At 47.9% G+C, this 71,261-nt stretch overlaps 4 protein-coding genes, 1 long non-coding RNA gene and 1 pseudogene across 5 annotated transcripts in view; 5 read left to right on the top strand and 1 right to left on the bottom strand.

Annotated features, from left to right (window-relative positions):
• The first annotated feature begins 2,351 nt into the window (after positions 1-2,351).
• On the top strand, positions 2,352-2,490 carry LOC119359925 (annotated as a pseudogene).
• A 16,345-nt stretch (positions 2,491-18,835) lies between these two features.
• LOC119358844 lies at positions 18,836-19,754 on the top strand. The gene is made up of 3 exons (XR_005172311.1): positions 18,836-19,026; positions 19,126-19,172; positions 19,281-19,754. It is a non-coding gene; the product is annotated as an uncharacterized LOC119358844 (long non-coding RNA).
• Positions 19,755-30,356: 10,602 nt separating this feature from the next.
• LOC119358845 (protein trichome birefringence-like 28) lies at positions 30,357-32,520 on the top strand. Its single transcript, XM_037625249.1, has 4 exons — positions 30,357-31,389; positions 31,550-31,731; positions 31,808-31,963; positions 32,071-32,520. Exons 1-4 carry the CDS (start codon positions 30,553-30,555, stop codon positions 32,411-32,413), a joined length of 1,518 nt encoding a protein of 505 aa, XP_037481146.1. The 5' UTR covers positions 30,357-30,552; the 3' UTR covers positions 32,414-32,520.
• Positions 32,521-49,312: 16,792 nt separating this feature from the next.
• LOC119358846 (early nodulin-75-like) lies at positions 49,313-51,459 on the bottom strand. The gene is made up of 2 exons (XM_037625250.1): positions 51,311-51,459; positions 49,313-51,229 (listed from the first exon to the last, which is right to left on the bottom strand). The coding sequence occupies exons 1-2, from the start codon at positions 51,420-51,422 to the stop codon at positions 49,455-49,457; spliced, it is 1,887 nt and encodes a 628-aa protein (XP_037481147.1). The 5' UTR covers positions 51,423-51,459; the 3' UTR covers positions 49,313-49,454.
• Positions 51,460-61,112: 9,653 nt separating this feature from the next.
• On the top strand, positions 61,113-62,568 carry LOC119358847. The gene is made up of 2 exons (XM_037625251.1): positions 61,113-61,381; positions 62,155-62,568. Exons 1-2 carry the CDS (start codon positions 61,190-61,192, stop codon positions 62,452-62,454), a joined length of 492 nt encoding a protein of 163 aa, XP_037481148.1. The 5' UTR covers positions 61,113-61,189; the 3' UTR covers positions 62,455-62,568.
• Positions 62,569-70,108: 7,540 nt separating this feature from the next.
• The window catches only part of LOC119358848 (dof zinc finger protein DOF5.7-like), a 1,261-nt gene continuing 108 nt past the window's right edge, over positions 70,109-71,261 (top strand). The window contains exon 1 of the mRNA XM_037625252.1: positions 70,109-71,261. This exon is cut by the window's right edge and continues 108 nt beyond it. Coding sequence (XP_037481149.1) covers positions 70,221-71,201 — 981 coding nt within the window. The 5' untranslated portion in view covers positions 70,109-70,220 and the 3' untranslated portion in view covers positions 71,202-71,261.

Below are 71,261 nucleotides of genomic sequence, written 5' to 3' on the forward strand. Positions count from 1 at the left end.
TTTCCTCAACAAACAAACTCATGGATAGCTTGTCCAAGTGCTCTTTGCTCTCATCCCATCACCATAATCCTTCGGAAACTTTATTTTCGTCCTCTCCCACAAACTGTAGTTTAGTATTGCATATTTGAACACTCTCTTGCCAAACTCACTTGGGTGGGTGGTAGCAAAGACGGTCGCTAGGGAGAGGAGGGACATGGTTCGGGGGATGTGCGCATGCGTGTGCGAGAGAGAGAGAGAGAGAGAGAGAGAGAGAGGGAGAGAGAGAGAGAGAGAGAGAGAGAGAGAGAGAAGGGCAGCCCATGTTGACTCCTCGAGTCAATGAGCTCATTGGATCAATTGACTAGGCAATCAACCGAGCCCCTGGTTGTGTAATTAATGGTGTGGCAGGTTGGAGGGTGAGCAGTAACATGTTTTGGAGTTGATGGTTGAATCGTGAATAAAGCGGTAAGTCGTGGGTTCAAAGTTTGCCTTCTCTCTTTGAATAACTTTGCTCCACTACTACAAAAGATGGGTGATTCAAATATTTGCGAAAACAAAAGTGTAAGATAACCAGTGGGACAAAGAGATTGTGCCATGGTCCCGACCATTGCCCTGTTTAAAAAATGACATACTTCCTCTGTGTCTTAAGTCAAACATCAGTTTGATTATATCTATAAAAAACAGTTTTTCTAAAGCACATCTAGATGTGTCATAAGTAATACACATTTAAATCTTATATCATTGATCTTACACGGAGATTCGTGTGGGTGTGTTCTTTTTTTTTCTTATGCTTGTTTGGGTCAGTTAGATTTATTGTAGAAAATAATTCCATATTATATATGTTTGAGGTTGTAGACATTTTCTTTATAATCTTGGTCAATTTAAAAACAGCTTGACCGATCAATATATAGTAGACAAAGCTAGATCTTCAAGTATAATTTAGGGTGAGAGATTATTATTTTTTGAAAGAAAAGGCAGAGCAATTTATGCCTTATGCATTTCAAAACAGGTACTCCCTCCGTCACGGTTTAGAAGGCATAGTTAAATTTGCGTGCGTTTTCACAATAGACAAGGTTTAGGGCGCATTGCATTTATTTCTAGTAGCTAATTAGTACTCCGTATACTATTTCTATATGCATGCGTAGTATGAATGCTATTTTTAAACCCATCTCACAACCAATAGATAATCACCTAGGCCCTAGAGAATTTCCAAGCGTGCCTTCTAAACCGTGACGGAGGAAGTATGAAACCTGGGTGACCGAGATCAATTACATAAAGGCAATGTTAGCGCTGCACGGAAAATGCAGCTGGCCATTGCCAAGCCATGTTGAACTAGGAACAGAAGAAAAGGAGTGAGAACAAAGATACAAAAGGAGCTACAGGATGGGGAATACGAGAGCGTATCTAAAAATCTCCCTCCACCGAAGCATGATCTGCTGGTCTGCAGAGTTCTTCGCCCGATGTTAGCGCCTGGAGAGAGGTTATGACCATCGCTATATCTTGATGCTTCTTGACACTCGCGATGCGAAATTATGTCCGTCGCTCACCTCAATTAATTACTCTTCTGCAATCATGGATCTCAAGATGAGCACACGCCCATTCAATTTCTCCCATTTCTTTCTTCGTCGTCAATAAAGTTCTGTTAAGATATCTTAGAATCTTCTAGATGGTTTGTACGGTTGGTAGAGATAGGATGAATACCGTATCTGCTGAGATTGTTTCGTACATTTCAAGTATGTAACGATCCTTTCTTGTACGCCACGGATGGGGCTTTTCCATCCCTATATTAACACGTAACCGCGGCCTGCTACGGCAGGTAGAAACGCTTCCCAATTTACATGGTAATCAGAGCCAATCTTCCTTACCACATCTAGCTTTCCAATCTACCATCAATGGCGTCTTCATCCTCTGCGGCGCCTTCCCTCTTTTCCAACCAAGTTTCCGAAAAACTCACCAGAGAGAACTTCCTCCTATGGAAGGCCCAAGTCCTTCCTCAAATTCGTGGCCCTGGCCTTTATGGCTACCTTGATGGCAGCAAGCCTGCTCCCGAGCCTACCATCTCCTCCACCGACAAAGATGGAAAAATGGTGACTGTGCCGAATCCTCTCCACACCGCATGGGTAGGGATCGATCAGCAGATCCTTTCCTATCTTCTCAATTCCCTCTCAAAGGAGGTTCTCATCCATGTCCTTCATCTCGAGACCTCTGAAGCCGTGTGGAGCGCCCTTACCACCATGTTCGCATCACACTCCCGATCTCGCATCAACAACCTCCGCATATCCCTCTCCAACGCCCAGAAGGGCAATCAATCTGTCCCGGCGTATTTCTCTCGCATGAAGGGCCTGGCTGATGAACTTGCAGCCGCCGGGAAACCCATCGGCGAGGATGAGCTCGTCTCCTTTATCCTAGCCGGTCTTGACATGGAGTACAACCCTCTTGTTTCTGCTCTAGATGCCCGTACTGAACCAGTTTCTCTTGATGCACTCTATGTTCAAATGGCCAATTTCGATCAGCGGGTTGAGCTCCTACAGAACGCCGGTGGTGGCTTCAAATCCTCGGCCAATTCTGCATCTCGTGGACGCGGTGGCTATCGCGGGCGGGGTGCTCCTCGTGGTCGCGACGGAGGGCGAGGCGGCAACAGCCGCGGTGGTGGTAACAGCGGCGGCAATGGTGGTGGTGCTCATCCCTCCTACAACAACAATAGGGGTGGGCGTGGTGGCAACAATAGTGCCTCCCGTGCTCCCGTGTGCCAGATCTGTGGCAAACCGGGGCACATCGCCATAAACTGTTGGTATCGCTACACCGACGACTACCCTCCGGAAGAGAAAACAGCTGGCTCCATCAACACCTCCAGCTACGGCATAGATACCAATTGGTATGCCGATAGTGGTGCTACTGACCACATCACCGGCGAACTCCAGAAGCTTACGGTTCGTGACAACTACCGCGGTGGTGATCAAGTCTACACCGCAGATGGGTCAGGTATGCACATCAGCCACATTGGGCATTCGGTTATTAAAACCCCTTATGATAAAATTCATCTACGAAATATATTGCATGTCCCATCTGCCTCTAAAAATCTCCTTTCAGTTCATCGAATTGCTATTGATAACAATGCTTATCTTGAATTTTGGCCTACTTTCTTTTTCATAAAGGACCAAGCAACGGGGAGAATTCTTCATCGAGGCAGGTGTAGAGGCGGTCTTTACCCTTTGATTCCGCATAGGACATCCAATAAACAAGCCTTCGGTGCCATCAAGCTATCACCTTCACGGTGGCACGATCGACTTGGGCATCCATCTTTTTCTACCGTTCAACGTGTGCTTAGGAATAATAAGTTGCCGTGTCATGGCAAGCTAGACATTGAGTCTGTTTGTGATTCTTGCCAAAGAGCAAAGAGTCATCAATTACCTTATCCAGTTTCGAATAGTGTGTCTACTGTTCCTCTTGAGTTAATCTTTTCTGATGTATGGGGAGATGCTCCTCTTTCTGTTGGTAGATACAAATATTACGTCAGTTTCATCGATGATTATAGTAAATTTTCTTGGATCTACCTTATCAAAAAGAAATCTGATGTATTCGAAGTATTCAAAAATTTCCAAGCACATGTTGAACGTCAATTTGGTAGAAAAATTCTCGCCGTCCAATCTGATTGGGGAGGCGAATACCAAAAATTAAATTCGTTCTTTCAACAACTAGGCATATCGCATCATGTCTCCTGCCCGCACGCCCATCAACAGAATGGGTCAGCAGAACGAAAACACCGTCATATTGTTGAAGTTGGTCTTGCTCTCCTTGCCAACGCATCCATGCCGTTAAAGTTCTGGGATGAAGCTTTCCTAGCAGTCACCTATCTCATCAACACTCTTCCCAGTAGCGTCATCAATTTCGACACTCCCTTTGAGCGCCTCTTTCATACTAAGCCTAACTATGCATCCCTTCGGGTGTTTGGGTGTGCTTGTTGGCCAAACCTCCGCCCATACAACACTCAAAAACTATCTTTCCGATCCAAAAAGTGTGTTTTCATAGGCTATAGTCCTCGGCACAAAGGGGTTAAGTGTCTTGACGTGTCCACTGGCCGTGTTTATATTTCTCGAGATGTTGTCTTCTATGAGACTCTTTTTCCCTTTGCATCACTCCATCCAAATGCAGGAGCTCTCCTTCGAAAAGAAATTTTGCTTCTTCCCGATTTTCTCAAAAATCCATCTTTTGATCATGGGGGCGATAATAATTGTGATGCTCAAAATATGGCATGTGCTACTGACCAAACTTCTTCAAAGGATGGTGTGCAGGATACAGGAGATGTACAAAAACAATTGAGTGAAAATCTCGCCCAAAACAGATTAAATTTGGAGGCAAGTGATCCCTTATTTTATGCTGTACAAGATGACAGAAGCACGGGACACGGAGCAGATTCTGGCGCCCGATCCGAGGCTGATCCGGCTGCAGCGGAAACTTCCAGCGCGCCAGGTTCGCCCGCCTCCCGCATGCAGCCGCGGGCAAATCGTTCTCCTGCATGCAGTCCGGGCCCCGCTGACTCCTCGCCACGCGCGCCCTCACCTGGTGGGAATCGCTCGCCCACGCTCAACGGATCAGGAGTATCTGACGGGCCGGCCTCGCCCGCTGAGCCCGCGGGATCTTCTGCGGCAAGTGGGCAATCAACCAACGGTGCTGCAGCGCCCGGATCTTCTGCAGCTGGACCGGCTGAAGCAGCGCCCCAATCTTCTGCGGCTGAACCTCCTGTGCATGGTCGTACATGATCCCAATCTGGGATACACAAGCCTCTACAACCAAAAGATGGTACAGTATTGTATGAAAAAAATTTCAGAGTTAAATATGGATCTTTTTGTTCCACATGTGAGCCGCAAAGTGTACAAGAAGCGTTGGAGAGTATGAACTGGAAAAAGGCAATGGACACCGAATACTCGGCATTAATGAACAACGAAACATGGCATCTAGTTCCAGCTAGTCATGGTAAAAATGTAATTGATTGTAAATGGGTGTATCGAATTAAAAAGAAAGCAGATGGTAGCATAGATAGATACAATGCTAGATTAGTTGCAAAAGGCTTTAAACAAAGGTACGGGTTAGATTATGAGGACACTTTTAGTCCAGTCGTTAAAGCAGCTACTATCAGACTCGTTTTGTCTATTGTTGTGTCCAGGAGATGGAGCCTAAGACAGCTAGATGTGCAGAACGCGTTCCTTCATGGTGTTCTGGAAGAAGAGGTCTACATGAGGCAACCACCTGGCTATGAAGACAAAAATTCACCCTTTCATGTGTGCAAGCTGGACAAGGCCTTGTATGGACTCAAGCAAGCACCAAGAGCATGGTACTCTAGGTTAAGCTCAAGATTACAAGAATTGGGTTTTACCCCTTCAAAGGCTGACACCTCATTATTTATTTTTAATAAATCCGGAGTAACAATATTTTTGCTCATATATGTTGATGACATTATTGTTACTAGCTCCTCTCAGGAAGCAGTGTCAGCACTACTACATGATTTGGGTTCCAGCTTTGCACTCAAAGACTTGGGAGATTTACACTTCTTCCTTGGGATAGAGGTCAAGAAAACTGGAGACGGCATCGTGTTAACACAGGAGAAGTATGCCTCAGAAATCTTGACCAGAGTTGGCATGAAAGACTGTAAGCCTGCACCCACACCTCTGTCAAGCACTAAGAAACTTTCAGCTTTTGATGGTGAGCTTCTAGAACCGGAGGATAGTACAAGGTATAGAAGTGTTGTTGGGGCACTACAATATTTGACTCTCACAAGACCAGATATTTCTTTCTCAGTCAATAAAGTATGTCAATATTTACATGCTCCAACTACAGTTCATTGGTCAGCAGTAAAAAGAATTCTTAGATATGTCAAAAACACCATCAACACAGGACTTGCATTTAGTAAGTCTTCATCTACTCTGTTAAGTGCTTTCTCAGACGCAGACTGGGCAGGATGTATTGATGATAGAAGATCAACTGGTGGCTTTGCAGTATTTTATGGTGCAAGTCTAATTTCCTGGAGTTCAAGGAAACAAGCTACAGTGTCTCGCTCAAGCACTGAGGCTGAGTATAAATCGCTGGCGAATGCAACGGCTGAAGTCATTTGGGTGCAGTCACTATTGAGAGAATTGGGTATACCCACGAGACATACTCCATGTCTATGGTGTGATAATCTTGGGGCAACTTATTTGTCAGCTAATCCTATCTTTCATGCACGTACCAAGCACATTGAAATTGACTATCATTTTGTCAGAGAAAGGGTGGCAAGAAAACTACTTGATGTTCGTTTTGTGTCTTCAAAGGACCAGGTGGCGGATGGGTTCACTAAGGCTCTACCAGTTCGAAATCTAGAAGACTTCAGACGCAATCTCACCTTAACCAAGGTGTGATTGAGGTGGGCTGTTAAGATATCTTAGAATCTTCTAGATGGTTTGTACGGTTGGTAGAGATAGGATGAATACCGTATCTGTTGAGATTGTTTCGTACGTTTCAAGTATGTAACATCCTTTCTTGTACGCCACGGATGGGGCTTTTCCATCCCTATATTAACACGTAACCGCGGCCTGCTACGGCAGGTAGAAACGCTTCCCAATTTACATGTTCGTCATGTTGTCATCACCGAAGTACCAGCACGCACGGCTTGGAGGTCCCGGTGGCTATATCACACACCATGGGAACGCCCTTCGAGTCGATCCAGTACACAGAGTCTGCTCTCACCCCCGGGATGGTGCCGGCTCACACCACGGCGGGGCTGCTCTTGTTGCCGACGGACACGGAACAGCCTCCAAGATCCCTCACGGCGTCCCAGCACGGGATGCGCCCAAGGTCGTACCTCAGGACGAAGATCTCGTCCGCAGACATTCTGAAGTACCCGGTCCCCGAGGTGATGTTGCAGCTGTTATTCTGCCACACCTGGTACAGGCTGCCATGGCAGAAGAAGATGTGCTTGGTGGATGTGAGTTTATAGAAGGTGGTCGGGTCAAAGTCGCACCTCCACACGAGTGTCAGCTGGTCGTCTTGATAGCCGCGGGGGCTGCGGAGCGCGTGCACGCCCCCGCGTGAGTCGAGGCAGTAGCAGTACAGCTCATGGCCGGCGTCGTAGAAGGCTAGGTCGACAAGGTAGCGGTCGATGATGTCGGTGGTCGTCCACTTCCTGTCCACCTTACCGTCGATGTAGGCCAGCTCGTCCCTGTTGCACAGGGCCACGACGGTCCAGTCGTAGTTCGGGTTCGGCGCGAACACGATCTTGCGTACGCACTCGTCCTCGTGAGCCCTGGGCGGAGAGACGAGCTCAACCTCCTTGCCAGTGCGGGGTTCGACGAGGAAGATCCTCCTCCAGCTGCTGGTGCCCATGTCGTTCCAGTGTTCCTGGTCGACGGCGAGTGCGAAGCGTCCGTTGCCCGAGCCAACGACACGGGCGCGGGGCCGTTGGGCGTGGTGGTCGAGCGCGGAGAGCATCGGGTGAGGCTGGAACGAGGGCCGCCGCATCGGGAGTAAGAAGTCGAAAACACCGAGAAGGCGGGCGGGGTCGTGGAGATCGGTGGACACCGTGTGGAGGTGGAACCAGCGCCGCATCGAAAGGGAGAAGACGGAGGCGCTGTAGTTGTCGTGGTCGTTGCCGAGGGAGAGGAGGCCCGCGTAGGACGGCGGCAAGAGGGAGGAGTGCCACGCGTTGCAGACGCCGCGGATGGACGTGTAGTCTCGTAGAGACAGGCCGTCGGCGGCGGCGATGGACACACGAGGAGCTCGGCAGGCAGGTGAGCCCAGGGCACGGCCGGCGCGGCGCCGGCGTCCCGTACTCCCGTCTCCCTGCACCTGGCCTGGATGAATCGCCAAAGGAACATCTTATTGGATCGGGGAATAATTTGGCCTATTGCTTGTGCATATGTACTCAGCCCCGCAGGGTGTCTGGTCGTGACGGCCACCATCCAATCAGAGATTGCCACGTCATCCATCGCATCAGGTCTCGCTAACGCGAGCACCGAGTCGGACAATGAAGCTTCATGTAATCCGAACCAGGTAGTATTTATCAAAAAAATAATATTGTAATCCTAACCAGGCAATGAAGCTTCAGAGTCCAAACGTTATTATTTTCTTATTACGAGATTCCGGACGTTTCTGTATGGAACTTCAACAAGGATTCATTCACCACGCATGCAACTTAATAATCGCAATCCTGCAACAGGAAGAAGAGTGATTTTTCTGTAATGCATAGAATATATTGAGCCTGCATCCACCGTATCTGTCACTTGTTTGAGATTTGTGCCACGCTTTTAGATTTTGACAAAAAAAATCTTGTTCCAAACTATTGTGTGATTTTTAGTCTTCTTTTTCATGTTTCAAAAAGGGCGTCATATGTGGTGAAACCATCCGTCTCCATGTATCCTGACGTCCGTCACCTCTGGTTGTCCGATCGAAATCCTTTGCATCGTGTGTGTTATTGTGTATGCCCTTATTTTGCAGAAACAGACCATCTCCGACCCATGTTAGGCCTGTGATTCTTTTCTCAGTAAAGAAAAAAAAATAGCCTCAGCCAGCTCTCCCAGTTCCCTACTTTCAATCGTTTGTGTACCGGTCCTCATTCACAGCCCTGAATGCATCCCAACTACAACAACAATCGTGATGGCATGCATCACGGAAAATCACCATGACGAAATTCATCTGCCAAGATAATAACCAAAGCTTTTCACGGCATGCATGTGCAGCTACAGATTGAGGTAAAAGCTTGCAAACTCTAATGAATGAGGAAGAATTTGCTACGCCAAACAAGAAAGCCAGCATTCCTCTATTAGTGAGTTTATTAATGAACATACTTGGACCATGTCGCTTTTAGTTTAGAGTTATGCATAATGATGCTGTTTATGTTTCAGTGCACATCTTTTGCTTTGAGATGTGATGAGAAACTGAAGCCTGATGTAGGGATGATGTGTGAAGGGCTAGAGGTTGTCAAGGAACTCTCAGGGGCCGGTCCTGATATTTCGGAGGCCTGGGGCGAAATTACAAACTGGGGCCCCTACTATAAAGATCAAAATAATAATCTCATTTCTTTTTAAATTCATTCCTTTACCTAACTTATTATTGTCTATTGTTCCAAAATAAAATGAAAATTGTAAATAATGTATTTCTTTACTTAATTAGACAAATCGAATACCTGATAGACGGCAAACATCAAGACGGAAGGTTTAAAGTTTAAAAGCTTCATTTTCAACAATAAAAAATCATTTACCTACCCGACGGTTACGGGAGTCTGAGTGGCTTTATTATATAACCATGTTTGGATTGAAGTTTTGTGTGTATAGCTGAAACCTTCTTCCAATTTTTAAGTTAAATTTGCAGTCATGATGATTTGGAGAGAGAATGCAAAGAACAACAATCGAACACATAGCAGGCAACTTTTTCAATAGATAAGGCGATTGGTGTTGTGTCGACAAAGTCTAGATTGAAATAAGAAATAGAGCAACGGGCACACGAAATTAAAAAATTGTACTGCATCATATGCGAGACTTTCTAAGATTTGACTGCTGCTGCACTATATGAACGTGACCAAATAGAAAGAGGAGGTTAGGGATGACCTTATAAGTGGGGTGGCTTCGTCTTGCACATGAGAGGCATCTCACGAGCGTGGGTCGGCATTGAGCACGAGGGTGGCCAGGCGCTCGACCACGGCCCGCTCCAGACTGTTATGGCCGCCGCAGGGCACGCGGAGCACCTGCATGGCCCCACGTGTGTCGAGCAAGTACACCTTGTCGCCTCCGGCAGGGTCGTAGGCCATGTCGAGGAGGCAGTTCGTGTGGGTGATGACATCGACGGTCGTCCACTTGTTGTCCACTTTTCCGTGCATGTAGACTACCTGGTGGTTGTTGTACAGGGCCACGACGGTCCAGTCGTCGTTCGGTTTCGGCGCGAACACGACCTTTCGTACGCGCTCCTCGTTGTAGTTCCTGGTGGGGGAGACGAGCACGACCTCCTCGCCTGAACGGGGGTCGACGAGGAAGATCATCCTCCTCGTCGAGACGTCGCGTAAAACCCTGCCCGGCCCCTGGGGCCGGTGCCTCTGGTCGACGGCGAGGGCGAAGCGGCCGTTGCCTGAGCCGACAACGCGGACGCTGCAGTGAACTAGAGGCCGATCGCCGCCATTGGTGTCATCGTCGAGCACGGGGTAGACGGTGTGCATGTGGAGCGGGCGCCGCATCGGGACGCAAACGAGTGAGGCGATGTGCCGGCCATGGTCGTCGGCGAGGGAAAGGAGGCGGGGTACGTCGCGAGAGCGAGGGCGGAGTGCCACGCGGTGCAGACGCGGCCGAGGCAGGCGTAGTCCGTTACAGACACACGGGTGGCGATGGACACGAGGAGCTCGGTGTGGATGTCGGACCAAGGGGAGCGTCCGGCCGGCGCCATGGCGTGCCGTTCGCTCGCACTTGGTGTGGAGGAATCGAGCATTGTGCTACAGATACGTGTGGAGGAATCGCCATGGCTCGCTCGATCGATCTGCCGTTTGCCTGCACTAGTACGCACTACGCTTTATATAGGGCCCGTGGGATATTTGTCAGTCCGAATCCTAGACGAACTTTGGGGCGTTGAATTTACTACTTACTAGCTCAAGCAAGGCTGCAATCCGACCGAACCTCGCCTCGGACGTTTTTGTTGGAGACGTGTTTCTCGCGCTCTCTCTCTCCTTTCGTTTGCACGGCTGGCACTCGTAGAGTACAATCCACGTGCGCGCGTGCGTGCAAAACAGCAATACATACACGGACGGTGCCCGTCGCATGCCTAAACCGATATGGGTTCCCATTGTCGTAAATGCCGTATCAGAGTCGGAATCGGGCAAACTCCGGCAGGCTCCCGATCCCCGATCGATTTCTTTTCTTTCATAAAATCTACATATACGTAAGCAGCAGCTGCATGCCCACGTGAGCGATTTAGCCGACCAACGAGACCCTCGGGATAGCCGACGGGAGAGCAACCATCGAGAGCCGGCGCCGCGATCTCGCTCGATCTCGATCGGGATGGAGGAGGTGTCAGCGCCGATCTCGGCGGACGACCAGCGCCTGCTGCTGCAGCATGCGTCGCCGCTGGCGCAGGAGGACTATGGAGCCTTGGAGTGGTTGACGCGGGAGCCGGTGTGGTCGTCGGGCGTCCCCGAGGAACTCTGGGGACTGCGCTTCTTGGCCCCGCTCGACGGCGATCAGCTGATGACGCAGGATGGCGGCGAGGGCACCACGTCGTCGGAGGTCCCCGAGGAGTTCCGATGGCTGTTCTTGGCCCCGCCCAACGACGGCGCCGCTGTCGCTCCTCCGCCGCCGTCGCCCTCGGCGGATGCCCAACTCCTGCCGGAGGAGGGAGATTATGATGCCTTGGAGTTGGACCAGTGGATGCACGAGAGTAGCGAGCCGGAGCCGTGGACACCGGAGGAGGAGGATTACGATGCGTTGGACGACGACTAGGTCCAGTAGTCAGTCCAGTATTCGTATATGTGATGCTTTGATCTTATTTTGGTTTAAGATCTGCGATGTATGAAACCGATACTTTACTTACTTGCTTTGATCTTGTTTTTAGGGAAAAAGAAAACCTTCCTTGATCTTATTATAGTTGATTAAAAAGATTTTATTCGTACAAATAGGGAAATTGTGGCTTTTGCATAAGGACAAACAACCGGTTGATTCTGTTCGACTCACCACAAATTCTTATACTTATTACTTTGTTGACTACCCCCTCCGTCCACGAATAAATGAACATCTATCTTTTGTCCTAAGTCAAAATTTTAAAACTTTGACCAACTTTCTAGGGATAAATAGCAGCATTTATGACACTAAATTAGTATCAGTAGATCCATTTTAAAATGTACTTTCATAATATATTAATCCGATGTCATATATGTTACTACTCTTTTCCATATAATTAGTCAAAAATTTAAAACTTTAACTTGAAATCAAAGGTAGATGTACACTTATTCATGGACAGAGGAAGTAGACCAGAAAAGTACATATTGCAGCCGGTTTGAAAGAATGGATTCTATGTGATAAGAGCTATTCCAGTCACCCTTTTTACTAAATGATGTGCAAAGCTCAAAGCTCTAAGAGCATCTCTAACAGCGCGGCGCGTTAAAAAAGCTTTTGCAGCTTGTTGTTTGTGAGTTTTTGTGCGGCACGGTGTGCTCGCTCCAGCGGCCATTGCAAATTATAGCACACGCGAGCCGCTTCAGCAGACGCTGTAAAAAATACTACGCTATGCACACAAAGCAAATAGACATAGATAAAAAAAATGATACATAGATATAAAAAAAGTGATACAGAGAAAAAGCGATACATAGACTAAGAAAACGATACATAGATAGTTCATGTAGCATAGATAAATAGTCCGAGGTAAAAACTACGGTGCAACTAGAAACTACTCCGAGTCGTTGTCCTCCTCCTCGCTTGTCGTCTGATGTATCAAGCCACACGTCTTTCCACCGTTCATCGTTGCTAGAGAAGAATGATGCCGCTCTCAGATCGCAGTGCGATATCGCCAGTGCCTTCCGACGACGCCTGTCCGCCCATTCCGCGCGCCACCTTGCCCTCCTCTTCGCCCAGAAGGCATTCTCGTTGGCGACGTCCTCTGGGTGGCGCTGGTGCCGCTCCGCCATGGCTCGCTCGTCCGCCTCGGTGATGAGGAGTCGGCGCTGCCGCCGACGGTGTTTCTGACGGTCGGCGTCAGTTATTAGCCGCGGCGGAGGGGCGACGGCCTGCGCCTGCTCGCATGTCTAGACGTCCTGGAAGTTCATCAGTTGGCGAGGTCTCTGGAGGCACCACGCCTTCACGTCGTACATGTGGCGGCCTCGTGCGCTGTTTCGAATGTGCCGACGCCGAGGTGGACGTCGCCGGACCGAAATCCCGGCGTAGAAGGCGGCGGAGGGGCGCTTGCGGACGTCGCGGTAGCCCGAAGATCCCAGACAGCGCGGCGTCGGCATGGTGGCGCAGTGGTGGCGCGTCGGTGGCGGGGCGAGGAAGCGGGGAGAGAGCACGTGGCAATGTGTCGCACTGCGATATCGCCAGTGCCTTCCGACGACGCCTGTCCGCCCGTTCCACGCGCCACCTTGCCCCCTCTTCGCCCAAAAGGCATTCTCGTTGGCGACATCCTCTGGGTGGCGCTGGTGCCGCTCGGCCATGGCTCGCTCGTCCGCCTCAGTGATAAGGAGCCGGCGCTGCCGCCGATGGTGTTTCTGACGGTCGGCGTTAGTTATTAGCCGCGGCGGAGGGGCGACGGCCTGCGCCTGCTCGCATGTCTAGACATCCTGGAAGTTCATCAGTTGGCGAGGCCTCTGGAGGCTCCACGCCTTCACGTCGTACATGCGGGCGGCCTCGTGCGCGGTTTCGAATGTGCCGAGGCCGAGATGGACGTCGCCGGACCGAAATCCCGGCGTAGAAGGCGGCGGAGGGGCGCTTGCGGATGCCGCGGTAGCACGAAGATCCCCGACAGCGCGGCGGCATGGTGGCGCGGTGGTGGCGGGGCGAGGAAGCGGGGAGAGAGCACGTGGCAATGTGGATAGCGATGGAAGGCCGCGTGGCAGGCGCCGCAACTTATAGATGCGCCAAATCTAGCGCGCGAGCTCCCGCTTTTTCCCGGGCGCACGAGTTTTCCGCCTTCACTGGAGTGCGCGAAAGCGTCCCGCGCGTGATTTTTGCCGCCGCCATTGGAGATGCTCTAAGGAGAGTTAACATGCCACCTGACTACAAAGTCCTCCAGATCACATACTCCCTAACAAACAACAAAAATACTAGTCTAAACTGTGGTTTCGGAGCAATCCATGGCTAGGGTTTCTATAGACTCCTCCGGACGGTTTACAACTACCGCTGGTATTGTGAGCATAACTTTGACCGGTAATTTAAATTTGAGTATACCATTGGAATTATAAACTGCTTGGAATTATCTAGCGTAGTAGTTTCTTGTATTCACCAATAGAGTTTTAATCTGTGGAAATAAGAGGAATCGTATTTAAGGCTGATGGTAGTGGAGAGTACCATAAACTAGTATCTGCATAGGATACTAGTGTGTGATACTACTTCCGTAATGCATAGTATTATAAATTAGTATCTTAGGTTACCTTATTAATTGCTATACATGACACACAGTAGTACAACGTTTAATATAATACGGTATCATGATATGATATCACAACCTCTCTTTCTTTATTTAATTGTATGCCACATCATTTAAAAAGTCTAGTTGGTATGCATGATACCATTTATGATACTCCCGTTACGACCAGCCTAATATTATCTTTGTCGTAACTACATACCATCTTTTAATTGGTGCACGCAAATTTCACCAACTCTGACTTAAAAATTAATACATAAAAAACATTAAGATGGAACACATTAAAACAATATCATTAGATTAGAAGAAGTATGCCTCTAATATGATGATTTAATAGTATATATTTCACCAAAAATCTCGTGAAAACAGTAGGAACGTCTAGTTTTGAATAGTTGGAAATCAGGGGATATTTCTGCTCTCTTTTACCCACGGAAAAGTTACATGTTAATATGTTATGCACATCGGTATTTCTCCAATCTTGCACAACCTCTCCACATACATAGGATGTTAACTAAAAAAAGATACATACGGTGTTACCCGCAAAGAGAGATACATATGATGTTAACTTTATTTTTTGACTTGAAATAGCATGCATTTAAATTAACTAGTTGGCGCAGTTAAATCACCGGCCACGGCACTAACTACATCAAGAGGTAAATCATTGAGCCAAACACGCTCGCTACCCCTCACCATCCTAGAACCAAAACTAATACTCCTCTATCTTAGGTTATGCACCGTGACCAAGGTGAAGAGAAAACGAGAAAACTTAATGTTTATTTACAAATTAATAACATTGTATGTAACAAGCTGACCACTGCATGTCATATTTGGTAGTCTCAAGTTATTAAAAGCATATACACCTCACATCTCTTATTGTTTGATTTCTTTATTTATGTCAAAAAAACAAGAAATAACGTGAAAGTTAATGCACCGCATCTATGTGTTTTGTAATTATTTGGTTTTCGTAAGATGACTTAGGCTGATCGTAACGGAAAGTATCATATACTAGTATCATGCATATGATACTATTCTATGATACTACTTCCGTAATGCTTAGTATCATAAGTTAGTATCTTATAGGTTGTCTTATTAATTGTCATGCATGACACAAAGTAGTACTATATTTAATATGATACGGTATCATAATATGATACCACACCTTCTCCTTCTTCATTTAATTGTGTGCCAGATCATCTAAAAAATTTAGTTGGCATGCATGATACCGCTTATGATACTCCCATTACGACTAGCCTTATACATCGACACCGTCTTCAATTCCAGCCCTTCGCTATTGAAGTACCAGCAATCATCTTTGCATGGGCCATAAGGGAGGACACAAGGCTCAGAGATCCCCGTGGCTATATCACACACCATGGGAACACCCATCCCGTCCATCCAGTACACGCTATTTGCTCTAACCCCTGGGAGAGCGGTGGCCCGCACCATCCTCGGGCTGCTGATCTTGCCAACAAACACGGAGTAGCCTCCGAGATCCATCACAGCGGCCCAGCATGGCCAGCGCCCAGGATCGTACCTGAGGACGAAGATCTCGCCCGCGGACATTGTGAAGTGGATCCGGTTTGCCTGCTTCCTTCTGTGCTTCTATCCGTGCTCCCACTTCATCTTACAGCTGTCTTTTTCCTTTCTTTTTTCTAATTTAATCATCTTCCCCCTTGATTTTAAAGAGGTGGGACCGGGTCTTATTTTGTTTTAATCAAATCAAGCCATGTATGCAGGAGCACGGATGGGCATACACGCGAGGAGCAGGCAAGTCTCGTCCTTGTGAAGTTCCGGCTTCATGAGATAAAATTGGCATTTGTGTTCCTCCACACCTGGTACAAGCTGCCATGGCAGAAGAAGATGTACTTGGTGACCATCAGCGGGGACGCGGCGTCGTAGGGCGGGGTGTAGGCGGCCGTCGGGTTGGGGTTGAGCACGAGGGCTGCCAATGGCTCGACTACGGCCCGCTCCAGGCTGTTGTGGCCGCCGCGGGGCACGCGGAGCACGTGCAGGCCAGCACGTGAGTCGAGCAAGTACACCTTGTCGGCAGCGGCAGGATCAAAGGCCATGTCGACGAGGCACGCCATGTTGCCGGTGAGGACGCCGACGGTCGTCCAGTTCTTGTCCACTTTGCCGTCGATGTAGGCCACCTTCTCGCGGTTGTACAGGGCCACGACCGCCCAGACGGCATTCGGTTTCGGCGCGAACACGACCTTGCGTACCGACATCTCGTTGTAGTCCTCGGTCGGAGTCGGGGAGACGAGCACGACCTCCTCGCCGGCGCGGGGGGTCGACGAGGAAGGCCCTCCTCTTCCAGCCGCTAGGAAAGACGCTGCCCTGGGGCCGGGGGTCCTTGTGCTTCTGGTCGACGGCGAGGGCAAAGCGGCCGTTGCCTGAGCCGACGACGCGCACGCTGCGGTTGATTACGGGCCCATCGCGGTCGTCGTCGCCGTCGTCGAGCGTGGGGTAGACCGTGTGGAGGTGGAACCGGCGTCGCATCGGGAGGCAGACAAGGGAGGCGGTGCGCCGGCCGTGGTCGTCCGCGGGGGAGAGGGAGAGAAGGCGAGGGTACGTCGGCGGAGTGAGGGCGGAGCGCCACGCGGCGCAGACGCTGTGGAGGCAGGCGTAGTCCCTTAGAGACATGCGCGCGGCGATGGACGCGAGGAGCTCGCTGTCGAGGTCGGACCAAAGGTAGCGTCCCACCGGCGCCATGACGTGCCGTTCGGTTGCACTTGGTGTGTGGAGGAATCGAGCATTGTACTACAGATACGTTTGGACCCGGTCGCCGCAATCGCCATGACTCGCTCGATCTGCCATTTGCAGTACGTTTTATACTCAACGTTTTAAATAGCGAGCTATGACATTTAGCGACGATCCTTAAAAACAGCTATAACTCGGCAAATCGTACATGAAATCATTTAGCGTCAACATCCTCAAACAGCTATAGCAAAGCTATAGCGAAGCTATCGCCGGCTATTTAAAACTATGTTTATACTACTCGGGTTCGAATCCTAGGCGAACTATGGGGCGTTGAATTTACAACTAGCTCAAGCAAGGCTGCAATCCGATCGAACCTCGGACGTTTTGTCGACACCAGTACGGAATTTCAGATTTTTGTTTCCGCTGAATTCTGGACGCATATGAGCTTTCTGATCAGATATTTGAAGAGTTGATAAATCAATAGCCCGTATCAGAGTTGGAATCGGACAGACTCCGGCAGACTCCCCGATCGATTTTCTTCTCTTTCATCTACTATCTACTACCACTATAAAAGAAAAAAAGGACGGAGAACCAGATCATCCTATCCATCGAAACCTGCAATCTGATGGTCTACATCCCTCCAGCATACTAAACGCGTTTTACGCTTTAATTACCCAACATGCCATCTACTACCACTATAAAAGAAAGAGAGGGACAGATTCAAATGATCACAACCATCCATCATCAACATCTAATGGTCCATAGTCTTTCTATGTTTAACACTAGCAAGCCACTGATCACACAGTAAGCAAAAGGACCCGCACAAACGCAAAACGACTCGCACCACTAATCCTCCCCATTCCTTCATCCTGAACAAAACTGCCCGCACGAACCCACGACCTTCGTTGGTCCTCCTCTGCTACCCACGCCTCCCGCAGATCCTCCGCTCGGCCGCTCCCCGTAGATCCTCTGCTGCCCCACGGACGCGACCGCGGACTGCCGCCGCCGATGATCCCATCTGATGGCGGCGCCGACCCATCCCTGGCGCTGGATGCGGCGACCTCCGGTAGAGGCGCGCCCAGCCGCGCCTTCCCCAGCACAGTCTCGCCGGGATGCCTCCGCTCCTCCGGCAGCGCCGCGCCCGTCCGCCGCAGCCCGCCGGCGAGGGCACAATCGGTGCCGACCTGCACGCGCAAGGGGAGGCGGCAGGAGCAGTCGTGCAAGGGCAGGACCAGCCGTGCGGTCAATCGAGCGATCCTTTTTCATCTTGGCCGCCATGTCCCCCGCCGTGGACGACGCCCGCTGTGGCGATCTCCACCCTGGCGACCAGCTCTGCCTCGCCCGCCAAATCAAATCTACGAACTAAGGTTGATTTCTATGACTTCAGTTCGCTGGTGGTACTGGCATAACGCTTATGTTGCAGGCTTCTCCAGAATGATTCCTCACAAGAGATATCTCAACCAGTCATAAGTTAGCCTGAAGACATATGGTGCAGATATTCTTCCTTGGTATAAGAGATACTTTCGAGTTTCGACTAAGCACACGCGCAATGTTACATTTGAGTAAGGGATTACCATGTTCTCTGAATTTTCTACCCGACAGATATGTTCAACTATAGTTAGAGTATTCCGACAAAGGGTTTACCCCCGCTTTATATTATAAAGCATCCGGATATTTAGAGTATTATACATCTCTAATCTGCATATTTGAAACCAACATGATAATGTTCCATACTTCTTAAGCCATTTTGGTGCCACCTATTGTACCATCATTTTTTGCTTCAGGTATTGTCCTTATTTCCAAACAATTCCTTTGTCTTCGCTTTCTCTACTCACATGTGTTTTTTAGTCTTCCTCTCACTCTTTTGAGCTTCTACAGAACTGATGTCTAACTGCTATGTTTACCCTTCTGAATAATACCCTTATCAAGTTTTCAGCTTTTAATGTAAAACCGTAACCAATTACCGAAATTTTGGAGTTCTTTTTCACCTTTTCGTGTCCGGTTGTGGATAAAAAACTTATGCTGAATCATTACGTCTCCAGACGAGCAGTGCAGATTTGAGAGTTGGGTTATTTGTCAAAAGTTTTCCGTTTTATCCATACAATAGAAAAATTAGTTTTACATAATTTGAATGTGTGCTCACATGAGCTTGTAAACTTCTCTCATGTGTCCACACAAGGGCGGAGGGAAGATTCTTTCTGTGAAGAAACCTATTTTGTATGAAGTTGTAGTTGATTTTATCGGACTGGGAAGTGATGGATGCACCAAGTAGGTGGTCTTTATTTCTGGGATTAGAATTTCCAAAAGGACTGTTTCTTCTCACCTTGATCTTGTGATCTAATGAAACTTATTCCTGATTTTGATCAGGGACACAACAGTGAAGATGTTTTTGAATTTCGTGCTGTAGCTAAATGGTGAAGTTTTCATGAATTCATGTTATGAATTGGTTCTCACTTTTTTTATCATAACCTTTTATTATCTCATGATTTATTGATTTTTTTTGTTGATATTTCTGTTTGCAGAACGATTATTAGATATTGGAGTTGAGTCAAAGCACGGTTTTGAACGATTATCAGTGATTGTCCTAGATCAATGGGTGATTTATGTGCAAATGCTACAGTCGAAGACATGCAGTTGCTTGCCGTCGATGAAGCGACATCAACATGGGTAGCTGATCCAGTCATCTGTTAGTCTGTTCGTCTTTCTTCCTTGCACTTTGTTCTTCAGTCATGTGTTGGGCATCCTTCCCCATGCTACTGACTCTATGGTGTCGCTGGCCCATGCTTCTGACTCTCCAGACATATACTCACTTCTTAGAAATCCCATGGCAATTGCTTTCATGTGAATTTTGGTTAGTACTCCGTATTTATGATGCTGCTGGCCTCATTGCTCTGAATATACTACCACACTGCATGATAAAATCAACAATGACTTTTCTTAATGCATGTAAATTATCGCTTCTCTGTAATGTTTGATGTCAATTTATTCCATGACAATGGTGCGAACTAGGATCTGACCGGACAAGACAGTCACGCTGTCAGCCCAGTCTACCACGTCCTTGCTCGCGTCAGCACACCCATTGCAAGCCTATTGATGGTGCAGTTGCTGAGCGGGGAGGTGAAATCCCTGAGCTAGGCAACAATATGGATGACTTGGATTGATAAAAAATTTCATTAGCATTTATCTCCTTAATGAGAGAACTTTTGAGAATTTTGATAACTTTGAAAGATGTTTATATTGGCAACAACAGTTGTAACGAATATTATGTGCTTTAAGAATATGGTTTTTGGTGCTAACAGTTGCAGGATTAGATCACCATTCGAACATGATTTGAGGATAATGCAAAGCGGCTTTCAATCGGAACTAGATTTAATCTTCTTTTCCAACCTATCAGTAGTTCAGTACACAGACCGAATGAAACATCATTTATCTCTATGCAGCTATATTATCACAATGGTGAGTGGCATAGCTAGCTCGGTGAGTCGGGGTGGTACAACAATGAATTTTTTAATGTAAATCTATGTATTTGGAAGAATTTTTTTTCTAGCCTAAATATAGGCTATGGACCACCCTGTCCACCCCCTAGCTAAGGCATGGCTGTCACTTCTAAGAGCAAGTATAATACTACGAGGTAAAAGCACGACAGACCCAGGAACTTGTCCGGCCCGTGATGTTTCAGCCCACAAACTTGCAAAACTCCACTCCGCCACCCACAAACTTGCAGCCCATGTGCAAAAACACCCAAAGCCAATCCCATTGCGACATCTGGCTGAGGCGGAGCCGAGGCGTTCGTCGCTCCCTTTTGTAGAAACCCCCCTGACATTTACCAGTACTGAACCCGCACTCCACATCTATGGCGACAGTTGATTCAGTATAGAAAGAAGACTGGCTGTACTAACACAAAACGCTACTCAGTTCAGAAAAGATTCAGACAGAAACATAGAAATCAGTTCAGAATTTGCTGTACATATGTGTCATGACTGAAAAAATTCAGAATTTGCTGTACATATGTGTCATGACTGAAAAAATTCAGAATTTGTTGTACATATGTACCATGACAGTAAAAATTCAGAATTTGATGTACATATGTACAATGACTAAAAAATGCAGAAATTGAGCACATATTTTAAGCAGCAGAGATTAGTTCAAACATCATTTAAACAAGTACAGCATAAAAGAGTTTGCTGTCACATAATACACTTAAGTTTAGTAGCAGCATCATGGAGTTTGCTGCCACAAAATACATCACTAAAGAAAGTTCATCCATGAACTCTTACATTTGGTGAGACAAAATGAAGTTCATTCATGAACTTGTAGGTGTACTAATGGAATGGCCTACAAGTTGAGATCTGGAATTTCTATAGCCCTGTCATCTCCAAACAACCAGTAATATGCACCTCTTCCAGTACCAAATCCAAGTCCTAAAGATGTGTCAACACCTGAAGATATTCCAGCACCTCTTCCAGTACTAGCTGCTGCAGTGTTCCTTCCCCTTCCAGCTCCTCTTCCAGCTCTACCTCCTGCAGTTTTTCCAGAGATCCTTCCCCTTCCAGCTCCTCTTCCCCTAGCAGCAGCTACAGATGTGCCTGCAATATCAGCAGCTCCTCTTCCAGCTCCCTTCTGTCTTTTATTACCTCTTGCAACATGTTGTGATCCTTCCCCTATTTCAGCTCTTCGGGTTGCTCTTGTACTCCTGCCTATGTTCATTTCGGTTGTAATAACTCTAGGTTGTGGAATGGAATCACCTGCAGCTGCAACAAAAGAGGATTGCTGAGGCAATGGTCCATGCTCTCTATGAGGAGCTCTGAATGATCTCTCTCTTCGTGCCATGTTGAAGACCATTGATTGTGGCTGCCGTGAGGGATCTAGTGTAGGATTTGCCAGCCCAGGGAAAATGTTCTGCACATAGCATACAATCATCATCAGAAGGAGCTCTAACATTTTAACAACAAAGTGAGAAAAAATGTCATATTTGTAGAAGTTACCTGAAGAAAAGAAGGGTCATCATAATTTTCATCTATTTCATATCCTCCTCCAAGTAGGGCCTCCTGGTACTTGTAGTGGCCCTTCCTGTTGTGGTCAGGCTTGCCACAAATAGAACAATGCATAGTTACTCCTTTTTTGTTCAAATACCTCACACCACCTTTGATTTTCTCCTCTGGAGCTTTCTTCCTATTTTTCTTTGGCCTTCCCACCTGCTTTGTGAACACTGGAGGATAGATTTTGTCAGCTTCAATCTTCTCCCAGTCTTTTGGATCTCTTAAAGGAACCAGGGTATAACCATATGCTTTCAGGTAGGTCTGCACTGTGTAGCAATCATGCACCATGTCCTCAGGGTTAATTCTCTCTTCCCTCATGCAAGCAATGCTATGCCCACAAGGAACACCAGACAGTTGCCACCTTCTACACTCACATTTGTGCAAGCACAGATCCACTAAGTAGCTGGAGTTGCCTGATTGCACTCTAAACAGTTCTTGACCAGCTGGAGAAACATGGCAATTAGCAGCATAAGCTGTGTTTTTCTCAAGTTTTTTCAAAATCTTAGGACAAACTCTGTTTCCTGTCCACTTTTCCACTGCCTCTCTCTGCTTAATCATCATCCTGTGCATTATCTTATAAAAGATATTTTCTAGCATAGATAGAACTGCCATCTCTCTGGCATCCAGAATATAGCTGCACATGGAAATGATAAGCCGTTCAGAACATATGTATGATAAGCACAATAGGCTATGGATGATAAGCACAATAGGCTATATATGATAAGCACAATAAACATGATAATATGCAAGTGTGTTTATATGATAAGCAGAACAACATTTTGTGACAAATTACCTGTTAAAAACCTCTGAATTGTTGTTTAGCAGAATGTCACACTTGCTGAAATCACTAAAATAAGCTTTAACCCATGTATTCACATCCAATCTTTCAGTCCAGTGAAATGCAGCAGAGCAGTGCCCATCCATCCTTTGGCAGTTCTCTCTCCATTTAACTTTGTTTGGAGATCTTGCTATGGCCCATAGATCCTGCTTCAGCACTTCCCCTTTGTGTTTTTCAAGGAAATTCTGGTATATATGTCTCACACAGAATCTATGCTCTGAATCTGGCCAAACCTTCTTAACTGCATTTATTAAGCCCTTTTGCTTGTCACTCATTATTGTAAATGGAGCAGTGTTTCTCACATTAAGATCATCTCTTACTGTGGTTAAGAACCACTCCCACGAACTAGTGCATTCCACTTCTACCCAGCCCATGGCAATAGGGAATATACAATCATTTGGGTCAATGCCAACAGCACTCAGCAAAATTCCCTTAAACCTGGTCTTCATATGACATCCATCAATAAAAATAATTGGTCTACAGCCCTTGAGCCAGCCTCTTTTACATGCATCATAAGACCAGTAAAGGGTTTTCAAGCATTTCCTCCCTAATGGAAAATTTGTGTCCTTCACAAAAGCAGTGGATAGGAGAAATGTGGAACCTGGGTTAGATCTTCTCAGTTCACTTCCATAGTCCCATAATTTGTTGAATTGCTCCTCCTCATCTCCATGTATCTCCTTGAGAGCTTGTTTCCTTGCTCTAGCTAACTTCCATCTGTTTGGTGTCACATTGAACTCCTTTGTAACCTTCCTTGAGAAAGTTCCAAGTGACATCTTCTGATCATCCCTAAATTCATCTATGAAGTATGCTGTTAGAAATTTTGAAGTGAGGGACCTCAACTTCCATTTTTTTGGACATATGTGCTCAGCTGCATATGCCTTGATGACAAAACCCCCTGTTCAGTTGTCTTTACCAGCCTTCAACATCCAGGGGCAACCTTTCTGACATACTGCATCCAGCCTAGATGGCTCATTTTTTACCTTCCTGATCTTAACTCTTTGCCTAATAGAGTATGCTGTTAAAGCATTTCTGAGCTCCTTCACATCAGCAAAAACCATGCCAACTTTAAAAATAGGTGATCTCATGTCAACTTTTGCATTGAAAGCCCTGAATTTGTAATTCAAGTACTCTTCTTCTTCTTTTGTCAGGTGCAAATCTTCATCATCAAGAACATACTCAGGTTCCACATCTGGCTCCTCCACCTCCTCTTCTTCATGCACATCAAAATCAATGTTGTCATCAAACAAATCATCATCTCCCTCATCAATCTCATAATCACTATCACTGAAGTCAGTATCTGTGTCTGCTAGCTCTGCTTCCTCATTACCATCTTCATTGGCATTATTTTCTTTTGGTGCCATCTCAGATATGGGATCTTCATTCAAAACTTGAGCTTCACAAACAGCCCTACTTGGCATTTTTGTAGGACTGCTAATAACTGCCAATGTTGGGCTTCATTTATATATCACATCATCCCTGCAGATTTGTATGAAGTTTGAATGATCAACCAACATGTGAAGTACCTTGTGATCTGCACCTACTTTGATCATATCTTGGACATCTACATCTCCCCTAATATGCACCAATCCATCTGATAACTCATGCCCAGGTCTGCACCAGTACATGTTCTGCTCATCAACACCATAGCCTAGCCACTTCAGATGCTCTTGGAGGACAGAATAGCTCAAATTAGCTGCACTGCAATAATCCAATATCTCTAGAGTAGCCCCATAATATTCCAGATTATTGCTTGGCCCACAAAACAGACCACTGTGCTCAATTTCCAGAGTAAAGAAGATGCTCTCAACTGCTACTCCCATTGCAGAATCACAAACTGCAAAACAGCAAACACAAGTTGTGTTTATTAGCTACAAATTAAACATACAGCCTAATAATGATGCTGCAATCAAAATCCCTCTTTACATATAAATCTTGTTGAAATGCTCAAATCAAAAACCATCTTCAGCAGCAGCAATGCATGTGCACATACAATCCAATAAAAAGTAACAATTTTTGACATGTAATACAACATCCAACCAAATTTCAAACTACAGACACCGAAACAAGCAAACCCTAGCACAAATCCATCGGCTAACCAAGAAGATCCATCCATCCTAATTACTTCACCTGCAAACAGCCGTTCGAATCATCTATATATCCGTCTGAATCCAACCGGTCGTCCTAGTTCAAGAACCCTACCAAACCCCCACCCCCACAAAAGACGCAACAAGACTGGCGCAGAACAGAGCATAACAGGGCATACCATAGTCGGGGGGGATAGCTCCAGGTTCACGGATGAAACCGATGGATTCCGGCGGCTCCATGCCTGCGCCGGTCGCCGGCGATGCCGCCGAGACGGATGACGTCATCTTGGAGCGGAACCGTCGCCACAGCGCGCGAGTTCTGTGGAGAGATGAAACGACAGGGCAAAACAGAGTTTGCCAAACCACATATGTACAGCAAATTCTGAACTGATTTCTATGTTTCAGTCTGAATCTTTTCTATGTTAAAAATGGCAGAAAAAGGGTTTGGCCCGGGTTTCGAACCCAGGATCTGCCGTTGTGCTCTATTGTCCTTTGCCAACTGAATACGAGTAGCGTTTTGTATTAGTACAGCCAGTCTTCTTTCTATACTGAATCAACTGTCGCCATAGATGTGGAGTGCGGGTTCAGTACTGGTAAATGTCAGGGGGGTTTCTGCAAAGGGGAGCGACGAACGCCTCGGCTCCGCCTCGGCCAGATGTCGCAACGGGATTGGCTTTGGGTGTTTTTGCACATGGGCTGCAAGTTTGTGGGTGGCGGAGTGGAGTTTTGCAAGTTTGTGGGCTGAAACATCACGGGCCGGACAAGTTCCTGGGTCTGCCGTGCTTTTACCTCTAATACTACCTCCGTTTCAGTTTACAAGTCCTACGCGTATACCTAGGTTACCAATTTTATCATCTTAATATAAACTATATAACACAAAAATTATACGGTTTGAAAATAGAACATCTAAAGTTTATATTGATATATTTTTTGTAATATATGACTTGTATTAGGTTGGTCGAATTGACAACCTAGGGGCACGCGCACGCCTTGTAAACTAAGAGAGAGGTAGTAAGGTCCAGTTAGCAAGCTATAAAGATTAAACAATTATATTTATACTGAGTTGGATGAGAGAGAAAAGGAGAGAAAAGGAAAGCGGGTTGTAGATTAATAGCTAGCTGCAACACGGATTCCAAGAAATATTGTGAGAGTGTATGATGGGCCATACATTAATAAAGTCGTACTACTTAGCAACTTACCACTATACATGTTGACTATAATATTGGCTATATGTGGCACAGTGACCCATATAGCCGGTTGTTGGCTATACTATTAACAATGCTGTAAGAACACACGACTTGAGCGACATCACAACACCGCTCATCCATTAAAATTCTATTACTCATATTGTTGGACATTTTCATGACTTTTTATTTGCGTGACTTTCGATCAATATTGACTAACTATTTCTTTTATCAGACAATATTGACTAACTGTGCTGGACATTTTCTACCATTCATATTGTTTAGACTAACACTTATGTTTAATGAAACATTTTGTATTTCCTTCTACACCAAATATCTTGGACTTCGACAACTTTACACTTTGCAAATTCACTGATAATTTCTCGCTTTCACCACTTGTAAAATGGTACATACATTGCAGAGTGACAGCCAAAATTTGCTTGCTTTATTGAGAAAATATGAGCATCTTTAGGACCAAATTTTAGCATTTTGAATCAGAAGAAGGATAGTGATGAACAAAAGCTATACAAATATAACTCAATAAAAATGTCCTCCCTCTGTCCAGAAATACTTGTCAAAGTAATGGATCTATCTATACACATTTTAGTTCTAAATATATCTATTTTTATGCATTTTCCTGACATATACTGTGATTTGTGAAGACGTGCAACGCGCGTGCACGCTAACTAGTAGTAAAAAACTACGGAAGCAGCAGCTGCATGCCCACGCGGCCACGCGAGCGAATTAGCCAACCAACGAAACATCAAATTTGCCGGCGGGAGAGCAACCATCCAACTCCAGCGAGTGCCGGCGCCGCGATCTCGCGATGGAGGAGGTGCCGTTCTCGGCGGACGACCAGCATCCGTCGCCGCTGGCGCAGGAGGACTACGACGCCATGGAGTGGTGGACGCGGGAGCCGGTGTGGTCGCCGGGCGTCCCCGAGGAACTCTGGGGACTGCGCTTCTTGGCCCCGCTCGACGACGATCAGCTGATGACGCAGGAGGGCCGCAAGGGCAAGCCGTCGTCGGAGGTCCCCGAGGAGTTGCGGTGGCTGTTCTTGACCCCGCCCAACGACGGCGCAGCTGTCGCTCCTCCGCCGCCGTCGCCCTCGGCGGATGCCCAGCTCCTGCCGGAGGAGGGAGATTATGATGCCTTGGAGCTGGACCAGTGGATGCACGAGAGCAGCGAGCCGGAGCCGTGGTCGCCGGAGGAGGAGGATTACGACGCGTTGGAGGACGACTAGGTCCGGTAGTCAGTCTATTCGTATGTGCTGATCGATCTTATCCAGTAGCAGCAGTGATTGGTCGATCGATGCTTTGATCTTATTTTGGTTTAAGGTCTGTGATGTATAAAACCGATACTATACTTACTAGCTTTGATTTTTTTAGGGATTAGGGAAAAGAAGACCTTCCTTATCTTATTTTAGTTATTAATTATAAAGATTTTATTTTTATCAAAAAAATATATAAAGATTTTATTCGTACATAGCATGAGAACAAGCAGACCCGTTGATTCTGCGTGACTCGCCCCAAGTTCTTATAATTATCTTGATGAGCCTAGGTTACAAAGCGTGCACAACACACACGTACGTGGTTCTGGCATCGATCGTCTTGATGAGCACATTGTTCCATCTTATCTTATGATGAATACTAGCGAACCTTTCATGATGTCACCAGGAGAACACGACGCAAAACTTCATAAATCATCGACACGACATATCTAAGCATAAACATACTCCCTCCGTCTCATAATACAAGAGCGTTTTTAACACTAGATGGGACAGAGGGAGTAGTACTTAAGAAAGTCGGCTGTTGTAGCTATCGTCGGAGTGGTTGCACTGGGGAGCACCAGCGCCACCGCCCGCCATGTCGCCCTGTGCCTCCTCGCCGCCGAAGGCCGCTCCCACTCCAGCGGCCGCTTCACCACGTGTGGGAAGCAGGGGCTGGAGGCGCGGGACCGGGGACTGGCGGCGAGCGTTGTGTCGCCCTGGCCCTCTGCATCGCTGAAGGGCGATCCGGCAGCAGAGGTCATCGCCGCGTACTTGAAGCAGGGCAGGAGGCACAGGATCGGTGTCCAGCAGCGGTGCGAGGAGAGGGAAAGGAGACACGGGGTAGTGAAGAACGAGAACCATGGGAGGAGGCAACCGCCGTCGTCGTGGAATACAGGCGGTCGGCTAGGCGGTGGCGCGAGGGGAGCCAAGTAAGAGAGCGGGCTAGGAGTCGACGACGAGAGGAGGAGGGGTCCAGAGAGAAGGGGGCGAATGGGAGCACGAAGAGGCAAGCCAACGCCCTCCCTCACCTCTTTGACGCACGGACCAACCAGCGGCCACCACACACAAGGCCACGACATGAAAAGAGGAAAATGCTATCGGCGGGGCACGGTAATTATCGGCGGTGGCACAAGATATTTGACCGCTGGAGGGCACCGACGGGCTGCACAAGCCACGCTCCCAGACACAGCAACTGACTGACGCGGCCCACCCACGAGGGACCCCACGCGCCAGCGAAACAAATGCCGTAATCCCATAGTAAGAAAAAACCGAAAGAAAAAAGGCATTATTCAGCTCAGCTCCTCCCATCGCAATATCCAACGGCCGAAAACGCATCAAGCAAGTCAACCGGACGGCCGAGAGTCGTTAAACTCACTCTGAGAGAGCCCGGGTTCTCGGGCGATTCTTGTTTTTGGATGCGTGCATGATGATTCCGTCATGGGTCGGGTCGCGAGGCCGGGATGATGGATGTTTCATCGTCCTCATTATCAATCCACAGCATGCACCCCAAAAGCGGCGGCATGATTCCGCTTTCGCATGCACTGCCCCGATCGAGATCTCTACCGTGGTGATCAAACCCACGAGGTTACCCAAGCTTTAAGCGATGGGCACACTCATTCCCCTGTCCTGACCATCCAGAATCACTCGCCGGTTACTGGTGAGTACTACTTTCTCCCGTAGGACATGGATCGACTCCCACACAACATGCGTGCATGATCGTGCGCATGCATCCATGGGCCGTGCTAATTGTTTCTCCACCATACTTGACCTGTACCAGAATCGCCGCTAGCTCGGCAAATTAAAGGCATGGCATGTGCTACACTGCACGTGGTGAAACAGATAGTTGAGCCGACTGACAGTACATATGATGCTGCCCGGACGAGCTGTTTTAACATGCTCCTTCTTACCTCAGGGGGACGTAAGAGGGGGAGCTGATTGACAGTATGACACTATTTACATCTGAATTTGTCTTTTTTTCTACTTGTGTATTTCAGATTTCGATCTGAATTTTGTTAGGCATTGTCGACATATGTGTTGTGAATATTCATGATTTTTGAAATATTTTTTAACATGTTTTAATTAGAATTTCGTAAGTTGGTATCATCGTAGCATGTAAGAACTGATATCACCTGATACTTTCCCCAAATTTCTCATCGTATCAACAAAATTGCCTCTGTTTGCTTCAGCCGGTCACCTCTCACCATGACAGATAATGAACCGCCACTAAATCTCTAGTTGTATTAACAGGAGAGAAAATCACGGAGGAAAAGAATCGGTTCTACTAAATCTTTCATCCCGAAAAATCCTCCCGTGAATCCCCACCCATCCGGATCCTTTCACCGGATTTCCTTCTTCGTGTCTCGAGCTTCAAAACACCGATTTTATGCCCGTCGTTCTTATTCGTACCGGCGTCGCCCATGCTTGTCTAGTGTTGTTGGCGTATTTTGCCTCCGACTGGCGACCGACCACTTCCCTGCCGCAGCATGAAGATTGTTTACCATGCTCCTATGATGTTCCCGCAAAAAAAAGAAAACAATCTAAGTTGAAAATTAGAATCAATGTTAGTATTTCAAAAAGTCATCTTCTTTTTAAATATTTGTAAAATAACACATTGCTGAATTTTATGCAGACTCAAAATAGATGAAATACCATCCCTAGCCCATCCCAAATTAGTTTGACCAGTGTCGCGCATGTTACCTCCACACGTTTCGAAAAGAGAGATTAATCTTGAATGAAATTTAAATTTCAAAATAAATTAGATGAGATAAGAAAATTGACAAATAACCCCCTTGCATCTTCTCACGACTGCGAGACGATTAGTATTTCTCCACCTGCCCTTGTTATTCAGGAATAGCATTGATCATGTTATTCAGGAATGCAATTGTTTCCTTTTACTCGAGCGCCCTTTACACGCAAGTACTCCCTCTGTTTCGAATTACTTGTCACAAGTATAGATGTATCTAGATGTATTTTATTTTTAGATACATCCTTTCTGCGACGACTAATTTGGAACAGAGGGAGTAATAGATTATCAATGCGTGCTTTCCATTCCGGTGCTTCCTATTTTTCTACTAAAACTTACCAAATATGAGCGCTGGAGACCTATTAGTAGTACTACCTCTCACCAGATCAGAAATTATCAATACTTGGGATCATCTGAAATTTTGCCCGGACAGAAACGGCAGCACACCAAAACCCCAACCCCTCCTCACCAAGACGCAACCAACCAAAACCACTCTACCTCAGCTCCACGCATCCCACGCCCGGTCCATGGCTCTGACCAGCGGCGACGGGGTCGGTTGACTTTCCTTCCTATAGACTTCCGCCATTGCCAGCTCCATCGAGCTCGTGAACGCGCCCCCTCCCTCCACTGAGAGTAATGGATTCCCTCGCGACGTCCACGGCCCGGAGATGGGCGCTCTGCTCCCTCCTCTGCCTCTGCCTCTTCTCCGCCGGCCTCCTCCTCGGCTCCCGCCCCTTCTTCTTCCCCGCGCTGCTGCCGCCGCCGTGGGAGCACTTCTCCAGGCTGCAGCAGCAGCCCGCTCCACGTCCTCATCTTCCTCCTCCTCATCATCATCATGCTGCTGCCTACCATGACCACGACGACTCCACGGCACCAGCGCCGGACGCCGGCCCCGGAGATCTTGGCAGCGAGGAGGAGAAGCGAGACGAGGAGCCGGCAGCGTCAGCGCCCTCTCCCCTTCGTGCTGCTGCTGCTTACCATGACCCCGACGACTCAACGGCGCCAGCGCCGGACGCCGGCTCGGGAGATGTGGGCAGCGAGGAGGAGGAGCAAGACGAGGAGCTGGCAGCGTCGGCGCCGGCGCCCGCTCCGGCATCGGACGGCGACGGAGAGGGAAGGGAGTGCGACCTGTTCGACGGGAGCTGGGTGCGCGACCCGGCGAGGTACCCGCTGTACGAGGCGGCGGAGTGCCCGTTCCTCAGCGACCAGGTCACCTGCCGGAGGAACGGCCGCCCGGACTCCGGCTACGAGCAGTGGCGGTGGCAGCCGAGGGGGTGCGGCGGCGCCGTCGGGAGGCTCGACGGCCACGGGGCGCTGGAGCAGTGCCGGAACAGGCGGCTCGTGTTCGTGGGCGACTCGCTCAACAGGAACATGTGGGAGTCGCTGGCCTGCATCCTCTACACGGCGCTGCCCGACCGCTCGCGGGCGCGCGTCCACCACGCCAGCTCCGAGCACAAGATCTTCCGCGCCATGGTACTCACGCCTTTTCTTGAGAAATACTACTCCTACTTCAGAAACAGAGTGCCCCCAGATGCATGCTCCGTTTCCAAATTATTTGTTTGAAATTCATGTTGCCACAATACAGCTTACACAAAATTATTTGAAATAAAAATAGGGAAAATACACGTTGCAGGATTACAATTGCTCGGTGGAGTTCTTCTGGAGCCCGTTCCTGGTGCAGCTTGAGACCAAGCCGGACCGGACCAAGGTGCTCAAGCTAGACCAGCTCCCAGCCATGCTTCAGCAGGTGATCGGGGCAGACGTCCTCGTCTTCAACACCGGCCACTGGTGGACACACACCGGCAAGCTCAGGGCGTAAGTCCATCTCCGCTCGTATATATTTCATCCCCTTTTCCAGCGGCCGGCGAGCTGATTATTTCACTGACTGCAGCTGGGATCACCTGGAGAGAAACGGGATGCTGGTCAAGATGGAAGGAGAGGAGGCATTCAGCAGAGCGCTGAGGACATGGGCGAGATGGGTGGATCACAACGTGGAGCAGACCAGAACCAGAGTCTTCTTCCGAAGCGTCTCGCCTGAACACAAGGGGTACGCACATTTCTTTCTGCCAAACTATAGCATAACAAAAATTCAGGCATTACCGACTGACTGAACCTCCTAACATACATACAACGCTGGTACTACAATGTATGCAGCGCGAACTGGTGCTACAATCAGACGTCTCCCATCGCCGCGGACGAAGCAATCGTTCCATGGTTCCCCAAGAGCATGGTGTCCATCGTCGAGGGGAGCATACGGAGCATGAGGACGCCCGCCGCATATCTCAACATCACGCGCCTTTCCGAGCTCAGGATCGACGCCCATCCTTCGGTGTACTCGATCAACCGGGATGGGAAGCCTCTGACGTTGGAGCAACGAAAGCAGCCGGTCGCGTATGCTGACTGCAGCCACTGGTGCCTGCCGGGGTTGCCTGACACATGGAATGTGCTTTTGCTTGCTTCCTTGACGAGATATCCCTCATCTAATGTACAGTTGTAGGTAGCCTTGTAGGAATACTGTACTTCTAAGACACAATCTAGCTAGGCTGATATAGTCTGTCTGGTTCCGGTTGACTAACGCATGGTGGGCAAATGTGGTTGAAATCAGTTGACAGATCAATGAATCGCATACTTGAAACAGGCTTTCGTCCCGCTTTATAAATAAAACAAACACCGAACAGACTACATGGCAGAACGATACAAAGTAATGTGATAGCACTCAAACGATCCTAGACTACCTGCATCACGCAGGACACACGACTAGGCTACTGTAAGAGAGCATAGAAGGATCTGAGTACAACGCCACACAACGCCCTAAAAGACCTAAGTTCCATAATAACAGCGCTAAACGTCGCCATTCAGAGTGGACACGGTCCAGGCCGGTCCGGTCCTAGTCCGAGCCGACGTTTGGACCGAACTGATTTCAGATTTCAGGGACCAGACCGGCGACGATGAAGCCCGGGCCAGATCAAGCAGACCGACCAATGACCACCGGCGGCGACTTGCAAAAGGCAGACAAGACTCTTGAACTCATGGAAAAGGATTAGGGGGTACATGTGGCGTTCGTTTATTCGCTGGAGACTAATTAGGTAGTTGCCGCACGACAATGCATCAATGAATGGGGAAATGAGGCTGAAATCAGTTGGCAAATCAATGAATCGCATACTCGAAACAGGCTTTCGACCCCTTTATAAATAAAACAAACACCGAACAGATTACATGGCAGAACGATACAAAGTGATAGGGTAGCTCTCAAACAATGCCGATCCTAGACTACTTTATCACAGTTCACAGGACACGAATAGGTTACTGTAAGAGAGCATAGAAGGATCTGCTAACAACACCACACAACGCCCTAAAACACCTAAGCTCCACGATCGACAACGCCAGGATAACGGCGCTAAGCGTCGCCACTGCCGAGTCTAGACGGACAAGGGTTTTCACCTGGAACCTTAACACGGAGAAGACAATGCCAAAGCTATTCCACATGTCATTTAAAAGATGCCCGTGGATGGACCGAATCCCCAAGGGATTGTTGCACCTTCCATCCCTCAGGTGTGCAACACTCCGTGATATGAGCAGATACTGTTTGAATGACAACACACTAGGCTGGAGTAGAAAGGAATTGAGGTAACACTGCCTCCTCCCATTATTTCTCTTTGATTCAACTTTACTAGCAGGGATGATAACACACTGCTTTTTACAGGTCATAGGAAGTCGTACTTGGACAAACGAGCAGCAAAGGGCAACACTGGTTAAGCTCGACAGGGTCCTGTTCAACGATCTCTGGCACGACCTATTTCCCTCCTGCTTGCTACCGGGGTGACAAGAGGTTGAAGAGGAAGATGCCTTCAGATCTGATGCGGGTGTCCCGAATCCACCGCGCACCACAGCCATCGCCCGCCGTCACCGCGCCGCCCGCACGGCACTACTAGGAAAATGCTTATAGATAGAAGTTTACCAGTAGCGCCTGTTTATGACCCTACGCTACTAGTATTTAGCAGTAGCGCTGGGCAGGAAACACGCTATTACTAATATATAACAGCATCGTTTGTTTGCTTGGGCCGCGCTACTGTTAGATGGGCCGCAGGGCAAAAGCAGTAGCCCACTTAGCTGTAGCGTTTGTTTTGAACGGGCGCTACAGCTGGTGGGCTTAGCAGTAGCACCAGCCTCTAAACAGCGCTACTACTAGAGCAAAAGAAAACGGCCCGAGCGCCCCCGCACCCCCTCACACTCTCAGAATCGATCCCCTCCGCCCGACGACGCCGCTGCGGTTAGGGTTCGTCCCCGGCCGCCTCACCCCCGTCGACGGTGTCGTGCGCCACCACCACACGAGGTCGCCTCTCGCCTACTCCGACGCTCCAGCCCCGTAAGTCCCCCTCGATCTCCTCCTCCCTGCACGCGCCACACTAGCTAGGCTCCAATCGATTTGCCGCGGCGGCTCGCCATGTTTTGGGATTTAGGGATTGCACGGTGGCTCCGCGCTTCGATGCGACATGCTCCTCGCGTGATTGGGGAGAGAGTAGAGAGAGGGGTTAGGTGAGAGAAGTATAGGCTTTTTGTTGCTCACCGAAACTTAGGAGAGAGTAGAGAGAAGTAGCTAGAGAAGTAGAGGCTTTTAGCACATATAATTGAAACTTGGGTTTCAATTCTTGGCTGCTGCCCCTGGCGGAGTGGTGGCGGCGGCGGTGCCTAGTGTTCTATGGTTTAGAGAGGGGGCGTCCATGTCATAACTATTGTTTCCGACATTTAGGATCATTGATGTAGTACTTGTAACTACTTATCATTCCTTCGCTGGAACAACCATAGTGCTCAACCGTAGAATCGTGAGCATTTTTTTAGCTCTGATATGACAGCAACGGTTGAGAGTTTCAATTCTTGGCTACTGCCACTAGCTTCTTTGTTGATGCACATAAAGATATGACCAAGAAGCCCTCACTATTATGTGGTTTCATGGAAAAATCAATGCTTGATTCGATACTCTCTTTTAGGTTGAAGAGAGTATCTGTATGTGGTGATGCTCAAATTGCTAAGTTCTTATGATGCTGTTAGTGAGCCCATTTTTGGTAAATTTCAGAAAAAGAAAACACAAATAGACAGAGAGTTGTATCTGATCGAAAAGGGGTGCGTTTGCCTTTTATAGTTTTAATTATTGTGCATCTGATGCCAAAGGTGGAATGGATGTTTACTTATTGTGTTCTGGAAGATTCTAAGCTGGTTCAACTTTTGGATGTGGGAATAGATAAAGTGTTCCCCTGGACTGAACTTTATGTTTACTTTTTAGTTGTTATTTTGCTTGCCATGTGAACTCTAGCTATGAAAACTTTATGTTTACTTTTTGGATCGTTAATCCTTTAATCATATTGCTTTAGGGAAATGGCGCCACCACCACCACCATGTCGATGGTGCAAGTCAAGGTGCGCCCAGCAGCCTTGCAACTGGCACGCTGTTTGGCATCTACTTCGAGTCTAGTTTTCTTCATGCGGCGGTAATAAATTATATGAAACTAGTAACTACTATTTTGTTTTTAGTGTTATTGGCATTAATGCATCGTGTATATATCATTTTGCTTTTTGTACACAGATCATCCCATGCAATGTGAGGTCAGAATTCAACAATCTGACTGGAGACTCTGTGACCTTTGAGGCTCCTGGGGACCCCTACACTATGGAGATCGAGAAAGGACGAAAGATGACGCGGGTGGGAGGAGATGGATGGGTCCGTTTCATCGACCACATGCGTATCACTGGTGGTGAGTTGATCAGCTTCTCCTTCAGAGCTGAAAGACCCAAGCTGGCCGTGATTTGTGTCAACAAAGCAGAAGATTACGAGGATGATGAGGATTATGACGCCCCATTCGGTGATGCCATCGTAGCTCAAAGAATGAAGTTGAGCGAGGAGGAGGTGTGCAACCTATGGGACATCATTCTGCCACGTGCTGACTTCGTCGGGGTGCCATTCCTGTCCCACCTGACAAGTACCATGGTTGATCGGCATATCATGGTATGTTGCATTTACTGTAGTAATTTGTTGATATGCTTTATTGTTATACTTAGTGTAGAGTCCGATGATATATATGCTTAGTGAATCTTATATACTCAGTAAATTTGATGATCTATATGCTTAGTGAATTCGATGATATATATGCTTAGTGAATCTTATATGCTTAGTGAATCCAATGATATATATGCTTTATTGGTATACTTAGTGTAGAGCCCGATGATATATATGATTAGTGAATCTTATATGCTTAGTGAATCCAATGATATATATGCTTTATTGTTATACTTAGAGTAGAAATGTAGTACTGTCTTTTGATAGTGTAGAATGTGTGAGGCTACTTATTAATTGATATGTTTTTCGTATTCAAAAATTGCCAAAGAGCCTATCTAAGAGTTTTGGTATCAAGCCTGATGAAGAAGGCTCTGCTGGAATACGCCTTACCGCGAGGGGCTCCATCACCACTTGTGCGTACGGCGTGGACACGGACGGTCGCACACACTTCAGCTCGGTTGGGTGGAAGAGCTTCCTCGTCGGCAAGAATCTTCATGTTGGACAGGCAATCCTAATTACTATCAGGAACACCCACCGCCCAGGCTTGAGGATGATGGTCGTCATCGATATCATCTAGAACTACATATGCTTGTGAGATCTATCTATGCATGCGTGTGGATGCTGAAATATATATATATATATATATATATATGCTAGTATGACTACCTAGTAGACTTATCAACTATGATCTATCCATGCATTGTTGACTACTATATATGAGTTTGTGAGATTGTGTGGTTATATTAAATGTGGTATTTGTCGTTAATGCTTGTGAGATGGTTCTGTGAACTTAGTTTATTTACACTGGACTTGTCTTGATTTAAATGAATATTGCCTCTGACTCTTTTTTTATTTTTAATTTCTATTTACCTAGTTGTAGCGCAGGGAGAAAATAGGGCGCTACTAATATGTAATCATAGTAGTAGCGTTGGTAGAGAAAGAGGCGCTACTACTAAGTATTTTAGCTACAACGCTTGTTTAGAAACGCGCTACTGCTAAATAATAGTTGTAGCGTCCTAGCAGTAGCGCTGGTGCCCGCGCTACTGGTAGCTCAAAAACCAGCGCTACTGATAAGCATTTTCCTAGTAGTGGGCCGAGATGAGCGGCCAGCACCCGCTGCCGCTGTTTGCTGAGGACGATGCAGCACCACCGCCCAAGGTCGCCACCTCGGCTCCGAGATTCTCCACCGGGGCGGAGCGACCGGATCCTCGCCGCCACCATCCTCGGCGACCCCTCCGGCGGCGACGAGGGAGAGGAAAATGGGGAGGGAGCCCCGACGGCGGGCTAGGGTTTGAGCTGCCCAAGTCGCCCCTGCGAGAGCGACGCGAGGCCCTTAGGGGGGGGGGGCTCCAGAGTTTCAGTTCCAGTTACAATGCAGGAAGGCTGCCTAATGAATACCAAATGGGTAATGAAAATAGCACACGTGCTATCTCATAAGAAAATGCATGCAGAGAAGCTTCGATGCCTGCTTGCCTAAATGGTAAATAAAAACAATAGCACACATGTCGAAAATCAAAAATTTGATGCAGAAATTGGCTAATGGATGCCTAATTGGGGAATAAGAGCACACATATTGCTTCCCCTAAGAGCATCTCCAACAACCGCACAACGTGTCGCGCGCCGTTCGCCTGGTTTGGCGTGGCCGACAGCGGTGGCTCCAACGGCTGCGCTAAAATGCAGTGCGCGCGCGTCGCTCCAGCAGCGCGCGCGACCCGCCAGTGCATTGCATATGGCATTTTTCAACACAAAATGATGAACATTTTCAACACAATAAAAATTTCACACAAACAAGTTGATGAAGTTCATGCCCACAAGTTTAAAATCATGCCCACAATTCATCCAACCAAGTTTAAAATGCAAATCAAGTTCAATACACAAAGGAAAGACACATCATTCCTCGTCCTCGTCCTCATCTTCGTCCTCGTCCTCATCTTCGGAAGACGATTCTTCCGCCTTCGAAGATGAATCTTCCTCCCTCTCGTGCACCGCATCACGTGAAGCTCCGACGGTGTTGGCAAGATCTTCAATGGCATCTTCATGGGAATGTGTGCGAGGAGGCTCATCGAAAGACATTCCGCCCATGGCGGCCGGAGGTGCACCCATGCCTCCCATGAGATAAGCAAAACTCATGCCTTCCATCGTGGCCATAGCGTCGGGGGGTGCTCCAAAGCCAGCCATGCCTCCCATTGCACCTAAACCGCCCACGGTACCTCCGAAGCCACCCATGGCACCCATGGCGCCGAGGCCACCGCCACCCATGGTGCCGATGCCACCGCCACCCATGGCGCCGAGGCCACCGCCACCCATTGCACGAACCATGGCTCTTTTTTGGATCAAGACTTCTTGTTAGGCAAGATTGACATACTCCTTTTGCACCGCATTGAGGTTAGTTGTGTCCAAGAAGAACAAGTGCTTCTCCCATTCCAACAACCTAGTTCGCTCCTCATTGCTCACCTTCCTCTCCTCCAAAGCCACCTTCGTCTCCTCGGCCGCCACCCTCCTCTCCTCGGCCGCCAACCTCCTCTCCTCGGCCGCGGCATCTTGGGTCCTTGCCATTTTCCTCACCTCATTGGCTTCTTTTCTTGCCTTCACAATAGCTTCCATAGCATGTTTGAGCTCATCATCTCCTTTCCTCTTCTTCTTTTGGGTTTGGTCTTTCTTGCACCCATCCGGTCGCTTTGGCTTCGAGTAAGAAACCGAGTTGGGTGTAGGGCTTCTCTTGTCGTCATCACTTGATGCATCATCCTCATCATCATCATCATCCAACTTAATTGTTCGCTTCCGTTTGTCGCTCAAATGCAAATCATCCAAATCTTCACGCTTCTTCCATTTCTCATCATCCTTCAACACATCATAGCAATGAGGCAAAGTAAAGACCCTTCCTTTCTTGATCTTCCCCTTCTTGGTTTTCCTCTCCTCTTCTTTGAACAAGTTTTGCGCAATGTTGAACTACATGAAAAGAAAGCAAGTTAGCACCAACAACAAGCAAAACAAAGCAAGTTTAGCACCAACATGTAAGATGAAATGGCACTTACTCTATCGTCCTCATTTGTGCCACTTGGGTTCAACTTGTCAACCGCCTTTTGACAAGCCGCCCACTTTTGACAATCCGAGTTGATTGTCGACCACCGGGACCTAAGTGGTCGGTTGGAGCGGTCAATTCCACTCACGTTGCGAGCATCAAAGTGTTCCTTTATCCGATTCCAATAAGCATCTCTACTTTGATCGCCTCCAACGGATGGATCCCTCGACACTTGCAGCCAAGTATTGCATAGTAAGATGTCATCGGTGTTGGTGTAATTGCCCGCTCTTCCTTTCGGTGCACCCACAATGCCCTCACTCTCCTCATCCACCTCGAACTCATGATCTTTAAAATGCATGTCATTGGTTTGAGACCAATGCGAATTGTTGGAGCCAACACCCATCATTGACATGTATGCATCATCATTGAGACTACAATTTTTTTTGCACAATGCAAATAAGCTATCTATATGTGACGAATGCATTCAAAAAAGAACAAAAAAAATGAAAAGTTAGAATTTTTTTACCTTGGAGGCATTTCGTCGAACATGTTGTGCGCGCCGGCCGTCGGCTCAACGAGTGAGCTTGCCGGCGCTTCGGCAGCCGCCGCGCCCGTCGCACGCCCCGCAAGCTTCTTCCTCTTCGCCTTGGAGGTGCCGGAGTCGTCCGCCGCCTTGTTTTTCTTCACCGATGTCTTGCCCTTCTTTAGCCGCGCCGCATTGGGAAGCTTTGAGGAGGAGGGGGCGGCGGCTCGAGCCGGCGCCGGCGCGGCGCCACCCGTCGCCGAGGTCATCCGCGGCGGCATGAAGAGGCCACGCGCGAGGCCGCTCGTCGGAGGAGCTCCGGCGGCGGCGAGGCCAATGCCACCCGGGCTAGGGTTTGTGGCGGCGGCGGCGGCGGTGGGGGGTCGCGGCTATAGGACGGGGTGAGCGGGGTGCCGGCGCGTGCGTCCATGGGTGCGGGTCGCCGGCGCCGGCGCACGCGGGGCTTTGAAGGGGGGAAGAAGAGCGCGCAGCGCGAGCGTTGAGTGTGCCGCGCGCGGAAGCGGGCGCCGCAAATACACCGCGCGAGGTATCGCTTCCACGCGCGCGCCCAACTGCTTATACCGCGTGCGCGGCTATTGCGCGCCCGCTGGAGCCATCCGCCTGTTTAGCGCGCCTGTTGGAGATGCTCTAAGGCTGAGATTGAGGAGATACACATGAACTCATGAAGCATGCATTATTAAGTAGGAAAAAATAATCCCACACTATGAGCTAGGAATAGCTAATTGAACGAAGCCGCTCAGCCTAACGGCTTCACTGGAAATACTTCTCTCACACCCTCTCCTCTTGCACAATCTATCATCTCTGAGTTGCGTACGTATCGGCGTAGACGTTTAGTCTCTCCCGCCGGCGCCGCGGTCAATGCTTGCCGTGTTTTCATCGCCGAAGTACCAGCAGACACCACGGCAAACTCCTTCGGGGGCGACGCACGGCTCGGAGGTACTACCGGCGGCCACATCGCACACCATCGGGATGCCCAGGCCGCTGATCCAGTACACGCAGCCGGGACGTACCCGTGGCATGGCGCCGACGCCGGCGGCTCGCACCACCACCGGGCTGCTGTTCGGGCCGACGAACACGGAGCGGCCTCCTAGATCCTTGACGGCCTCCCAGGCCGGCCATCGCTTCGGGTCGTATCTGAGGACGAAGATCTCGTCCGCGGGGATGGTTGTCAATCCAGAGCCTAACTGGACGACGCCGGCAGCTTTCTGCCATATCTGGTACAGGCTGCCATGGCAGAAGAAGAGATGCTTAATTACCGTCAGCCTGGACGCGGCGTCGTAGGGCGCGGGGAAGACGGCGGACAGGCGTGTCAACGGGGGCACACTCGCTGCTACGGCCGGCGCCTCCTGGCCGTTCCGTGGGATGCGGAGCACGCGCACGGCCCCGCCTGAGTCGAGGCAATACAGCCTCTCGCCTCGGGCGTCCAAGGCCAGGTCGGCGAGAGCATCGCCGTCGATGTTGTCGACGGCCGTCCACGCGACGCCCCTTCCATACCCGCTGCCGATGCGGACGTAGAGCACCTTCCTGTGATCGCACGCGGCCACGACGGTGCTGCGACCAGCACCAGCGTCGGTCGTGAACACGACCTTGCGTACCCACTGGTAGGGATGGGGGAGGTCGGCGACCACGCTGCCTCCGCGGGGGTCGAGGAGAAGGATCCTAACCGGCTGCCAGCCGACGCAGGTGACGACGCCGCCCGGGCCGCGCCTGAGGTCGCCGTCGTGGACGGCGACGGCGAGGCGGCCGTTGGCTGAGCCGACGACGCTGACACGGCAGCGGGTGCAGCCGAGGCGGCTGAGGCTATGGTCGAGCGCTTGGCAGGACGTGTAGAGGCGGAGGGAGCGTCGCAACGGGAGGGAGAAGACGGAGGCGCTGCGGCCACCGCCGTCGGTGGGGGAGAGCAGGCAAGGGTACGGCGGCGCGAGGGCGGAACGCCACGCGGCGCAGACGCATCGGAGGCCCTCGTAGTCTCTAAGAGTGAGAGGCGAGCCGTCGGAGGCCACCACGGCGGCGATGGACACGACGAGCTCGCTGTGGAGATCGGCCCAGGACCTGGCGGGCGCCGCCATCGTCAATGGCGTCCCAGCGGTTTGCGTGCACAAGGAGGGAGGATCTTGGCGGTTGGCAACGTGTCTGCACGTTATATACTCAGCCCCTGCTAGAGAAAAATCGTACGTACCAGACGGGGTCTCAAACCATCAATCGTGGACACGTTGACGCTTGAGAAAAACGCCTTATTTGAAAGTCTTTTGTTTTCGGAATAATAATAGTCTTGGTGCTCGCATTATTCTTTATCTCAGGATTTTTCAACGATGCGGTTTCAACGAGATAAGACGTTTTCATCGACGACGAGACGCCTACAGTGACTTCGTAAATTTCAAGATGATATGTCGGCTCAGTCTCTCAAATGCGTTCATGGGGCTAAGTTTATGCATTTATGTATGAGCTTTTGCGTCCGTACTATGTTCAAAACAAAATATTCAGCTATGAAATTTGGATAAGAAATAGGCCACGTACAGTCTACCTTATACACATTCCAAAATCAGACCAAGGTATGAGAATTGTTCGTCGGTGAACAGGCCTGTGAGAAACAGGCCATGCTGAGGATACAGTCAAGGCTTGACATAATCCTCTCCTTCAAGTTTGTGAGATCCTAGTATATTTATATTTTCCTTTCTTAAGAGAGAAAAAATGTTTGACATGATCCCAATTATCATCTGGTTTGATGATGTTTGGAGAGTACCTAGTCTGGTTTTCTTCATAGCTTTCATATATCAGGTTTGCTATTTCATAAATCTAGAACCCTTAGATCTTGTTTGTCTTTAAGATTCGCGCAGACTGTTCTTCTCGCTCGTGCGCTCGCTGGCATCGTGTTTGTCGCGCGTGGCAGCCTGTGTCCAGGTCCATGCGAGGCGGGCAACTCGTGTCCAGCCCATGTCTTGTGTCGCTTGTTTATTTTTTTTTTGAGCTGATGTCCTGTGTCGCTCTGTGGCCTCTTGTTGCTAGGTTGGTTTCGTTTACCGTCAAAAAAATACGTGCGCACACCCGCCTGCCCGTTGTGGGCTTTTTCGTTTTTTTTGTGGGTCCCCCGTTTTTGTGCTTTGTGGGCTTTCAGCCAGGAAAACGCGAATTGTTGGAGGAAAATGTGTCTAGTCGTTGTATGTGAGTGTGTCCTTGTGAGATTTTTTTGCTTTCTACCAGTTGTTTGGTTTTTTGTCTCCCCGGAGCGTACGTGTGTGAATGAGCTTGACCCATGAAGGACTCTTTCTACCGGTTTTGAGAGAAGCTTCCAACCATTTTTTCTGTTGTTGTTTTTTTTTGTCTTTTTTGTTTGGTTTTTCTCTTTTTATTTTTTGTTCTATTTGTCTTTAAGAATTTCATGATTTTTGTTCGTGTCAGATGCATGTCCATCATCAAACATGCAATTACAGTGTCGTCTTCGTCCCGAAACTGCATACCTCCAATGCAACTGCAATTCGAGGCAAAAATGTTTGTTGGGAGGGCAGCTGCATGTATTCTACTATACACACAATTGCAAGTATCATCCGTAACGGCAACTAATGTCTTTAACATGACTATAACTTTGTGATAGAAAATGAAAGTGTTTGTCGGGTGTCCATTGCATGTCCACCAACAAACACGCAACTACATGTCTCGCCCTCGTTGCGCAACTGCATGTGTTCACTTTTTCATTTTTATTTTTATTTTTTATTTTTCTTTACTTTTAATCCACAACACTTTTTGTGCGTGAAAACTTTATAAAGTGTCCGAAAACTATTTAGAATTTATTTTTTTAAATGGGTTTGCTATTTCACATCTACTCCTTCCGTTCCTAAATACTTGTCTTTCTAGAGATTTTAATAAGTGACTACATACGACGCAAAATGAGTGAATCTACACTTTAAAATATGTCTACATACATCCGTATGTTGAGTCCATTTGAAATGCCTAGAAAGACAAGTATTTGGGGACGGAGGGAGTAGATATGAAATAGCTACCTCATATCTAAGTTAGAGTCGTTAGATCATCTGTCTTTAATATTTGTGTAAAACGCGATGGTCTGGATGGTGCGCTGGCTCGCGGCGCGTTGTCTCGTGCGCTGCCTGTCAGGTCGTTGCTAGTGCGAGGTTCCGTTGTTGGTTTTCACAAGCCTATGCGTTGCTAGTGCCACGTCGATTGCTTTTTTCTATTTCTTTTCACAAGTTTGTGCTACACCGTTCTAGTTCCTCTCGTTTTTCTACACTTCCATTTGACACCAAGTATTTGTTTTCTCCGTTTCCGTTTTGTTTTCCTTATTTTGTTTTTTCTATTTCATTATTTGTTCTAAATTATAAACTATTTAAAGTTCTTGGTTTTTTGTTTTTATTTTTTTCTATTTTCACCATTTTCTTTATTCTTTTTCCTTTTATTCTTTATTTCTTCATTTAAAAATCATGAACTTGTTTTCACTCTGTCATATGTTCGCTTTGAATGTGTGCAAATCTTGATTGCGGGTTATTTTGTCACACGCGCTCTGTGTCGTGTCGTGTGTTTGGTGTCTATTTGTCGACTTGTTCACGCGTGTGTCTTTTGTTAGGCCATTTTTGCGGCGCGGTCTGAGGTCTCGTTTCGGATTGGTTTGCTAATTATTATCTAAATGAGAGTTAACAATTTTTTTCATATAACTCATATACCGTTACATACACGTGCTTCTGATTCATGCTCGGTGTCATTGCGTCATGTTTTCTGTTTGTCCTTCGCGAAGCGTGAGACCCGATATGACATTTTTTAATGGGCCTTTATTATGTTTTGCATATTGATTTTTGTGTGGGCTTAGCCTTTTTGTGGAGGGGCACGTGTCTTTTTGTTCCCTGTTTTTCTTTTATTTTTGGTTTGACCGCGTAGCTAGGAGGGAGTGTAACTAGATGTTTTGATTTCAGATTTGCTAAATCTAATCTAGATAAGTTTTAGTTCATCTAAATCTACAATTGTTTGATTTGTTTGGTTTAATGTTCACACAAACTCGATCATGCACGTCTGTGTCAGCTTGTTTTTTTTGTCACCCGTCCTCTTGTTCCATTTTGTTTTGTGTATCATCTTCTTGCATTTTTTTCACATGAGCCTATATATGTTGGTGTTTGGGGGGCTCGACTATGAAGCTTATTCCCCATCTTCTCACTGACCAATCTTTAACCCCGGTTATTTTGCCTATGTTTTATTTTTCATCCCAGTTATAGGTCCACCCTTGACATACAACCCGCATGTAGTTTGTTTCATCCTAGTTACAAGTCGACCATTGACTTGCAACTGGGCATGTAGTTCGTAGTTGTCCCAGGTGCGAGTCTACCATCGACTTGCAACTGGAGCATGTGTTTTTGTTTTTCATCCCAGTTGTAGGTCTACCACTGACACGCAACTTGACATGTAGTTTGTGTCATCCTAGTTGCAAGTCGGCCCTTGACTCGCAACTAGACTCGTAATTGTCAGACTTGCAAGCCCACGACCCACAATTTGAGCATGTGTTTTTGTTTTTCATCCAAGTTGCCAGTCCACCCTTGACTCTCAACTGGGCCCATAGCTAGTTTCATCCTAGTTGCAAGTCAACCCTTGGCTCGCAACTGGCTCGTAGTTTCATAGTTGTCCCAGGTGCAAGTCCCCCTAGACTCACAACTGGATTTGTAGTTGTCCAAGTTGCAAGCCCACCCTCTACTCACAACTAGAACATGTGTTTTGTTTTTCATCCCAGTTGCAAGTCTACCTTTTGATTTTAACTGGCTCATAGCTTGTTTCGTCCGAGTTGCCAGTCATCCCTTAACTCGCAACTAGGCTCATAGTTTCATAGTTGTCTCAGTTTGCATGTCCACCCTAGACTCGCAATTGGGCTCATAGTCGTCTGACGTGCCAGCCCACCCTCTAAGTTGCAAGCCCACCTTTTGACCCGCAACTGGGCCTATGTCTTGTCTTTCATCTCATTTGCAAGTCCACCATTGACTCGCAAGTTGGACTGTAGTTTGTTTCATCCTAGTTGCAAGTCGGCCCTTGACTCGCAACTGGACTTGTAGTTTCATAGTTGTCCCAATTACAAGTCCACCTTTGACTCGCAATTGGTCTCATAGTTCTCCGAATTGCAAGCTCACCCGCGATTTGCAACTAGGCACCTGTTTTGTTTTTCCTCCCAGTTACAAGTCCAACCTTGACTCACAACTGGGACTGTTTCATTCTATTTGCAAGTTGACTCTTGACCCACAACCGGGTGATTTGTTTCATAGTTGTCTTAATTGCATGTCCATCCTCGACTCGCAACTAGGATCATAGTTTGTTGTTGTCCTAGTTGCAAGTCCACCGTCGACTCGCAACTGGTCCCATAGTCCGTTGATGTCCCAGTTGCAAGTCTACGCTTGACTCGCAACTGGGATGCGCTTGCTTTTCATCTCAGTTGCAAGTCCAACCTCAACTCGCAACTCGTATCATAGTTTTATATACTAGTCTCAGTTACAAGTGCACCCTCGACTCGTAACTAGGCCCGTATTTTTTTATCTCAGTTGCAAGCCCACCCTTGACTCGCAACTGGGCCTGTGTTTTTGTCTTTCATCCTAGTTGCAAGTCCATCCTTGACTCGCAAGTACGATCGTAGTTTGTTTTATCCCAGTTGTAAGTCGACCCTTGACTCGCAACTGGTCTCATAGTTTGTAGTTGTCCTAGTTGTAAGTCCATTCTCAACTCATAACTGGCATTTTTTGTCTCCAGTTGTAAGTCCACCCTCGACTTGCCACTGGCCTCGATGTTTCTTTTGAATCGTAACTAGGCCTTCCTGTTTTTGCATTAGTTGCAAGCTCATCCTCAAGTTGCTATCGACTCTCACTTTTTCCGTGTCAATTGTAAGTCCACCATGTCTCGCAACTAAGGGTTGACTTTTTTGGCCCGGTTGCAGATCCACCATTGATTCGTAACTCGTCTTGTAGTTTGTTTTATCCTAATTGCAAGTCGAACCTTGACTCGCAACTAGGCTCGTAATTTTGTAGTTGTTCTAGTTGCAAGTCCATCCTCGACGTGCAACTAGGCTCGTAGTTTTCCACCCTCGACTCGCAACTAATTTATGTGATTTGTTTTTCGTCCCATATGCAAGTCCATCCTTGACACACAACTGGACCCATAACTTGTTTCATCCTAGGTGCAAGTCGACCATTGAGTCACAACTGGGTTCGTAGTTTCTTAGTTGTCCTAGTTAAAACTGCAAATTTGACTCACAACTAAACTTATAGTTGTCTGAGTTGCAAGCCACCCCTCGACCTGCAACTGGAGCCTGTATTTTTGTCCAAGTTGCAAGATCACCCTCGACTCACATCTGGGTCCGTAGTAAGTTTTTATCGCGGTTGCAAGTCCACACTCGACTCACAATTATGCCCATAATTTTTATGGTGTCCCAGTTGCAAGTCCACCCTTGACTCCCAACTGGGCTCGTAGTTTCGTAGTTTTCCCAGTTGCAAGTCCATCATCGACTAGCAACCAGCTCGTAGTTGTCCGAGTTGCATGCCCACCCTCGACTCGCAACTAGTGCATGTGTTTTGTTTTTATCCCAGTTGCAAGTCAAGGGTGGACTTGCAACTGGACCCATATAACTTGTTTCTTCCCAGTTGCCAGTTGACCCTTGAGTCGCAACTAGGCTCATAGTTTCGTAGTTGTCCCAGTTGCAAGTGCACACTTGACACAAAACTGAACTCGTAGTTGTCTGAGTTGCAAGCCACCTCTCGACTCACAACTGGAGCTTGTGTTTTTTCCTAGTTGCAAGCTCTCCCTCGACTCACAACTTGGCCGGTAGTATGTTTTTCATCTCAATTGCAAGTCCACACTCAACTCGGAACTGCGCCTGTAGTTTTTATGTTGTCCCAGTTACAAGTCCACCCTCAACTCGCACCTAGGTTTGTTGTTGTTTTTCCCTAGTTGTAAGTCCACGCTCGACTCACAACAAGGCCCATAGTTTTTTCTTTGTTTTGTGTCAACTACAAGCCCATCATAGTCATACTACTGCCCTGTAGTTGTGTTTTTTGAACCAGTTGCAAGTCCACACCCCAACTTTGCAACCTGCCCTGTTGGTGTTGTGTCCCACTTGCAAGCCCATCATCGACCAATAACTGGCCCCATACTTATTTTCATCCTAGTTGCAAGACTAGCCTTGACCCACAGCTGGACCACGTAGTTGTTTTTGTCTCAGTTGCAAGCCCACCGATGACTCGCAAGTGGGCATGTAGTTGTGTTTCATTAGTTGCAATCTCACCCTCGACTCGCAACTGGTCTCATAGTTGTTTACGTCCCAGTTGCAAGTCCACCCTCGACACGCAACTGAGCACATAGTTGTTTGCTGTATTTTCTTGTGCGAGTTGAAAGCCCATGCTAGTCTATCGCAATTGGGCCTCTGTGGTTATTTTCTTCCCGGTTTCAAGCCCACCCTCAATGGATCCAAATTATCATTGACTCACAACGGGTCCCCGTAGTTGTTTTTGTCCCCATTGTAAGCTTACCCTCGACTCGCAACTGCGCCCATTTTTTTTGTTGTTGTTAGCACAATTGCATGTCCGTCCTCGACTCGCAACTGGGGCCCATTTTTTCTTGTTGTTATCACAGTTGCATGTCCCCACTCGACCCGCAACTTCCTCTTTTTTTATTTTCTCTTTCTTTTCAACTTTTTCAGGTGCATGACCTTTTTCAAAATTTGTTTTTTTAATTCATGAACTTTTTCCAAATTTCTTTAACCATTTTTCAAATTGTGAACTCTTTTTTCAAAAACAATATGAACATTTTTAATTTTCACTTTTATTTTAATGAACACTATTCAAATTTTTGTTTTTTAAGTCAGCGTTTGTTGGTCAAATAGTCAATGCTTTTTAAATTCGCCAACTTTTCCAGATGTTCGTGAGGAAAAAGGAGCTAGCAACGCCCGCAAAAGAAGGAGCTAGCAACGAACCTGTAGCTACCTACACTACAATGCATGTGTCACAGTCTGTAGCGACTTCCCTCCAAAAAAAACCTGTGCGACCTAGTGACCTAGCGACGTGTAGCAATCTAAAACGCGGCCTAGCAAAAAAAATCTGTAGCAAAAAACCTTTAACAACCTAGCAGTCAACGAGGAGAGAAAACCAGTCAGCGGTGGTGCGAGCTGCCAATGGGCCATAGCCCGCGGGAAGGGCGTGAGCATCAAACAAGTCTCCGGCGCTTCGTTTGGTCTTGAGTTCGGTTCACAGGATGTGCTGAGCGTCGTAATTTTTTTGTTGCGGTCAAGCTGGCTGTGCAGCGCGACGGTTCACAAAAGAAACAAACAAACAATAGAACGAAGCGTCAAAAAAAAAAAAACAATAGAACGATATTTGGTGGACATGCCCTGATTCCTGCTGATGTCACAATTTAGATGTAGATATTATCTCACATCTAGATGAGATATAGATAGACCCTTCATATATATAGTCATTTCACTAACTGGATGTACACCTTTTTAATTTGCTTCTACTAATTCCGAGTTGCCTATATTCCACCATAAATCTAAGTAAGTTATCGCACATTAGTCCTACAGTTGACTCTTTAAAGTTCACAATTTGAGGTAAATGTTACTCCCTACGTTCACAAATTTTTATCTAACTTTTTTCTGAATCAGATGTAGACATGTTTATTGTTTGTTTATTCATTTTAGTCTGTATATAGCTTATATTAAAATATTTAAAACATATTATATTTGTGAATGAAGAGAGTAGAGTACTTTGCCAAATCGTGGCTCCGCCCCTTGGTCAAGTCTCAAGTGGATGCCCCCCGCTACAAATACTCTCCCAAATTTTCTTGTTTCATGGCGAAAAGAAAAAGAATTCGGTGCCAAGACGAATCCTACAAAAAATCTGTTCTATACAAGTATACAACATGGGTTACACAATGGCCCGAGCCGAACCACCTCTATAATCAACCGCCGCCCTGTTGTCGCCGTCTCTTGGCCGCGAGCACTGCGAGAACGAGCAAGATCACAGCAGGAGCAACCACCATGCCCAACGGGAACCTGCCACGCCGCCTGCGCCTCCGTCGTCCTTTCCCGCCACTGCGTCGCTTACCCTTGCGGCCACCCCCCTCGCCGTTGTCCTCATCACCGGTGCTACCATCTGATTCATCACTGCCATCAGATGGTTTTGCCTCTGCTGGTGCACTAGGTGGCTCCTGGACTGGTGTTGGGGCCACAGGTTGTGGCTCATGCGCTGGTGGTGGCTCCTCAACCGGTGGTGGCTCCACGGATGGCTCCTCCATGGGCGGCGGTTCCACGGGCGGGTCGATCGCTGCCGGAGGATCCTCGGCGGGTGGTGGCTCCTCAACTGGTGGTGGGTCCATCGGTGGCTCCTGCATGGGTGGCGGTTCCACGGGTGGGTCGACCGGCATCGGAGGATCCTCGGCAAGCGGTGGCTCCTCAACCAATGGTGGGTCCACCGGCGGCTCCTCTATGGGTGGCGGTTCCATAAGCGGGTTGACCTGCGCCGGAGGATCCTCGACAGGTGGTGGCTCCACCGGCGGTTCCTCCATGGGAGGCGGTTCCACGGGCGGGTCGACCGGCGCCGGAGGATCCTCGACGGGTGGTGGCTCCTCAATCGGTGGTGGGTCCACCGACGGCTCTTTGGCAGGTGGTGGCTCCTCAACTGGTGGTGGCTCCACCGGCGGTTCCTCCATGGGAGGCGGTTCCACGGGCGGGTCAACCGGTGCCGGAGGATCCTCAACCGGTGGTGGGTCCACCGACGGCTCTTCGGCGGGTGGCTCCTCCATGGGCGGGTCGACCGGCGCTGGAGGCTCCTCCATGGGCGGGTCGACCGGTGCTGGAGGCTCCTCGGTGAGCGGTGGCTCCTCAACCGGTGGTGGGTCCATCGGTGGCTCTTCAACCGGTGGGTCTACGACAGGTGGTGGCTTGGGCTCCTCGATGACGTCGGGTGGCGTCTTGACCGGTGGGTGCCGAGGCTCCGGCTCGAACTCGACATCGCACGGGATGTCGACCGCCGGCTCTCCCACGTCGTCAACCGATGGGTCGGACCCGAGCACTTCGATCGGCGTCTCCACCGGCAGCTCAGTGTACACCGGGACGTCGAACACGACGTCACACTCGATGTCGAGCACCGGAGGCTCCTCCTCCTCCTCGACCTCCACCGGCGTCTCGACCGCCACGTCCGTGATTATGGGATCCGGCCCATGAATCTCCACGAGCACGTCCTCCTGTATCTCCACGGGCGTCTCCACCGGCACGTCTCGAGGCGGCGGCTCAGGCTCGGACCCCGACGAATCGCCGTCGACGTCGACCCACTCCTCCTGCTCCAGCTCGAGGCTAGCCGACGACCACCCGTCGTCGAGCTCCACCTCCGTCCCGTCCGACGACGCGCACTCGTAGTCGTCCGTGCTCTCGACGTCGACGCGCGCCTCGTCGTCCGGCGGGGAGGCCTGCGGCTGCCGCAGCTTGGGCAGGATGATGACGAGCAGCTCGTCGTCCTCCTCGAACCCGACGGAGACCCGGCCCACGTCGACCCCGGCCGGCACGTCGAACACACGGCGGAAACCCTCCACCGCCCGCCGGTGCGCCACCCGCAGCCGCGTCCCGGCGCGCGCCGCCTCCACCGCGAGCCCGGCGCCGTCCTTCCGCGCGGCCACGTCGACGCGGATCTCCCTGCCGCCGTCGCCGACGCGGACCTCGATCGCATCCTTGTCATACCCTGCACGCACGCAAGAACGTCACCACCAACTCATCCGTGCTCGATCTCAGAAAGAACCAGCGCCGAGGATGCTTTGCTTACCTGGGAGGTGGGCGAGGACGAGGAAGGCGTCGTCGGTCTCGGTGGTGGTGAAGGCGAAGTCCTCGCCGGCGACGGCCGGGCGGGTCTCTTGCAGGGCGAGGTCGAGGTCCATGGCCTAGCTCGTAGCGCGTGTGCATCATCTGCAGCGGGAAGCTGGTTTCGTGTCGACCCAATAAACGTCGCGGCGCTCTGTACGTCAAATCCTAAGCGCGCGCGTGTGCACGGACGCCGGACATGACAGGTAATTTAGGATTGTGCGTAGGGTCCGATGCTTGGGATGCACGTATGCGTTCCTTGGCGACATGGGTTTGCGGGAGATGCTTGCGCTTTGGCGCACTGACAAGGCCAACGAAGGACAACGCACTTGAGAAAGAGAAGTTTGTTCCCTTCTTTCTCTTCTGATTCTATTCTTCTAGAACTACTTGGAGAACAGAGAAAAGCAATTCTCCCATGCACGGGATGTCCGGTGCATGGGAGAGCCGTTGATTTAGTTTGGAGATTCGATGTCACGCAATGCATTGATAGCGTGATACTGCTGGTAGTTGGTTACATCTTTCTCTGGCCACATGGCAGCACTCTGTTCTGTTCTGTTCTGGCTAGGCTCCACCACCCCATACTTTTTCATTTTTATTTCCAAGTTAAAATTTATTTTATCTTCTGAACCAAAAGTACAATTTAGGACCTGTTGGCATATTTGTGTTTATGACAAAGAGAGCTTCAAAACAAGATCACTTTTGAATATATTTCAACAATTCTAAAATTCAAGCTCTAAAACATGGTGAAACAGTGTAAAATTAATAAGAAACAGTGTCGGCTTACGTCAAAACACAGGGCAAAGGAAGGGCGCTTGGCTTATAACATTCTAAGCCTAGCAACGACCAAAAACACTCGGCTTACGTCAGGTTCTCGAAATACAGTTACCAATTAGAGCACAACATGTAAAAAACATGCATGCATTCAGCAGCTCTTATCTTGGTGGAACCTCGACATGGAATGGAACTTGGACTACAATTTTATGGATATTCTTATGGATGGAAAACACAGAAACCAATACAAAGCTATTATGAAGCTCTTATCTTGGGGTCTTGGGCCATTTGGAACCATAGAAATAAGATCATATTTGAAGGTGATGCCATTGCTGTGCACAGTTGCTTGATGATGTTTAAAGTGCACTAGTCTGGTTTTCTCCACTGCTTTCATGCAGCCAATAAACTAATTCACTAACTGGATGTATACTTTTTTTAATTTGTTTTTCTACTAATTCTGAGTTGCCTAAACGCCAGGAGAGCTGCTTGAAGCCTCGTACCCCTTTGTGTGGGCGACACGGGTGAACAGGAATAGGGTATTGGCTGCCTCCTGTCGGCGCCGCTGCCGATCCGGCACGTCTCATGTGGCCTTAGGGCTATGGGCGCGTGGTGGATCTCGGCCCTTGTCAGCGGGACGACTCTGTTTTGAGGTGTTCTTTTAAGTTTGGTTAGGGTTTAATTAGGTCATGCTCAAGAAGGCGAGGCGGCGATGGCTCCCTGGAGATAGAATAAGGTTCTCCCCGACTAGCCCTTTTCATAGTGGTGCGTCTAGCATCGTCGGATGGCGTGTAGAGGTGTGTCTTTGGCGGATCTCGCATGATTTGGTCGGTGTCTGTCTTTTGTGGATCTGGTTAGATTCAGTCTTCCTTCGTCTACCTTCATGTGTCTACTGATTGGATACTTTTGATCTACGCTTCTCTTCATCGGCAAGGGTTGCTCTTTTGGTGTGCTCGTCTTGTGAGACCTTAGCCTGACGACTCTCGATTGTCTACTACAATAATGTTTTTCTGACTCTGACGAGGGAGGGGCGATGACGACGGCACACCTTCGGCTCGCTTCGGTGCTTATAGTCGTCGCCAAGTGGTCTAAGAACTTGGATGCATTTTTTTTACTTCTGGTGTTCTTTGTATTGCCTTGACAATTAATGAATAGATCGAAAGTTTTTTCTGCAAAAAGATTCCAAGTTGCCCATTTTTTAGTAAAACTAAGTAAGTCATCGCACATTAGTTCGCAACTTGAGTTAAATGTTAGAACACTTTGCAAAAACAAAAAAGTTTTATGTTAGAACTACTTGAGATGAGGATGGTTGGATTAATCCAAAGGTAGAGAAGATAGCCAAGATAAAGTATGCAACCTATAAATTGACAAGTTCAAATTTTGTTATGCCACAAGAACAAAACAGAAATCATAAACAATAAATAAGACATGATATATGTGATGTTTTATTTTTTTTGTACGGCCAATATTCTTCTTCGCCCCTCTCAAGCCTAAATCCTGGCTATGTCCCTTGTCAAGTGGATGCCACCTACTACAAATCATCTCCCAAATTTCCTCGTTTTATGGAAACAACAAAAATAATTCTGTGGTAAGAAAAATCAAAAGATAAATCAGTTCTATACAAGAATACAATATGTGCCCGAATGAAAGCAGATCCGACGACGCACGAGCTGGATCCATGTGCGGTATGCACATTTAGCAACACCAAAAAAGTTGAATCAAAGTATACAATGCGGGGTACGCGGTCACGTGAGCCGAGCCATGTCAATGCTCAAGCACCGCGCTACGTGAGCCGAGCCATGTCAACTCTCAACCGCCGCGCTGCTGCTGCCGTCTCTTGGCCACGGCCACGAGCAGGATCACGGCAGGAGCAACCAACATGCCCCACGGGAACCTCGCACGCCGCGTGCGCCTCCGTCGTCCTCTCCCGCCACGACGTCGCTTGCCCTTGCGGCGGCCCCCCTCGCCGTTGTCCTCACCAGCGCTACTGCCCGATTCGTCGTTGCCCTCGGATGGCTTCGCCTCTGCTGGTGGTGCACTAGGTGGCTCCTGGACAGGTGTTGGGTCCACGGGATGTGGCTCGAGCACTGGAGGCGGTTCCACGTGAAGTGGCTCCTCAACCGGCGCCGGCGGATCCTTGGCAGGTGGTTCAGCAGCAGGCCTTGGCTCCTCAATCGATGGTGGGTCCTTCATGGGTGGCGGTTCCACAGGCGGGTCGACCGGCGCCGGAGGCTCCTCGGTGGGTGGTGGCTCCTTAGCCAGTGGCTCTTCGGCAGGTGGGTGTACGGCAGGCGGTGGCTTGGGCTCCTCGATGACGTCAGGCGGCGGGTGTTGGGGTTCCGGCTTGAACTCGACGTCGCACGGGATGTCGACCGACGGGTCTGTCACGTCGTCAGCCGACAGGCCTCTCGCAGGGCGAGGTCGAGGTCCATGACCTTGCTCGTAGCTTGTGTGCATCATCTGTGGCAGGGCTAAGTGCAAAGCTGGTTTCGTGTCGATCGAATAAACGTCGCGGCAGTAGTGTAAGATCCTAAGCGCGCGCGTGCGGACGGACGCTGGATAGGACAGGTAATCTTATTGGGACCGATGCTTGGGATGCACGTATGCGTTCCCTGGCGACATGGGTTCGAGGGAGATGCTTGTGCTTTGGCGCACTGACAAGGGCAACGAAGGACAATGCACTTGAGAAACAGAGGGTTTTTTTTAGCATACACTTGAGAAACAGAGTTTGTTCCTGGCCCTCTTTCTCTTTGATTCTCTCTTTTTTTTAGCATCAGTACAGACACAAGCGCTCATATACACACGCATATACTCATCCTTATGAACGCACACACACACACCCTACCCCTATGAGCACCTCCGAGAGACTGAGCTGGCATATTATCTTGAGATTTACGAAGTCACCGTAGGCGCCTCGTCGTCGAGGGGAACGTCTCCTCCCACTAAAAGCGCATCGCCGGAAATCCTTGCGAGCACCAGGATTTGAACCCTGGTGGGTTGGGGATACCACTATCCACCTGACCAACTCAACCACAGGTTGATTCGCCTGATTCTCTTCTTCTAGAACTACTTGGAGAACACGACTCCGGCTTTTTCTTTTTCTTTTTGAGATCAGCTCACTATGTTAACTAATCAAAATGTTCAAAGGGATACAAACACCCATCCGATTTGGAATTCTTATAGGTAGTTGCTGCGCCAATGGATTTTCTTATTAGTAAACTTATGAATACACATATAACCTTTTTCATCAATGTTGGATGGCCACCAATTGATTTTAAAAGAAGCAAAGCATCCGAAAACAGGAAAACAGAAAACTCTCAAACAACCACTAAGCAAACCACACACAAAACACTGCTTAGGAAACAATAATTCTAGAGTTTTGGACATGATGTGTGAGGAGCCATCCAACGCTATTCACAAATTAATTCGGTTGAGAAAGAGAGTAGGGGGGTCATGCATGCGGTGAGATATTTTAGTGTGATGGCCGGTTAGGAGAAGAGAGTGGAGAGATGGACCATGCATGTGAATAGAGAAAAAAGAGAAGGACCACATGAGTTTTTTTTGTTGGTCACTTGCATGTCTAAACACTACCAAAGCTCCTCCAAGTAGGTTCCGGTTTGCGGGAAAAAGGATGTTTGAACCACTCCACGAACGGATAGTGGTCCCAATTGGATTACAGAAAATGACAAAAATGGTTTGGACAGTACAATCCGAATATATACCAGAGGTTTGAGGGTCCCTAATCTAGTTAAATGCAATAGTTATCATTAGTAATAACCATGTTCAGTTGGTCCTGCATGCGACCATCAATAGCTGATACCAGCCCAATACGATACCCCTCCTAGCGCACTCTATATAAGCCAGGATTAGGGCCTAGGCAGATGGTTAAACTCTCTCATTCTGTAGCATACGCCAAGAGCAATAACACCACACAGGAGAAGGGTATACCTTCACCGCCGAGGGCATGAACCTGTATAATTCCTTGAGTCTATTTCCATCCACACTGATTGGTAGATATGATTGCTTCTACATTCACACCGTCGTAGTATTGTGAGGATCATATCCACGACAGAAGCAATTAACTTTTTTTCAAAATTTGGAACATTTATTTAAAATTCATGAATATTTTTGAACCCATAGACATTTCTTAAAATGCACAACTTTTTGAATATGCAAAATAGAATCGATATAATGGAAATTTTATGACCTAGTAAACATTTGTTTTCAAAATCATGAACATTTTTTGAATATGTGAACATCATTTCAAAATCGCGGACAGTTGAAACCGCGCACATTTTTTATTTCATGGACATAATTTTGAATTCACTAATATTTTATATGTCCTCGATTTTTTTTTCAAAATTCGCATTTTTGAAAATTGGGACCTTTTATGCAATCATGGATTAGAAAATGAAAAAAAGGGGGCGTCCCGGCCGTACATATGGACTGGCCCAAAATGGCACAGGGTGGTGTACTGTCTTGTCCGTATCGATTTCTATCGGCCCGACCCAACATTGTAGCTAGAATGACTTTTTCTCAGTAGTATTTTTGCTGGTTTTTCCACTGGCTGTAATATGATTTTCCTCGGGTTTTCTTCAGTTTTTCTCTGTTTTTTAGGTTCTGTTTCCCTTTTTTATTTTCATTTTTATTTCTTAGGTTTTGTACGGGTTTTTTTCTTCTTCTTTTTGGAACATGTCTTCATTTTTTCATACTGTTGTACATTTTTTGTATATAACAGCACCATTTTTGTTGTGCTCATTTAGCATTTATCAAACACATGATAAACATCCCTTGCGAAAAAATACTCCCTCCGTCCCAAAATAAGTGACTCAAATTTGTACTAGCTTTGTACTAAATTGAGTACAAAGTTGAGTCACTTATTTTGCGACGGAGGGAGTACATGATAAATATTTTTGCAAATTATAAGTTTTCTTGACCATTTTTTATACACGTCGCAAAAATATAATACAAGTAAATTATTATTCTTATTATATATATATATATATATATATGCTTAACATTTTTAAATGTATGATTTCACATTTTCTTCAGATACTTGTTTTGTATATTTTTACAAATATGTGTTAAATACCTTTTCAAATACATGTTGTAAGATATTTTTTTGCATCATATGAAATATATTTTTTAACTATGCAATATTTTTTTTACATTGGATAATTGTTTTTTCAAAAATGTCACAAACATTTTGTTTGAAAAGAGTGAGCATTTTTTCCTAAATGTAACATACATTTTTTGTGTGGTGCAAAACATTTTTTTTATTACACGAACATCTATTTTACATTGCATAAACAAAAAACATTTAAATGTTACATAATCCCTCCGTAAAGAAATATAAGAGTGTTTAGAACACTAAAATAGTGATCTAAATGCTCTTATATTTCTTCACAGAGGGAGTACTTTTTTTGAAACATGCAAACAATTTTTAAATGCCCATACTTTTTTAGAATGCTAGAAACATTTTTTAAAAGTGGGGCCAAACATTTTATTGTACGCTGCATTTACTAATGTTTTCTTAATATATGTTGGTTTTCTAAAAATATCTATATCTATATACCTATAGATACTAGTAAAAAGTGGTGATATTCTTGATTTGGTTCATCATCATATTTTAGAAAAGTGTCCCTAATAGAATCAATCCAAGTAGGTTGTGTTTCTTCCTTCATCCCCTGCCCGTACCGTGGGCGCCCCTATGTATCGCTTTAAGCAAGAGCTAGGGAAACACTCGCGTATGGGCCGCTCAAGATGGTCGGCCCAGGTGCGCTGGAGGACACATCCTCATTTTTTTCTGTTATTCTTTCATGTTTTTTGTTTATACGAGTTTCAAAAATGTTGAACAAGTATTTCACAAACGTTGAACAAGAATTTGAAAAATATTAATCAAGCATTTGGAAATGTTAAATGTGTATAGAAAAAATGGTGTTCATGTATTAAAAAATGACGAAGCTTTTTAATCATGTATATAAAATTCTTAATCAAGAATATAAAAATATGTTGAACAAGTGTTTGAAAATGTTAATCAAGCATTTGAAAAGTACCAAATGTGTATAGAACAAATGTTGACCATGTATTCAAAAAATGTTTATATTTTTACTTGAAGACTGTTAATCATGCATTTAAAGAAATGTTAAAATGTGCATAGAAAAAATGTTAAACGTACATATACAAAAAGTAGAATGAAAAGATATGAAAACCAAAAAAGAAACAAAATAAACCAAAGGAAAAAGGAAATGAAAAATAAAATTGGGAAACAAATGAAAAAGGAATAAAAACAACAAAAAATGGAGAAGATAGAAGAAAGGAAACAAAAATGTTGACCATGGTGAAGAAAGAATTCTAAATATACTAATTCTTTTGCTTGGTTTTTCTGACTTTTTTCTATCAGCGGAAAACCGACCAATCAAGATGCGAGTAATTAATTACTGGGGATCTGGATCTGGAAGACTCTCCATCCTCTCAATTCTCTACGCGTGTCGCTCCGCTCTGGATCTGGAAGACTCGCATGGAGTCCTGGCCTCCGGCGTCCATCGCTCAACGGCAGGCGGACGCCGCTTCAGTGTCGTCCAGGCCTATAAAAATCCCTCGTCCCTATGGCATCTCGTTGCTCACTTCGTCGTCCGCCACCGCCTACGCCTTGTGCACATCCTGCTTCTTCTCATCGCCCTGGCCAGCCGCTCAATGTTGCCTAGCCCGCCGATGGAATGTTGCCTCGCCACCGTTCGCTACCTCGCCGAGCAAGCCCCTCCCCGGCGCCCCTGGCATCCGTCGTTTGTGGCCTCCACCCGACTCCTCTGTGTGCCATGGTCGATTGGATCCCACGCATCCGTCGTCTACTGGATCGTGCCACCGTCTTCTGCCGACGTCTCCCAGAACACTGTGGCATGGTCGCCGTTTAACAAGATACCTTGGCCCCACCCCATCTTTCAGGCGGTCCCTGAAGAGGCACCGGAGGGCATCCCACTATACGAGCACGTGTTGCATCTACTGGACTTGATCTTCATCTACCGACTTCTTCTTGGAAGGTATACGACTGCTGCACAATTATCTTCTTTTAGTTGTTTGCATCTGCTTGTTGATAGAGATGATTATCTCTTTTTTCGGGAGAAGGGAGGGACTCCGCCATGCTGTGGTATGATGTCGGTTTTGTGCAGCACTCCCCTCTCCATCAAGGTCGGCGGCGGCCTAGCCGGTCGATTTGATTGCCCAGAGTGGAGCCATGAAGGTGGGCAAGGCTGTCAGTTTTGCTCTGGGCGCCTGCTTGTGCCATGGGCAGGATGAACGTGAGCAGCAAGCCAACACAGGTCCACAACGGAGCAGTTCATCGGATGGTTGCCACTTATAGCAGGCGGTAGCAGCTGCATCACCAAGGTATGCAGCTCCTTTTATTCTTTTTTCAGACCCATTCTTTTGCATATGGGCTTCTAAAAATTGTGGTTCAGCACATTCATCGGTGTGAAGTACTGAGCATACGTACAGTTTCTTATGCTTCAAGGTAAAAGTCATGGTTTTTTTGTTGTCAATTCTTGCAAGACAGGTTTCTTTGGTGGTCTAGGTTAGAAACTATCTCACGGCAACGCATGAGCATTCATCTAGCCAATATAAAAAAGAAAAAGTCATGGGGAGGTCCAACAGAACCTGTCCAGCTAAAAAGAACGAAAATCCCAAACTTCCGATCCCCAATCCCGGAAAACCCTAGCCCCCAAATCGACTGAGCTGAGTGCAGCCTCCTCCTGAGCCCCGACCATGACTCCGACCCATCCCCATCCCCAGCCACCGGCGGCCCGCAACAATGGTGTGATCTGAGGCGCGCCACATCGCTCTTGGTTCCTGCTGCTTGCATGGAGCGGGCACCGGAACATCGGCCGCAAAAGCTCTCCGTCGCCGCCGGCGTCGGCGGTGGAGGCGGCGAGGACCGCCTCAGCGCACTGCCGGACGACGTCCTCGTCCACATCCTCCTCAAGCTCTGCGACACTGCCCTCGCCGCTCGGACCAGCGTCCTCGCCCGCCGCTGGCGCCGCGTCTGGGCTCCATTTTCCCGTCGGCACTGGCCCCGACCGGATACGCGCCGCTCTCACCGCCCACGATGCGCCGGCCTTCCGGCACCTCTTCGTCGCCGCCATCGAGGTCACCCCGGAATCCGCTGCGTCATGGCTCCCCATCGCCGCGCGCCGCCTCTCTGGTGTCCTGCATTTCAAGAACAGGGGGGACATGAACGAGGCCTCCGCCGGGGAGAGAGGTGCCTTGCAGTTGCCTTGCTTCGAGAAAGCAACCAAGGTCGTGCTAGATCTACGTTCGATTGGCCTCACCCTGCCGCCTTCCGGCGAATTTACCCGGCTCACCGATCTGGAGCTGGTTCACATACAGCTGCACGGTCCGTGTAGCCTCAGCGACGTTGTCTCTTCACCGCGGTGTCCATCTCTGCTTCGCCTTTCCGTTCGCAGTGTCAGGGGTCTGGACAAGCTCACAATCCAGTCGCAATCTCTCCTGCAGTTGAAACTGAGCGGTCTGCGTACCTTGCAGCAGCTCAATATTGTTGCCTTGTCTCTGCAAAAACTAAAAGTAAAACTTTGCTTCACCGATGCTCCGAATCAAAGTCAACCAGTTGCTCACATCTCAGCCCCTCAGCTGGTGGCACTAGATTGGACGAGTGCTTATGATCCTAGCTCCGTTCTGTTTGGCGAGATGCCACATCTCCAACAACTCATCACCCGTCCTCTTATTGTATATGGAGGAGATATGTTTTCTGCACGCAATCGTCACAGCTTGATGCTTCCACACCATTTTCACCACATCAGCAAACTTATTCTCATCCTTCTCTATCTACCGGTATGTGATTGTGAGTCAATCGGGCCAAACTCTGACTGAGAGTTAAACGTCAGGAATACTATGTCATTTGGAATACGTACTTGTGAAACCATACAAAAATTGAAAATTCACAACTATGCATGCACACAGGTGAATTGTTTAAGTATTGTGTGTTGCTAGTCACTTTGTAGAAATATGAGATTTTTGTGTCCTTAATTGTCCAACTATTGACCTGCTGTATGACTTCCTATATATGAACCTACAGGTCTGTGGGGACAAACGATTCTTGATGGAGGAGATGACAAAGTTACCTAACATCACCACCTTGGGACTGGTCGTATTGGCCTGTGGACATTCGTTTGGAGCCGGCTCATTCCATGTTCTCAAGATGTCTAGTGGTATAAGAGAGCTGACGCTTCAACTTGTCACTCGGAGCGACTGTAAGGTAACACTATACTTAGTTTGTGGCGAATCCTATTGCTTAGCAGCATGTTGACCTACTCTTGTTGTTGGTTCGGGTTAGATACTCGTGTGTTGCTTATTAAACTTGACGACGTAATATACTACTCCCTCCGATCCATATGAGTTGTCGCTGAAACAGATGTATCTAGACATATTTTAGCGCTAGATACATCCATTTAAGCGACAACTAATTTGGATCGGAGGGAGTACTTGGGTTCATGACTTTGTAGTAGGTTTTATTTCAAAAGATCACATGTCTTTTTGAAAATGTCAAAGCAAATTGATGGGGTCATATTTCCACTTTTCCAGCATAAAATTGGAACCCTCATTTGTTCTTCTTGAGAAAATATAAATTCTTCTTTTATTTTTTTCATGGGTTGATGATAGCATGATGCATCAGCATTGGTATAAGGTTGATAATCTGTTGGCTGTACTTTTTTCTGTATGCATACAACAATTATACTTTCAACGATATTCTGGTTACAGATTAATTTGTCTGTCTTATTCTTCTGTAAATTTTGTTGTTGGCAACTTGACATATCTAAGATTATCCATGCAGTCTAATAATTTCTAGTTTCATGTCTCTTGTCTCAAACCATATCATTTGATCTTAGTACTCCCTCCGTTCCGAATTACTTGTCGCAGGTATGGATGTATCTAGATGTATTTTAGTTCTAGATACATCCATTTCTGCGACGAGTAATTTAGAACGGAGGGAGTACTTATTAGAGCTGATATATATGCATCTTGTTTCAGGCATTTGCTGTGTGCCAATCAGGTTGCATTTGTGCTGAGCCATCAAACTGGGAAACCGAGGACCTCGTGCTACCTTGCCTCAAAGAATTAGCAATCAATGACCTGAGAGGAACTGAACATGAACTCGCTCTTGTGAAAAGGTTATTCAAGTGGGCAACAATGCTAGAAAGGGTGGCAGTAATTTTCGAGGACTCGATCGCTGAAAGCAACTGTGAAGAGTTGCGCCGGTTGCTACTAAGCTTCTCTAGGCCAGCAATATGTATGAAATTCTCGCATGGAGGATGTTTGCCATTTGACTAGGGCACCAGCTTTGCCGATTTGCTATGGTTGTCAGTTCAGTGGGCCTACTTTTGTGAGACTGAACTTTGGTACAGCTTGTTTAGGTCCCGCAACTTGTTTCCAGTTTTTCTGAGACTGAACTCCTGTAACATGTTTAATTGGAACCTTGTTTCCAGTCTCATCCAGCTCAGTCGTTTTAGTTTTTCATTCAGTTCTTCCCTCTGTGCGTGGGCGGGTGTTCGTGTGAGAAAGACAAAAATGGGAAGCAAGTCTTCTGTTTTCTTTGTTTTTGCAGGAAACAAGTCGCTACTGTTTTGTCACACAAAGACCGGAATCAAGTTGTTGAGTGCCGTGATGTAAAAAAACCCAAAAAAAACTAGTTAGAGTCTCGTGTAAACTAAAAGAAAGTACAAACTAAAATCGATTTCAGCCTCACAAGTATTTTAGAAACAAGTTATGATCTGCTGTTTTTCTCTCCTCTCTTGCGGGGCGACTAGGGAAAGGCTTCCTCCCCTCGATCTCCACCGGTGAGTCTGTGGATTCGCCTCTCCTCCGCTCGCCGCCTCGGTGGCCGGTGGCGCGGAGGTGATTTCTGATGCCTCGGCTTTGGTTAGTAGATAGATAGGATTTTTGGGGACGTTTGCTTTGCGCCCGTGATGGCCGCGCCCAATCAGGATGAGCCAATATTTTGGCGCAGGAATTGGCCACCCTGATTTCGCCCGCGTGTGGCCGTGAAATCTGAACCGCCCAACCAAAATATTGGCGTGGTCATGGGACTTGGGCTTTGATCCAAACGCTACTCCCTGCAATCAGTCAACGCCAAAATTTTGAGGTGGCACCCGTCGGCCATCATCCAAACAGCCCTTTAGTCATCACAGAGACGACGCTCAGACGGATGATGACGTTTTGGGCTCCATTCCTACTCAAGTTCTTAAAAGGGGCAGCAAAATGCTTAAGAGCATCTCCAACACTTCACCGAAAACACTCCCCCAATAACCACTTATTGGATGGTAAAAGAAAATTAACCACTTACTGGGGCTCGTGAATAACACTTTTCTGATCATTAGGGACGGATGCTCCAATAGTTCCCCAATAATCAATCTCGACATACAGATGACCCACTTGTCAATTGGTAAGCGATGGCATGGCGGTGCTCCGGCGGCTATTCAGGCGGTCTAACGAAACTTCGATGGCAACGCGTGTCTGGTGGTGGCGGCGATGCTCCGACGGGTCCGATGGGGGTCCAGCAATGGCGGCGATCTGAAGTGGTCTTGCTGCGGCCCGGTGTCCATTTATGGCGGAGCAATGACGTGGCAGCATTTGGGATCATATTGAGAGAGAGCCGACTCCCCCTCATTTAAGGAAAGATGGGCGGTTTTATTGGTGGTCACCAATAATTTATTAGGGAAAGAGGAGCTGTTGGAACTATTTTATTTCGCTCAACTCTCCAATACCAAGAAATTATTGGGGAAAAGCGATCTGTCGGAGATGCTCTATGCAATTAATTAATTGACTCAATCACTACATTTTAGGCTACTCAGGAAGTATCATATACTAGTATAGCTACTAGTATATGATACCATCTTCATAGTGCATAGTATCATAAAGTAATAGTATTATAAATTATCTTATTGGGCCATTTGCATTTATGTCCCTAACTCGAACCACCTACTCAGATTTTACCCCTAATTTTGAAGCATGCTCAAATTTGCCCCTCTGTTGTTAAGTGACCTTACAGAAATGCCCTCCCGTTCCATTTTCGTCTAGTCAAAGGGGTTTGACCGTCTACCTGACGTTTTTGTGGACAATTTGCCTCCATGGGTCACTTACAAGTGGGACCCAGTCAGAAAAAATAAAAATGAAAAACTCTTTCTCTCACCCCTCACTCTCTCACTTACATGTGGAACCCATAGAAAAAATAAGAACAAAACTCTATCCACCCTCTCTCTCACTTACACGTGGGATCCCACATGTAAGTGTCTAGTTATTTTTCTTAATTAGTTTAGCAATTGTGTTAATTGGTAGGGCCCACTTATTAGTCCCAATAATTAGCCCAATATTTAACACTAGCTAGCATTAGTGTTAATCTAACTAATGGGCCCCACATGTCATAGGCACCCATTAGTACTAGTAAAAAAATCATTTGAAAATGTTAAATGTATATAGGAAAAAATGTTGACCAAGTATTTAAAAAATGTAAATACTTCATTAGAAAAAAATGTTAATCAAACATTTGAAAAAATGTTAAATGTGCATAGAAAAAATGTTGCCATGTATTAAAAAATTGCAAATCTTGTATTTGAAAAATGTTAATCAAGCATTTGAAAAATGTAAATGTTTTTATAGAAAACAAATTATTGACCATGTGCTAGAAAATGGTTAATCTTGTATTTAAAAAATATTAATCCAGCATTTGAAAAATGTTGAAAATGTGCATAGGAAAAATGTTGTGCAGGTACTAAAAAAATGCTGAATGTATATTGAAGAAATGTTGACCATCTATTAAAAAAAATGTAATATTGCATTTGAAAAGATGTAAATCAAGCATTTGAAAAATGTTAAATATGTATAGAAAAAATGTTGACCATGTGTTAAAAAATGTTAATCTTGTATTTGAAAAAGAATTAATCAAGAATTTGAAAAATATTTAAAAAGTTGTGTATACCTAAAATGTTGACCATGTATTAAAAAATGTTAATTTTGTATTTGAAAAATGTTGAAGTATGTAATAAAAAATTGTTGACCATGTATTAAGAAAATGTGAAACTCATATTTGAAAATTGTTAAATGTATATTTTGAAAATTTTCTTGATACAAAAAATGTAGAATGAAAACCAAAAGAAAGAAAGAAAAATGAAAAAAACAATGAAATCCAAAAATTAAACAAAACGAAAAATAAAAGGGAAGAAACAAACGCAAAAAGAATAGAAAAAATATGAATACTGGCAAAGAAACAAAGAATAACAAAAACTCCCTGAAAACTAAGAAGGAAACAAAAAAACCGAAGGAAAAAGAAGGAAAATTTTAAAAAAAGGAAAATGCATAAAAACCATGAAAGGAACAAAGAGAAACCAAAAGAAAAACGAAAAAACAAGGTATAACAAAAAAAAAGAAAACCGAAGAAGAAAGAAGAAAACCAAACAAATCACAAAAAAAAGAAATAAAAACAAGTACGATATTTTCACCCTAAAGTAGCATGTGCCTTATTTAGTTCCACGACCTGGGATCATATCCTCGCGTGCCCTATTTTTCTCTTCCCTTTTCTCATGTTTTACTACCGCTACTGGCCCGGCCCATTACTGTATCGTCTTCATGCGAGAGATCCTTCCATCTTGCGTAAAGCGAGATATAGCCGCCACGCCATACTGCACGCACAGCCTCACTCTTGTACATGGTCCAAGTAGTTGCATTGTTGGGCCTTTTTTATGGGCCACGGGTGACATTTCGCGATTGACCTACACGAAAAATAAAAACCGTTCCCACCAATATAAATAAGTTCGCAAATTTCCTTAAATATCAGCCAAAGTGCCAGGAATAAATAAACAGATTATGAGGAAAACACCGAGGCCTTGAAGGCTTCGGGTGAACAGGTTTAAAACATGCATATAAGCAATGGTGCGTAATGGCACGCCGAACAGGTTTTGTGATTTTTTTTCGCGTTTTGCAACGCACGGGCATTCGTCCTAGTACAAACAAAAAGCGAAAAACAAAACTAACACGCATGACGTCTAACGCGGCAGGACCATGTTGTAACGGGGCCGGCCCACTACGAGCCAGCTGCTGGCGTTGGCGTATGGCTCGCTTCGGGCGACACATAGCCGCGCCCGAAGGTCCGCTAAAACAAAAGGCAGCTCGAAGTGCCATGGGTAGTGAAAAGTGTGCGAGACTGAATATTACTCCGTCTGAACCTACTGTAAGCACGCATATCCATCCATCCACAGTGATTTTGCTGGCACTGGCAGAATCCATCACTCGTCATCGTCAACGGTGGAGCAGCAGCGGCGGCAGAGCACGTACTCTGCCCCGCCTGTCTCCCCTGGACACGCTTTGCTCCGCTGCTGTGCTGCAATGGAGCAGTGGAGCTGCAATGCATCCTCTCTGTGATCTCTTCGCATGCACGTACTGACAATAGCGGCAGCTTCTTATTGGCTCCTTTCTGCAGTGCAGACAATAGTTACTACTACTGGCCAGCGAGGAGAATGGAGCCCAAGCGCAGCTCCACACTGTTGGATCGTAGGCCGGAAAATACGTACTGCACGCGTAGACTCCGAGCAAAATTGATGAGACGCACACAATGACCGGCCCATGTTTGAAGGTTGTGGCCACGGGGGTCGTCGACGGGGGTCGTCGACGAAGAAATAGAGGAAGAAGACGGGGCGCCCCAAATCCACATCTTCTCTTCATCTCGGCGGCGGGCGAACTCGGGTGCCTATCGGGTTCACCCCGCCCAAAGATTTGCCGACGAGGTAAAAAAGGACATCCTGTCTCGTCTTTTCTTTGGATTGCTTCGGTTGAATGCAATGTGGCTATAGAAACAATGGTTGCAATTGTGCAATGTTTGTGTTTTGTAATGTTTTCGCGTGTTTTGGAGGTGGACTGGTTGTCGCAAGCCAGGATAGCCGAGGGGAAGCGGTTCATGATGCTGGATCCAAATGCCATGGACCAATTGCAAGATCGTTTTGGGATTGATGGGTACGTACCATGATGGTGAGCGGGGAGGCGTACATTGCCAAGCCGAATATGACGCAGAGGATGCCACGCTATCAGGCCATACCTCAAAAGGCTCGCTGCCTTCTCTAGATACTTGATTGGAAGAGAGGGTAGATGTAAGGTAGTTGATGTGAGCGGAGATCACGCGTTATAGGATGACATGGAGCTCCAAACACGCGTGAGGAGATGACGATGCACACACCGGAGGAGGGAGCAATGCAAATAGTGAAGCATGCGACATGTGATATATGCATATGGTTGAGTGCTTTATTTTTTTGCTCATGTAACTTGTTTAAAAAAAATATGTGCATGATTACTTTTGAGATTAATTATATGAAACGCTCCGGCAAGAAGGAGATTATTATATATGTAACGTTCCGGCAAAAAGGAGATTGCAAGAAACGTTAATTCGAGTGATAGAATGAATATGAGGGGGGAAATTGAGGGCTGAAATATGGAAACTCTGGGTTTGCACCTTTCCTCGGCAGCTTCTAAAATTTTAAGGAATACGCTCCATATATGCTTTGACGACAGCACATACACAACTATGCTAGAGTTGCTCTTAGCTTAGTGCTCGATTTCCAAAAGCTCCAAAGAGGGGGTATACATGGTTGAAGCTGTACGGAAGGGCATGAGAGCATCTATAGCCGGGTCACCAAATTCAGCCCCTAAAACGCCCGCAGACGCGCATCTACAGTCGAGGTCACCAAATTCGGCCCTTAACCGCGGACACTGGCGGGGCACTCGTCAATTTGTGTCCTCCACACCCACACTCCTCATATCTAATACCCTATATCCATACTGCCATGCAATGTGAACATAAAATTACGTAAAAAAACATAAATCACGTAGATCACCACACGGACTAGGAAACGGACATAGGTATGCACATCCGATCACCAAAAGATCACAGACGGATCTTCAAAAGCTACTCACGATGGAGACGGCGAAGATTCACCACTTCCTCGTTGGGCCTTTGCCCTTCTGGTCGCCGGCGCAGCTATAGGCGTCGGCGGCAGGTGGTGGATCATCGCAATCGTTGGAGGTGGAGTTGTGGTCGTCATCGGAGAGAACGATGAGCCCCTTCATCGGACGGACGGCCCGTCCTACTGCCGCTTGAGCTTGGCCACCCGAGCAGCCCGTTCATCGGACGCGACGGCAGTTCCACCGCATGCCCCGACTCGCAAACCGCTGTCGTCCGAGGAAGAAACGGCGTGCGGGCGAACCAACTACACACCACACACATGCTTTGTCCTACATGGCACACGAAATTTGCCATCCCGTGTCAAGATTCGTGCACAAACGAATCGACGGCGATCAACACGTGCGGGCGAGTTGGAGAAGTGCCACACGTGTGGGCGTTAGTGTTTCCGAAAAACTAAAGGTACGTACAAGGAAAGTTACAAAGTCCATAATTAAGAAATTAGCAAGCTAGTACTTTTGGAAGCGCAATTTTTTAACCATCATATTTGTTTTGTCATATACTGTTTTTAAGCATCCTATATATTAATTATGAAAAAAACATAATGCACTCTCTTACAATAACAATGCTAGATCTTAGTTCTTGGAATCTTCTTATACGGAATTATCTGCAATATAACATCTGTCATTCTACATTTATCGATGTTGTCCATTGAAACATATCATCGAGAGGGAAAGTCAACCATCGGTTATCACTATACACCGTCGGGTATTTTCTCAAATAATCGAGAGGCACACACGTACCGTCGGCCATTTTCACTCATAGGTGAGAGTTTTGTTTTCACCTTCGGCTATTAAATTTCACCGCCGGGCATTACATGTAATCCCCGTGGGTGTGGTAAAAACCGCCGGGCATTGCATGTAATCCCCGAGCTCTGCCGTGTCTCCCTCCCTTGCTCGCTGCCTCTCGCGGCGGGCGGCGCGCGCCACTGATTCTGGCGTGCGCGTGCGGACGAGCGAAGCGGGCACTAGCACCCACCGCTGCCCGTGTGGACCAGCGGCTGGCACGAGAGCAGGCTACGCAACCCTCAGGGAGCTGCGCATGGGCCGGGAGGGGCCAGCTCCGGCGTCCGCGCTACATCGACGGGAGATCGGCGACAATGCAGATCCGGCGCTGCCCCTCTGTCCACCTTGGACCGCTCCAGCGCAATGTAGAGGGCCAGCTCCTCCTCGACGTCTAGGTCAAAGCCGGAGTGGCTGCCGGAGCTCGACATCTCGCCGGATTCGATCGAAATCGAAGAGGGAGAGGAGGGGACGGAGCGAGATGGAAGAGTGGAGTAAGATCTAGGGTTCATACAGGGGACGGACTATGGTTTTTGTGGGGATGGTGTGGGTCGATGGTGAACCGGGCTGACGTGGCGGGAGCACCCGGGTCGCCTCATATCCATCCTACATTTGGCTGGATATAAGCGGCGCAGGACAGCCCGGACGTTTGAGACGTCCGTATGAGTTGATTTTTTCGATCGGTGACTGATCGATTCGTTCGTCCGAACATTTGAGACGGATCTGAGGCGCCCGGCTGGCCAGCCAGGAGGTGGATGGATCATGGATGCAGCAGCTAGCGGCAGTACGTACGTACGCACTGGATAGTGGGTCCAGCCGAAGCATCGGGCGTCGACCATCAAGGCTAGTTATTTGTCCTGCAGCTAGCTAGCTAAGCCTGGGCTGGGCTGGGCTGGGCTGGGGCCGGGCACTTGATGGCAATCACAGGCGCCACTCTGCAGTGACGATCGCCGTCGCTTTCCCCTCTCCCGTTAAACCCATGCACACAGTCGCAGCCAGCCTAGCTTCGCATCGCACGGGACGCCATTCAATAACCCGCTCACGGCTAACCTAATTCCCTCCCCGCCAGGAAACCCTCCGTCCACATCGATCCCATGATTCCCATCTCCACCTCCACCACCTCCGTGCTCCGTCTCCCTCTCCCTCCGTATATACGCGCCCGTGTCCCCTCCCACCTTCCTCCCCGCGTCCGTGGCCAGCACCCAATCCACAGCCGTACCATTGCTCGCTGTCGCTGGCCGGCTAGCTAGCTGCCTCTCGCTTCCTACGTGCCTCGTTGGGAGAAGAGGCCACGTACGCGCGTACGTCATCGGATGGCGTCCACGACGGCCGACGACGCGGGGGCGGGGCGGCGCAAGGCGGGCACGCCGCCGGCCCTGCCGCCGCCCCCGGCGGAGCAGGCCGTGAGGTGCCCGCGCTGCGACTCGCCCAACACCAAGTTCTGCTACTACAACAACTACAGCCTGTCGCAGCCGCGCCACTTCTGCAAGACCTGCCGCCGGTACTGGACCAAGGGCGGCGCGCTCCGCAGCGTCCCCGTCGGCGGCGGCTGCCGCAAGAACAAGCGCTCCCGCTCCGCCTCCTCCGCCTCCCGCGGCCTCTCCCTCACCACCCCGGCCGGGGGCGCCGCCGACCAGGACCAGCACGCCGCGAGGATGGGCGTGGGCGGGTTTCCTGGTGGCGGCGGCGACTTCCGCGGCGTGGTCGGCATGCTGCCGGTGCTCCACTCCCCGGCCGTCGTCGGCCAGTACGTGCCGTTCGGGGACTGGTCCTCGGGGGAAACCAACGGCGGTGGCGCCGCACGCCACGCAACCAACGGATCAGGAGGAGCCGGGAACGGAGCGGCGAGCAGCGCCATCGCGTCGTCCATCGAGTCGCTCAGCTTCATCAACCAGGACCTCCACTGGAAGCTGCAGCAGCAGCGGGTCGCGACCATGTTCCTCGGCCCGCCTAGCGCCTCCTCCTCCTCCCACCCCCACGCCGTCGGTGGTGGCAGCAATGGCATGCCAGCCGCCGCGCAGTTCGGGGGAGGCGGCACCTTCCTGCAGATGGCGGGGCTATCCGGCTGCATGGAGACGCTGCCGGCGGCCACGACGTGGTTCATGGATAACTCCTACGCGTTGCCTTCCCCGCCCCGACCCGCTGCCGGCGTGGGCGCCGCCAGTAGCAACATCAACAGCAGCCGGAGTAGCGGCGGCGGCGGGGACGATAACGCCACGTCGAACGACAACAACAACTGCGGCGGCTCGATCCCGTCCTGGGGCGACATTTCGACGTTCGCAATGCTGCCGTAGAAACTTCAACGACTTCCGAGTGCGGATTCCGAAGGAATCGAGCTTGTTGCTAGGGCGGAG

This window comes from Triticum dicoccoides, chromosome 2A (assembly GCF_002162155.2).
Source record: "Triticum dicoccoides isolate Atlit2015 ecotype Zavitan chromosome 2A, WEW_v2.0, whole genome shotgun sequence".
Lineage (NCBI taxonomy): Eukaryota > Viridiplantae > Streptophyta > Magnoliopsida > Poales > Poaceae > Triticum > Triticum dicoccoides.

Excerpts from the sequence above, each read along its gene's own strand:
- LOC119358845 (XM_037625249.1), top strand. The coding sequence starts at position 30,553 with ATGGATTCCCTCGCGACGTCCACGGCCCGGAGATGGGCGCTCTGCTCC. Across the intron at positions 31,390-31,549 it reads ACAAGATCTTCCGCGCCATG|GATTACAATTGCTCGGTGGA; the intron begins GTACTCACGCCT and ends TACACGTTGCAG. Across the intron at positions 31,964-32,070 it reads GTCTCGCCTGAACACAAGGG|CGCGAACTGGTGCTACAATC; the intron begins GTACGCACATTT and ends CAATGTATGCAG.
- LOC119358846 (XM_037625250.1), bottom strand. The coding sequence starts at position 51,422 with ATGGACCTCGACCTCGCCCTGCAAGAGACCCGCCCGGCCGTCGCCGGC. Across the intron at positions 51,230-51,310 it reads CGTCCTCGCCCACCTCCCAG|GGTATGACAAGGATGCGATC; the intron begins GTAAGCAAAGCA and ends GCGTGCGTGCAG.
- LOC119358847 (XM_037625251.1), top strand. The coding sequence starts at position 61,190 with ATGAACCTACAGGTCTGTGGGGACAAACGATTCTTGATGGAGGAGATG. Across the intron at positions 61,382-62,154 it reads TCACTCGGAGCGACTGTAAG|GCATTTGCTGTGTGCCAATC; the intron begins GTAACACTATAC and ends ATCTTGTTTCAG.